This window comes from Psammomys obesus, unplaced genomic scaffold, assembly GCF_907164565.1.
Source record: "Psammomys obesus unplaced genomic scaffold, mPsaObe1.curated_primary_1811, whole genome shotgun sequence".
NCBI classification, from domain to species: Eukaryota; Metazoa; Chordata; class Mammalia; order Rodentia; family Muridae; genus Psammomys; species Psammomys obesus.
In genome coordinates, this window is record NW_026596176.1 from 605,552 (window position 1) to 677,640 (window position 72,089).

A 72,089-nucleotide genomic window follows, 5' to 3' on the forward strand; every position below is an offset into this window, starting at 1 on the left:
CACTACGACACACTGTGACACGCTGCAGCTTTCATGGTGTTTTTATTTTTTATTTTCTTTGGGTGGGGGAGGTTACAGGGCTGGAGGGCAGATACAAAGAGATGGGAGATGAGTGGGCTTAGGGCGCATGATGTGAAACTCACAAAGAATCAATAAAAAGTAAAAAAAAAAAAAAATAAGAGTTTATTTGGGCTTATGATTCCAGAGAGTTAGGAATCCATCATGGGGACATGGCAGGCAAGATGGCAGCTGGGACAGCCGGAGCATCAAGCTGAGAGTTTAAATCTTAAACCATAAGCGTAAGGCAGAGAGAGCTAGGTGGGAAAGGCACAAAGCTTTTAAACTCAAAGCCTAACTCGATAACTCACTTGTTCCTACAAGGCCACATCCCCTGATACATCCCACACAGCACCATCAACTAGGGACCAAAGCATTCAAATGTTCAAGACAATGGGGGACATCTTCTCCCTTAAACCACCACAGGGAGTCATGTATTTTTTGGCTCATCTGTAATCCAGCACTTAGAAGGTGAAGGCAAAGGATCAGAAGTTTTAGGCCAGCCTCTGCTATGCAAATGAGTTTGAGATCACCCTGCACTATAGAAGCAAAAAATGACTCAAAGACAGCTGCAGCATCAAAAGCCCATCCCATCATGAGTGACAGCTCATGAAAGCTGGAACCCTGGAGCACAGGCAACTGGACAGTTTGGAGCCTGTCTGTCTTAGTAAGGATTTCTATTGCTGTGAACAGGCACTACGACCATGCCAGCTATTATAAGGAAAACATTTAACTGAGGTCAGCTTGCAGTTTCAGAGGTTTAGTCCATTATCATCATGGCAGGACATGGTAGTGTGCAGGCAGACATGGTGTTGGAGGAGCCAAGAGTTCTATATTTTGATCCACAGGCAGCAGGAGAGTATGTGCCACACTGGGCATAGCTTGAGCATAGGAGACCTCAAAGCCTGCCCCCACAGTGACAGACTTTCTCCAGCATAGCTACACCTCCTAATTGTGCCATTCCCTAAGGGCCAAACATTCAAACACATGAGCCTATGGGGGCTATTTCTATTTAAACCACCATATTTTCTCTTCTAAGTAGCTCAGCTGGACTGAGCATCAGCTTGTCTGGTATGAGAGGCTCTCTCAGTTCTTACTGCTTATATATGCTTGGGAAGGGAGAGAATCTAGTGAATCTAGTTTGTTTCAGGGACTTCCTGCAGATTTTAAGTTGTTTATTTCCTGAGCTTAATGAGTTTATTTGAAGCATGGAATGTTTTACCTCCTTTTAGAACATCCTATGTCTTAAGAAGCTTCCCTTTAAGATGAAATGTTTTATCCACGAGGAAACTGCCGAACAGCAGGGATGTGGCACTTCCTTGAGATAACATGGAGGTAGTTCATCCTTAGCAAATTGGAACCCAATTAGGTTTGGTTTATACATATCTTCTCTTCTAATGGTACAGTTGGCAGCCTTGCTTATTTACCTATATGTTCACCCTGCATTTGTGTGTGTTTTGAGGTTCGAACCCTAGGCCTGACAACTTGTCTGACAAATGCTTTAACAATTGAGCCATCCTCCCAACCTGGCACCAGCCCACCAATATTCTTCCTGGCTTAGCAGAGTTGATATTTTTTTGTGCTGGAGACTGAACCCTGGGCTTTATGTATGCCAGGCAGGTACTCTACCACTGAGCTATACCCCAAGCCTTTTTCACAGGTTCCTTGTTTTATTCATTGGGAAACGGTCATAGGTACTACAAGCTGTCTTATGAACTCAGTATGTAGCTGAGGATGATCTTGCATTTACAATCATCCCTTCTACCTCCCAAGTGCAGGAGTGTGCCACCACACCCGTTTTTGTGGTGCTGGAGATGGAACCCAGCGCTTTGTGCTGGCTGGCTAGCCAGGCACTCTACCAACCTTGCGGCTTCTCCAGCCTCTTTCATAGGCTTTTACCTGACGTCTGATCAGATTTTCACTTATTTCCCTAATCTTCTCTGACCACAGCCTAGAAGTCATTTACACAGTGCAGAGTACTTAGGGTGGGGGTCGGGCCCCAGGGCTGTTCCCTTTCCATTTTCATTACCAGCGTTAGAGTCTAAAAATCCCAAACAACCCAGACAGGCACAAGAGTCTAGCAAAGCAAGATCTTTATTTCAATTAGGCAGCAAAAACTGACCAGTCAGGAATGACAGTACAGATTTTAGACTGCATCTTCAAACATTCATATTAGTAAGTATTTGAGCAGGTGAAAAAAATTTTATTGTAATCAGGCCACTGCTGGTCAATTAGGGCTGCAGAACAGAATTACGAGCTGAACTGTGACTTGAGCCAGAATGTTTAGAGTTTTTTTTTTTTTTCTTGAGACAGGGTTTCTCTGTGTAGCCTTGGCTGCCCTGGACTTACTCTGTAGACCAGACGGACCTCAAACTCACAAAGATTCGTCTGCCTCTGCCTCCCTGAGTGCTGGGATTACAGGCATGTGCCACTGTACCCGGCATGTTACAGAGTTGTTTTTTGTTTGTTTGTTTTGTTTTTTAGCTCCAAACCCATAAACATCTGTGCCAACTTATCCCACCAATCAAGATTTAGGGATAGGGGACTTCTTTAGGAACATGTCTTTGCGGCACACTCGTTCTGCTCTCACTGGTTGGGTTAACTGAACTGTGGTGGGGTGACTTGCCTAGCATTCATGTCTCAGGTTGCCAACCAAGATGTCAGTTACTCACATGCATGTTTCCTTCTGCCAACCAGCACATCAGCTATCCAGAGAGATCTTGGGGACTTAAATGTTATTTAATCCCTATCCAAAATGGAAATTTTGTTCAAAATGGCTTCAGTTTGGTTCCTTCTTACACCAGGGATCAAATAGAAAGCCTCACAAAGGATAGGCAAATATTTGGCTTCTGTCCCTTGTCCTGAGGTCCTCTTTAGTGGATTCTAGGTATGTGTCCAGCCCTTCACTGGGGCATTCTAGGCAGGTTCTCTGTCACTGAGCCATGCCCCCAGCCTCTTACTGGTGGATTTTAGGTAGGTGCTCTGTCTGCTGTTGAAGCCATAACCCCAGCCACTCACTTTTGGATTTTAGCAGCCACTCCATCACTGAGCTATAACCCCAGCTCTCCTTTTTGCTTTTTGTATTGAAACACTAACCAGTTGAATTGCCCAGGGTGATCTTAACATCCCTGTGTAGCCCAGGAAAGGCCAGAACTTGGAATCCTTCTGCTTAAACCTTTCCAGTATCTAGCATTACAGGCTTGTATCCCACACCCATTTTCTTTTATTTTCTCTCTTTTAATTTTTTTTGTTTATTATAATTTATTCACTTTGTATCCCAGCTGTAGCCCCCTCTCTTCTCCCCTCCCACGCCTTCCCTTCCTCCCTCTTCTCCTCCCATGCCCCTTCCCCAGTCCACTGATAAGGGAGGTCCTCCTCCCCTCCCATCTGATCCTAGTCTATCAGGTCTCATCAGGACTGGCTGCATTGTCTTCTTCTGTGGTCTGGTAAGGCTGACCACACCCGGAGAGGTGGTCAGAGAGCCAGCCACTGAGTTGATGACAGAGACAGCCCCTGTACCCCTTACTTCGGAACCCTCTTGGACACTGAGGTGCCATGGGCTACATCTGTGCAGGGGTTCTAGGTTATCTCCATGCATGGCCCTTGGTTGGAGTATCAGTCTCGGAAAAGACCCCTGGGCCCAGAGTTTTTGGTTCTGTTGCTTTCTGAGCTCCAGTCCCCTCTTTATATTTCCCCATTCTTTCACAAGATTCCCTGCACTCTGCCCAAAGTTTGGCTATGAATCTCAGTATCTGCTTTAATACCCTGTGGGGTGGAGTCTTTCAGAGTCCCTCTGGTATGCTTCTGTCCTGTTCCCTGTTTTCTCCATCCGAGGTCTATCCCGTTTGCCTTTCTGAATGAGGATTGAGCATCTTTTCCAGGGTCCTCCTTCCTGCTTAGCTTCATTAGATACACAGATTTTAGTATGATTATTCTATATTACATGTCTAATATCCACTTATAAATGAGTATATACCATTGTTGGGAGTGGTGCCTCTGGCAGCTGCTTTGATATTTAAATCTCAGCGGAGAGACTGCTTTTACCAGGCCTTTACGTAGGGTAGAATTTGCAAGTCCATCTCCTTCTGTTTGTGACAGCAGGTGGGATAGCTTGTGAGGAGCACACCTCTTCCTCAGGCTCCTCATGGAAATTAACCCATTGTTCTGAGATGTTTCTACTCTGGCTTAAAAACTCTACAATAAAAAGACAGTTACTGCTAGGGGCTGACAGTTGCTGCTAAGTGGCTGCTAGGGTTGCTAGTTTTTGCTGCAGAGGCTAAGGCGGCTTTTTGCTGTGGCTGTCGAGTCCGGACCTTCTTAAAAAAGCATCCTGTGTGTTGTGTGTTATTTTATTAATTTTAATCCTCACTCTGGCTCCAAAGGATCCAAATTCTCTTCTGGCCTCTACAAGCACTACACTCAGATCCACAATCCCACATATCTATATAAATCATAACAAATCTTTAGAAACAAAAGGAAAAATGTTCAGTGATTTTACCCCTTCAGACAGAGACCAGACTCTGGGAGCATCCCCAGATTCTTGTAGGTTGATAGCACCTCTTCAGGAGTGGCTCAGCCTGGCTTGGGGAGAGAAGAATGTCTGTCTAGTCCAAGCTTTTGGAAACTCCAGCCCTTATCTGCACTAATGTATGACTGTGTTGTGACACTATGTTTCTTTCTTTTTCTGCAAGGTGTGTCTACAAGGACAAATCCATCCTCTCTGCCCAGCCAAGAGCTATGGTTCCTCTATGACAGTGGTTCTCAACTTTCCTAATCCTGTGACCTTTTAATACATTTCCTCCTGTTGTGGTGACCCCCAACCATAAAATTATTTTCATTGCTACTTCATAACTGTGATTTTACTACTGTTATGAATCATAATGTAAATACCTGATACATAGGATATTTGATGTGTGACCCCTGAAAAAAGGTCATTTGACCACAAAGGGGTCATAACTCACAGGTTGAGAACCTTAAGGAGGAAATGTGACTTTTTGTTGTCACTTGTCAAACACCTAAGACACATTTCCTTCTAAAGAGGAAAACCTGACCTTATTTCTAAACTTTATCCAAGAAGGCCAGAAAGACCTCAATATATCCTTTTTCTTCCAGGCCCCCGCAGGGACCTACAGATGCTTTGGTTCTCTCACTCACCCCCTCCACAAGGGGTCAGATCCCAGTGCCCTCCTGGAGGTGATTGTGATAGGTGAGGAAGCTTCAGTCCAACCAAATACCTTTCCAAGCAGAGGACTCCGTATGTGTGTGTGAGTGTAGTATTCTGCCGTGGTGAGGCCAAAGGATTGGCACTGATTGACATGGAGGGTCAGTCATTAGGGAGGAGAGCCAGGCCACACCATGCAGAGCCACTTGGGGAAGTTGGGCTGGCTGCAACGCTGCAGGAGAGAAGAGGAAGGAGAAAGGAGAGGGAGGAGAGGAGAAAGAGAGGGGAGAAGGTAGGAGAGAGAGGCAGGGTCAGGATCCTTTGTTGTGGTTTTATGGGAAAGCCATACTTCTTAATAAGCTTGCTTGGCATAAGACATAACTTGTGCAAGACCTGATCCCAAACTCTCTTACCTTTTCTACCTTCTATCCTCTTTTCTTCTGATCTCCTGGCCCTCACTCTCAAGACCCTGTCACTGAAGAATGACCCACTGGCCTGGGTCAATTATGTGTAACAGAGTCCTTACAGATGTTATAACATGACCTAAGAGGAAAAGCATGTGAGTGGTGAACAGGTGTCACAGTGAGGGTTCCTTTGGGCTCCTACACTGTTATGCTCATGGATGCCCATCCCAATAACAAAGATGTGCATAAGGAAAGCTCTTTGTGAGCCAGTCTTTAAAATCCTCTTTGATGTCTATTTAAAAACATCAGACAAGCCCATTATCCTGTGCCTTTTACAATGCTGGCAGTGCCCGGGGACTTCACCCACCATGTGAGTAGTTACACTACGCCCTAGTCATAACCAACCTGTCCCCAGCTATTGCCATAGAGCCCCTGTGTGGAAAATCATGCCCCGCCTATGCTCAACAGGACAAAAGAAACCTAGTTCATTTGACTCACTCTAAGAGGAAGTTCCCAGCGCAGACGTGAAGGTCGGCCCAATGGCAGACACCTGACAGCTTCCTAATGTTGCGCTCCTTCACCCTGTGAGCCTCCCTCCTGTCCGATGGCCAGATAAATTAATGACCAGTAACTTCCTGACCCAGTTAAACTCACTCCACAAAGCCTTTCCACTTCCTGTTTACCCCGTGAGCCCAGCAATGCAGTAGCTCAGCTACTGTTAGTACTGTTCTTAGCCTTCTCTTTGCCTGTTTCTACAGTGTGGATCCTGAAGAATCCCCCGGACACAAATTTAACCCACCTTTCAAAACTTACCCCACCTAGGAAACGAGTTCTGATGGTCCCAGGCTGCATGTTCTGTGAGGGCGTGAGTTCTGTCAGACTCCCGCTCATGCTCCCTGGGAGCCCCTGTGGCCTCAGAATTGACTATTTTCTTGTTTTCTGTGTTCCTGATGGTCTGGAATCTTGGAGCCTAATTGGCCCTCCGGAGAATTCCTGTCCCAGGGCTGAGTCATAAACGAAGCAACCATCGCACTGTTCATACCAAATCCACCAAGCCAGAGCCCACGCTCCACACACCTTCACTCCATTCCAGGTCTCAGTGTTTCTCTTCCCTAATAACCTCAGGTCAGTCCACAGAGAACTAAGGTGCACCCCAGAGATGCTAAAACCACTGGAATAGATCTATTTGAAACCGGTTTGCCCAAGGCCTGAAGTCTCAGTACAGACAGGCTCGTTCAGGCCAGCCTTGTGATGGGCTCTGAGTGGACAGCTGAAGGGACACCCACAGATGCCAGTGTGCTAAGTTCTTTTCCATTTCTATGGTTAGACCCTAGTGAGCCCCTGACATCACCAGAAGAGGGAAGTGAGGAGTGAAGATGCTGGCCTGTGTTCTGCGCAGGATCTTAGGCCCCCACCATCATCTTATTGTTATCTGTCCTTGGTGATGTAAAGGTGACCCAGATTCTCTGAAGACAGAGAAAGAAGTTAAAAAAATGCAGTGTATATCAAAGGATATCAGTCCTTCATGGTGGGAAAAGCTTACTGTGGCTTGTTTGTGAGCCAAAATATAACCTTCAAGCCATGCTACTGTGGCCTATATACCAGCTAGACCTATATTTTAAGAGTTCTACAACTTCTCAAACAAGAATACCAGTTGGGAAATGTATGAGCATATCGAGGATATTTCACATTCAAACCATTCTAACTGTCAACGTGACACAGCTTAGATTTGTCTGAGAAGTGAGTTCTAACTGAAGGAGTGTCCAGATCAGTTTGGCCTGTAGGCATGTCTGTGAGGGATGGTCTTGATTTTTAATTGGTTTGGAAAGATGATTCCCTGGACAGGGTGTCCTGGGATATATAATATCTGAATAAGCATGAGTTCACAAGCCAGCAAGCATCATTCCTAGCTTTCTTTAGTGATGGACTACAATGTGGAAATGTAATCCAACTAAACCCTGTCCTCTCCAACTTCCTTTTGGTTATGGTGTTTGGTCGTTGCAGCAATAGAAACCCTAGCTTCTTTCCAGGAATTCTCACTTAGAGTGAACGTATTTAATGTCATAGAACTGTATCTGCCACCTCACCATAAATTACACAAAAGAAGAAGTGTTGGTATACATCTCATGTGAAGAACACTTGCTGCTCATTCAGAAAATCTGGGTTTGATTTGTACCCACACCAAGGCACTCATAACTGCCTGAGCCCTACCTCCAGGGAACCAGACACCTTCTGGTCTCAGTTCAACATACACAGAAAAATAAAAAGAACACTGAAGATCTCTCTTAGGGAAATTTAAGTATACAATACAGTATTGTCAGCTAAATGGACTTGGCTAGATGGGCACAGGAATGTCCTGCACAGCATCCATGTACTACAGAAGTGCTGGTTCTCTGCACCTTTCCTTGTCCTCTCTTCTCACCCTCCATTTTCTCAGATTTAGTGTCTTCCTGTGCTCTACCTAGAATAACCTAACTGTGTAGTGGATTCCACATTTTCATTCAGTGCTGTCCAGCTGCACCTAAATATAGCACCTCCCATGAGTTTCCTACATCAAAAATGCAGAGGGCAGGGGACAGCTCACAAACCTCACATGTCTGTGGCTAACAGTCAGAAGAGGAAGTGTAAAGAGGAACTTTTAGTCATCCCGAGAAACTTGAGGAGAATTGAGAGGGCAGAGCTGGTTCTTGTGTGAAGAACAGCTCCCTCTTCTTTCTTCTTCATCTTTGCGCCAGGTGTTAGCATTTTGACAGGTGTTCCTGGCTCCAGTCTGCTCTGTCCATGGGTGTCCCTCTGTGCAAATTGTGTTACCAGTTCTCAGTTCTGTGTGTGTGAAGATCTGGCATGAGGAGCTGCTATGGACACCATGGTTACTTGCTGTTTGGACTTCGTAAGTGCTGTAGGGGTCACCATTATTACACAGAAGGGTAGTGACTGTAAACACCCAGATTCATAATCTGGTGGCTACGTAGGCCATTATTCCTGGCACCCATTTTTCTATCTGAATCTAATCTCTCCTTTTTTTTCCCCCCTTTTCTTTTTCTTTTTCTTTTTTTTTTTTCCTGTTCGAGAGAGTTGCCAGTAGAAACTGGTTTATTATAGTTAGAGCAAAGCACCTCAATACAATGAAGGGGTTTGTGGAGAAGTCAAACTTGTTTACTTTGACAACCTGTCTGTGTGATCCTCACATAAACAAAAGGAAGTGGCCTTGGCAAAACATCCTGCCTATCTCTGTCTCCAGGTGAAGGCCAGGGTAAAAACATGTTTTTTACTGAGAGATCTCCACAGGTCTCCCTTTTTTATATTTTTAAAATTGACCATAACTTAAGAGCTATGGAGCAGAAAATTGTGCCTGTCTTTAGTTGTCTCGCTTGAAAGATATCTTCTTTCCATCATTCATGCCCTATCTTAGGTTGAATGTTTTTCAGAGAGATCTTACCCATTTTTGACAACTAACCTCTGCTAGGGTAGACACTGGAGTTTAATCTTATGCAGATCAGCTTTAACATTTATCACTGGTAGGAGACATGCTCCTAATAAAGAGTATTAAGCCAAGTTTTATAATACTCGATAAAAGTGACTTAAAAGATGACTCCTTATCAGAATATCAAGCCTGAGAAACATTTACAGGAACCATAATAAAAGAAGGCTGTCGAACAACCAGAACCTGTTGTCCATTTGAAAGCTTAGAAATACAGTTTGTTAGTTTACACTGATGAACCTAATCTCTTGCCCTGAGCATCAAGGTTGGGATCAGTGTATTAATGACCAATGTTTTTAAAAAGGGATATATATATATATATATATATATATATATATATATATATATATCATCCTGACTGCAATTTCCCCTCCCACTTCTCTTTTCAGGCCCTCCCCCCCCCATTCACGCCTCCTTTGTTTCTCTTCACCAGAAGGCAGGCCTCCCATGGATATCAACCTGCCATGGCATATCAAATTGCAGTGAGACTAGGCATCTCCTCTCCTATTGAGACCAGACTAGGCAGCCCAGTAGGGGAAAATGGTCCCAAAGGCAGGCAACAGAGTCAGAGACATCCCCTGTTTGGAATCTCAATATGAAGACTAAGGCCTAGGTCAGTCTCACACAGGCTCCCTGGTTGGCAGTTCACTCTGTGAGCCCCTATGAGTCCAAGTTAGTTGATTCTGTGGGTTTTCTTGTGGTATCCTCGACTCTTCTGGCTCCTACAGTCCTTCCTTTCCATCTTCCACAGGCTTCCACAAACTCCTCCTAATGTTTGGCTGTGGGTCTCTGCATCTGTTTCCATCAATTGTTGGGTGAAGCATCTCTGATGACAACTGGGCTAGCCACCAGTCTATGAGTACAGCAGAATATTATTAGGAATCGTTTTCTATCCTAGGTCTCTGGGCTATCCAGTTTCTGGGTCCTGGCCCTCTAGACAGGGTCAGGGGTGGACTCCCTCTCATGGCATGGAATGATCAGTGATTTATTTTTATTTTTAAAAAATAATTATTTGTTGTATGTTTATATGCATGAATGCTACAATCAGTGATTTTTAATTCCTGTTATTTTGTTGTTGTTATTGTGAAAGGGTTAGACTAACTTTGTAACCTGTATGTCTTCTAAAGCCTATAGCTTTGAGTTTTAGGTTCAGGTTAAGCTAAAGCCTCTTAGTACCTTTCCAGAGAATGAAGGAATGTGACCCTATCTATGAGGACAGATATAAAAAAAGGCAAGCAAGCAATGACTTTCACTCAGCAAAAAAAGGACCAGACCCTTGTCTTTGAGATAGCATTTCTTAGCAACAAACCCAGACTACTTCTGAGTAGCTTTTGACCTACATCCAAAAGTCTGCACACCTAATCTTCAAGGATGAGCTAACCACCCCCACCTTAAATTGCAGCTGCATCCACACTTGGCAGGACTGGCCAAGCTTGAGCACCTAAGACTCACCAATTATCATACTTTATAGCTTCCTCATCCAATCCTAAATTGCCAAGACTGCAACTTCAAATCTCCCACACTTTTTTTTTTTTTTTTTTTAAACCTAAAGGTCTTTGTCTCCCGGGGCCACTCTTTGCTGACCGGCAGGGGTGACCCCATTGCGCAATGGTTAATAAACCTCTTGCTTTTGCAATGAGTCTTGGTCTGGGGGAGTTTCTGGGAAGGGCGCGATCTTGAACTCCTGAGCTGTGAGACCCCAGGTCTTACAATTGTTGCTGGATGTGTGCAAACATACACACATGAATGTGCGTGTGTGCTTGCGCTTTCCTTATTTTTGTTTTGCTGGTGAAGTATTATTTATCTTCTGTGTTTTCATGGGTGTAGTTAATCTCCTTGATTGGAGTTTTCCTTCTAGCTGTGTTCTGGTGGTGACATATTACCTTGGCTGTTGTTGACTGTGTTCTTATGCTGGTGTCTAGGTGTCTGGGTTGGTAGTGATTAGAGATCTAGATGCCTATTTTTGGGCTTGTCTTTGTTGAATGGGGATTTTGTTTCTTGGTTTCTGTTTCCACTCTGGTGTTCTGGTTGGTTGAACTGTGGTTGAGCTTGGGATCTCCACCCAAGTTGTAAGTTGGACTTCTGGTGGCTGGCATGACCTCTGGTCGAGCAAGGGTCTCCATTGGAGTTGGGAGCTGGGACATAGCAACAAGGAGGCGGGTGTGATTGGGGATTTTGTCAGTGGGAGGGTACTGAGAGTGTAGCAATGGTTCATGGCTGTGTAGCCTCTCCGGAGTTATGGAGGCCAGAGCTGCTTCTGGTGAAGCAGGGTGCCAGAGTTGGGGGCTGGGATGAGGAGGAGAAGGGGATTGTGGAGAGTGTGTGTGTGTGTGTGTGAATGGCACTGAGAGAGTATAGGAGATTAGCGGGAAGGTGGGCTACCTAGAGTTCTCATGGCCGAGGTGGCCTCCTGTTGTACAGGGGCTCAATCATGTTACTTTATTCTTGTGTTTTTAATGTTTCAAGTATAACATGTCTCAAGGAGTTTCTTTTCTGGGCTTGTGTATTTGCTGTTTCATGGGCCTCTTGTATCTGCATGGGCATATATTTCTCTAGAATTGGGAAATTTTCTTTTAGGTTTTATTGAAAATACTTTTGCTATGGTTTTCTGCTATACTCGTAACTCATAGGTTAGGTCTTTTCATGCTGTTCCCAAACTCTCTCATGTATTGTTCATATTTAATTTTTTTTTTTTCTCACTGGACTGGAGAGAGGGTTCAGCAGTTAAGAGTACTGGCTGCTTTTGCAGAGGACTGGGTTTGATTCCCAGCTTCCACATGGTGACTCACAATCATCTGTAAACTCCAGTTCCAGAGGATCTGATACTCTCTTCTGTCTTCTGAACCAGGCGCTCACCTACTGCACATATATGCATGCAGGCAAAACATTCATATACAGACAATAAAATAAATATCTAAAAATTTAAAATGTTATTGATCTGTACTGAGTGATCAAAAGTTTTTATTTTTGTTTTTCAGCATTGGACCCTCTGTTTTTGGCATGAGTTATTCTGTTGCATAGGTTTTCCATTGAGTTTCTTTTCTTTTCTTTCTTAAATTTACTTGTTTGGGTGTTTTGCCTGCATGTATGTTTGTGTATCACTTGCACGCCAACGCCCAGGGAGTCCAGGAGTAGACACTTGATTCCCTGGGGTTATAAACAGTTGTGAGTCACTGTGTGGGTGCTGAGAATTGAAACTGGGTACCCTGGAAAAGCAGCCAATGCTCTTGGCCGTGGAGCTCCAACTCCCCAGCACCTTCACTGAAGTTTTTAACCAGTTCATTTAATTTTTTCCCCAGCATCATTGTAGTTTAGATTTTCTCAAATGTTCAGACTATTTTTATATCTTTGACTGATTTCCTTATTTTATCCAGTTTTTGTCTTTGTCTTCTGTGAGTTGTTTGAGCAGATTTGTGGTCATTCTTTTGAATTCTTTGTCTGAGAGTACTTCTAGGTCATTTTCACTAGGGGTCATTACTGTGGGATTTGCATGTTTTGGAGGTGAAACGTATTTTGATTATTCATTTTTTTTTATAGTTCTTCATTGGGATTTGCACACCTGGAGTTTGTGTTTTGAACTTCTTTCTTCCTTCCTTCCTTCCCTCCCTCCCTTTCCCCTTTTTTTTTCTCTCTTTCATTTTGGTTCAAGTCTTTTTTTTTTTTTTTTTTCAAGTCATCTTTCTTGTTTGAGCAGAGGTGTTTGCATTTTCAGGATGGACACAATTCCTTGCAGGTTTGTGATCTTTGTTTCTTCTGTTTGTCGTGTATTTGAGGACACAGCTTCTATCCAGATCTTCTGCTTCTTTGCTGTTGTCTGGCATCCTCAGTAGTTTGGTCAAGGAGCTTGGAACAAATTTCTGCTGGTTTTATGGTTTTCTCCTGTGTCTCAAGATTAGCCAGAGCAACTAGCGCAGTGGTTCTCAACCTTCCTAAAGCTCCTACTACCCTATAATACAGTTTCTCATGTTTGGTGACCTCCAACCATAAAATTATTTTTTGTTGCTACTTAATAACTGTAATTTTGCTACTGTTATGAATTATAATGTAAATATTTTTGAAACTAGGTTTGCCAAGGGAGTTGTGATCCATAGGTGGAGAACCTGTGAACTAGAGGATCCCAGTCAGGCAGGTGACAGGACTCTTGGTCTCCTGTCAGCTGAATGGCTGCAGGAGGACTCACAGTCTCATCAAATCCTGGAACTGGAGTTATGTTTGCAATAACCATGGGTTTGTGTTGAAAGAGAACTCCTTATCTTCCATCTGACTTATTTTTAAAAGCAGCTTTTCCTTATTACACTGTCACTAGGAAGCTACTCAGATGAAGCAGTATTTGACCACTTCTTTGTGTCACTTATCCTTTTTTCTGCCCTTTTCATATATCCTTTCATTTACTTTGTGGGTTGTCAAAGTCCTTCTTTTTTCTTTTGGAACAGTCCATTTTCCTCTAATTCTGACTATCTTGTTCACTGGCTCACAAGCTGAATCCTCTAAAGTCATATTTTTAAAAATAAAATCCTGCTATATAGTTTAGGATAGCACTGAACTTGCAGTTGTTCTTCTGTCTCAAACATCCAAGTGTTGTGTTTACAGATGTGACCCCCAATGCTCAGCTTTATTTTTTTTAATTCTTTGAAATTTTCATACATGTATACAATATATTTTGGTTCTATCAACCAACCCCTCACTCCATCCCAACTCCTACCAGATTCTTCTACCACACCTTCATCTTCTCTTCTCACAGTTCACTGAGACTAATGAGTCCTGTCTTTGTGTGGGTATGGGACTCTAGTAGAGCATGGGGATCTTAACAGAGGACACTTCCCTGACAAGAATTCTATTCCCCTTTTTTTTCAGCCTTCAACTGTCAGAGTCCTTCACATAAGGGTGGGGCTTAATGATGTTATCTCTAATCTATGCAGAAATGTTGACTGGCTTGGATTTGTATAGGTCTTATTTAGGCAAGCGCAACCACTCTGTCCAGAAGAGAGTGTCTTTTTGTAGCTATTCTCTCCACAACTTCATACCCTTAAGATGCACTCCCTTCAATGTTCCTTGAGGCCTTTGGGGAAGGAGTATATTGGATGTATTTGATGCTGAGAACTCTACAATAACTTATCCTCTACACTCTGATCATCTGTGGATCTGTCTTGATTGTTGCTGACTGAAAAAGCTTAATTCGTTCTTAATGGAGTTTTAGTGGGTTGTGGCTATGAAACCCACATTGTTGTGTGTGCTAGCGTCAGGGTCTTGAATACAGATGAAAAGGAGACAAAGCAAATGTTTGTTAATGAATTAATTAGATATGAGGTTGGTTGGCCTGGAGAAAAAGGGACATTTATGTGATAAGAATGATGACCATGGGATTCATCCCAGGCTATTGAGAAACAAGCAGAGAAACCACTCAGTATGAGAAATTGCATTCTAGTGACATCAGTATTAAGCAGATGCCTCATTCTTAATATGTGGGATGTTAGGAAGTGGTGAGTTCTTAGGCACATAAAGGAGAAAGGGTACAAAGCATGTGTGTTACAAACACAAGTAAAATTGTGATGAATGAGGAGGCTGTCTATGGGGGCGTGGTAGTTAACCCGCACGGTAGCCCTGTGATAAAGCTGACACGGTCTTGACTTTGGCCGTATGTGTACAGTGATGGTGATGGTGAGGATGCAGTATGTGGAGTAACAGTCAAGTCTTACTAAGCCCTGTAGAGCAGGTGCACTGCTCTTATATCATAGCAGTGGGACTAGAGTGACTGGAGGTTATGGGGGCAGTACGGAAGTGATGAATTTATTTTAGGAGGACCTTGGGAGCCATGTGATCTTGGAGGTGGGTGTAGTGGTTGGATTTTATGTGAAAGGGCATAAAGACATTGGCCAATGATTTTTTTAATTTTAATTTTTTATTTTAATTATAGTTTATTCCCTTTGTATTCCCCAGCTGTAGCCCCCTCCCTCATTCCCTCCCAACCCTACTCTTCTTCCCTCTTCTCCTCCCATGCCCCTCTCCAAGTCCACTGGTAGGGAAGGATCTTCTCCCCTTCCATCTGACCCTAGCCTATCAGGTCTCATCAGGACTGGCTGCATTGTCTTCCTCTGTGGCCTGGTAAGGCGGCTTCACCCTCAGGGGGAGGTGATCAAAGAGCCAGCCACTGAGTTCATGTCAGAGACAGTCCCTGTTCCCCTTACTGGGGAACCCACTTGGATACTGAGCTGCCATGGGCTATATCTGTGCAGAGGTTCTAGGTTATTTCCATGCATGGTGCTTGGTTGGAGTATCAGTCTCAGAAAAGACCCCTGGGCCTAGATTTTTTTGGTTCTGTTGTTCTTCTGTGGAGCTTCTGTCCTCTCCATGTCTTTCTATCTCCCCCTTATTTCATAAGATTCCCTGCATTCTGCCCAAAGTTTGGCTATGATTGGCCAATGATTTAATTAGATACAATATTGACTGGCTTAGATAACTGGGGACAGTTTAGATGATAAGAATGGTGACCCACCCAACCCCGCCACACAAACCCTCGACCCACAATTTGTCCTGCCTACAAGATGTGCAGAGGTAAAGTTGGAGCAGAGATTGAGGGAAGGGCTAACCAATGACTAGTTCAACTTGAGAACCATGTCAGGTCTACCCATGACACTATTAATGATATTCTGCTATACTTGCAGACGGGAGCCTAGCATATCTGTCATCAGTAGAGAGGCTTCACCTAGCAACTGATGAAAACATATGTAGAGACCCACAGCCAAACATTAGGTGGATCATGGGGAATCCTGAGGAAGAGGGGAGGAAGGATTGAAGGGAACAGAGAGGCCACAAACATTGAAACAAACAAACAAACAAACAAACAAACAAACAAACAAACTACAGAATCAACTAACCTGGGCCCAAAGGGTCTCATGGAAACTAAACCACTAACCAGGGAGCATGCATGGGACTTACCTAGGCCCTCTGCACATATGTAACAGTTGTGTAGTCTGGTCTTCATGCAGGGCCTCTAGCAGCAGGAGCAGGGACTGCTTTTGAATCCTTTTCCCTTTACTGGGCTACCTTGTTTAGCCTCAGTAGGAGAAGATATGCAGTTCTTTCTGCAACTTTATATGCCAAGCTGGTTGATATCCATGAGATGCCTCCTCTTTTCTGAGGGGAAAGAGAAAAGCAGTTCACCGTGGGGGATGGTGAGGTGGAAGGACTTGGAGGAGAGGAGGGAGGGGAAGCTGCAATCAGGATGTAAAGCAAATTGTAGTAAGAATTTTGGTTTCTTTAAAAACACAGAAATTTAATGTGAATATCTTTCTGTTTTAATCCCAGGTGTGGGATATGGGGTGGCTTCTGATTGTCCATAGTAGCTAACTGTGATTTGTCTTGTGCCCTGGCTGGGTCTTGGTTTTGCTAGCTGCAGATAGTTTACATTTGGAATTCTGGGGACTCTTCAGAGGATATGTAAATAAATGCTAGAGCTCTGATAGAAGTGGCTCGATGGCCAATTGGTGAATGGATGCTTTTGGTTGCAGTTTGTCAAGTGATTGTGTGCAAACAGATGAGAAGAATTAGATATCCCGATGTGAAGATCAAACTCACCCCCCAGGAACTAGATGTCCATAATCAGCAGGAAGCACTCCCTTTCTCCTCTAACCTCCCATACCTAGTGTTGGGGAATTGGAAGGGATAAGGTTGGAGTAGGGTGGAAGGGAGGTAGAGATATAAGAACCCAAAAAGTAGCCAAAAAAGTCTAGCCATAGTAAATGATTAATAAAGCCGAACCTAAACACCAACCAACCAACCAACCAAAGAATGGTGGCCCAGAAGGTTTCCTCCCAGGCTGGTAAGAGACCAAGTGGGAAGCCACTCAGGTGAAGAGTGAGAGTCCGTGCTGCACTCCCACGAAACACAGTGTGGGCCAGGGCATTGGAAATACACTGGAAGTGTGACTCACTCGTGTGTGGACAAACTATTCTGGAATTCAGTTAGGAGTAAATGTGTGTGTGTGTGTGTGTGTGTATGTGTGTGTACATATGTGTGTGTTCACATAGACAAATGAATTATATGTAGATATACACAACTTACTACATAGGTTATAGAGAGCTAGGTAAGTGACAGATAGGTGATAGAGGCATAGAAAGGTGGGTCACAGATTGAGGGTATTGAGGATATTGAGAATGACTCAAGAGTAGATTTTTGTAGAAAAGAGAAATTGATAAAAGGTCTGAGCTCAAACACTCTCCAAACGTAGTGTAGTTTGAAGATGACAGAGAACATCAAGGAAACTAGGAAGCATTTTCAGGGCAGACACTGGAGTGTGGCCTCTGGAAAAATAGAGGTCATTATGGAGCAGGCTGGGTGGTGACACATATTTCTGGTATATTGCGGTGCAATATATGATCTCAACATCTGGGTGAAGGCTAACATCCCTACTCAGAGCCACCAGTCCTGATGAAGCATGTCCGAGATATACTGCTGGAGGTCACAGCTCAGATCCTGGGGTCTAAATCACCATGTGGTCAGCTACTCCACCGCTCCTTAGGAACCAGACTCTCCTGAAATCAGCTAACTCTTGTGCTCTTTTTCTGTGACTCTCCAGGTCCATTGCCCAACCTTCTATCTGGGCAGTTCCAGGAGCTGTGATTTCACAGGCAGTGCTGTGACCGCCTTCTGCAGGACCCCTCCAGGAGTGACCAGAGTGTGTCTAACCCACTATGTATCTTATGGAGAGTGCCACGATTGTATTGCACAGGAAACTCAGGAGGTTTTTGAGTTCAGCCTGCAGAATGCAACACACACCAGTGCAGGCGTTTACTACTGTTTATACAAGGAAAACTGATGGTCACTGGCGCTGGTGGTGAAGGGTAAGCAGCTGTCGCGAAGCACTGTTCCTCAGCCTGAATCTCTGCTGCCTACCTCACTGAACCACATATGCCCCATCATGGGCCCTGCACTCTACAGCCACACCCATATATTAGTCCCTTCTCTCTCCCTTCTTCTCCTCCTCTCCCCTCCCCTTTTGTCCCATTTTGTCCCCTCCCTTCCCCTACTCTTCTCTTTTGTCCCCCCTGTTTTCCTTACCTTCCTTTGCTTTCTCTTCTACATCCCTTCTTCCTTTTCTTTATTTCTTAAAATATTTTTATTCACTTTACAGCCTTGTAGTCTCATCCCTCCTTTCCTCCCAATCCCACCATCCCCTCCTTCTCTTCCTTTTCTTTCTTCTATCTTCTGTCTTATTTTCTCCTCTTCCTTCCTTTATTTACTTTTTTTTTTTGGGGGGGACTGACTTTTATATATCTCAGGGTTGCATTTACCTTGCTCTGTAATGGAGTATAACCTTGAAAGTATGATCCTCCTGCCTCTACCCTCATACTGCTGGCATTATGGACATGGACCACCGTACCACTTATGTTTTGCTGAGACTTAAACCCGGGACTTTATACATACTAAACAAAAACTCTACCTCTAAGCTACATTGCAGAGCTTCTGCGCTAGTTTGTGCTCTTCCCTCTGTGATAACTGCAGTCTCAGCTCCCTTGACAATGGTTGAGTGAAATCCAGAATGGAAATGCAGTTTGTGGGAACTAACAACAGCCTTCTCTAACCACATAGGTCTTGGTTTATAGAAAATGAAGCAAACATATTTTGTGATCTTTAAAGATTAGCAATGGATAAATATATTTTTGTTTTTATTCTTCTCATTGGTCTAGCTGTGAATTGTGGGATTATTTCATTAATGTTTTTTTTTTTACATTTTTTTGAAATGTTTGCTTATTTATTTATTTAAATTTATTCACTTTGTATCCCTGCTGTAGCCCCCTCTCTCCTCTCCTGCTAGTCCCATCCACCCTGCCTCTTCTCCCCCTATGCCCTTTCCCTAGCCTCCTGATAGGGGAGGACCACCACCCCTTCTATCTGACCCTAGCCTATCAGGTCTCATCAGGGCTGGCTGCATCATCTTCCTCTGTGGCCTGGCAAGGCTCCACCCCTCAGGGGAGGTGATCAAAGAGCCAGACTCTCTCCCCTTACTAGGGTACCCACTTGGAAACTGAACATTCAGTGTATGGGCAGGGAGTCTAGATCCTCTTTATGCATGGTCCTTGGTTGGAATATTGGTCTCTGCAGGGGGCCCTGGGCCCAGGTTTTTTGGCTCTGTTAGTCTCCTTGTGGAGTTCCTGTCCCTTCCAGGTCTTTCTATCTCCCTCTTCTTCCAAAAAGTTTCCTGAACTCTGTCCAAAGTTTGGCTATGAGTCTCAGCAGCTGCTTCAATACCCTCATCAGTAAAGTCTTTCAGTGACCTTCTGTGATAGGCTCCTGTCCCATTCCCTGTCTTTTCCTGCTTCTGATGTCTATCCCATTTGTCCTTCTGAATGAGGATTAAGCATCTTCCCTAGAGTCTTCCTTGTTGTTTAGCTTCCTTATGACTATAGATTTTAGTATGTTTATCCTATGTTATATGTCTAATATCCACTTTTTAAATTTTTTTTTATTAATTACATTTTATTCACTTTGTATCCCCCCCCATAAGCCTCTCCCTCCTCTCCTCCCGATCTCTCCCCCTTCTTGACGCATGGTCCTCTTTTCCTTCCTTCTGATCTTGGTCTATCAGATCACATCAGGAGTGGCTGCATTATCATCTTCTGTGGCCTGGTAAGGCTGCTCCCCGCTCAGGGGGAGGTGATCAAAGAGCAGGCCAATCAGATTATGTCAGAGGCAGTCCCTCTTTCCATTACTATGGAACCCATTTGGGCAATGAACTGCCATGTGCTACATCTGTGCAGGGGTTCTAGGTTATCTCCATGAATAGTCCTTGGTTGGAGTATGAGTCTCTGGGAAGTTCCCTGTGTTCAAATTTTCTGATTCTGTTGCTCTCCTTGTGGGGTTCCCGTCCCCACCAGCTCTTACTACTTCCCACTTCTTACATAAGATTCCATGCACTCTGCCCAACCGTTGGCCGTAAGTCTCAGTGTCTGCTTGATAGTCTGCAGGGCAGAGCCTTTCAGAGGCCCTCTGTGGCAGGTTCCTAGGTTGTTTCCTGTTTCTTTCTTCTTCTGATGTCCATCCTCTTTGCCTTTCAGGATGGGGATTGAGCATTTTAGTCAGGGTCCTTTCTCTTGATTAGTTTCTTTAGATGTACAGATTTTAGTAGGTTTATCCTATATAGGTTTATATGTCTATATGAGTGAGTATATACCATGTGTGTCTTTCTGCTTCTTGGACAGCTCACTCAGGATGATCCTTTCCAGGTCCCACCATTTACTTGCAAATTTCATGATTTCCTTATTTTTTATTGCTGGGTAATACTACATTGTGTAGATGTACCACAATTTCTGCATCCATTCTTCAGTTGAGGAGCATCTGGGCTGTTTCCAGCTTCTGGCTATTACAAATAAAGCTGATACAAACATGGTTGAGCAAATGTCCTTATTGTGTACTTGAGCCTCTTGAATATATGCCTAGGAGTAGTATGGCTGGATCTTGAGGAAGCGCTATTCCTAGTTGTCTGAGAAAGCACCAGATTGCTTTCCAGAGTGGTTGTACAAGTTTACATTCCCACCAGCAGTGGAGGAGGGCTCCCCTTTCTCCACAACCTCTCCAGCATGTGTTTTCACTTGAGTTTTTCATCTTGGCCATTCTGATGGGTGTAAGGTGAAATCTTAGGGTCCTTTTGATTTGCATTTCCCTAATGGCTAATGACGATGAGCATTTCTTTAAGTGTTTCTCTGCCATTCAATATTCCTCTACAGAGAGTTCTCTGTTTAGCTCTGTTCCCCATTTTTTAATTGGATTACTTGGTTTGCTGATTTTCAACTTCTTTAGTTCTTTATATATACTGGATATTAGTCCTCTGTCACATAAAGGGTTGGTGGAGATTCTTTCCCAATCTGTAGGCAGTCGTTCTGTTTTGATGACAGTATCCTTTGCTTACAGAAGCTTTTCAGTTTCATGAGGTTCCATTTATTGATTGTTGCTCTTAGAACCTGTGCTGTTGGTGTTCTGTTCAGGAAGTTGTCTCCTGTGCCAATGAGTTCTAGGGTATTCCCCACTTTTTCTTCTAAGCAGTTTAGTGTGTCTGGTTTTATGTTGAGGTCTTTGATTCACTTGGACTTCAGTTTTGTGCAGGGTGATAAGTATGGATCTATTTGCATTTTTCTACATGTAAACATCCAGTTAGACCAACATCATTTGTTGAAGATGCTATCTTTTTTCCATTGTATGTTTTTGGCATCTTTGTCTAAGATCAGGTGTCCATAAGTGTGTGGGTTTATTTCTGGGTCTTCTGTTTGGTTCCATTGATCCACCATTCTGTTTCTATGCCAGTACCATGCAGTTTTTATAACTGTTGCTCTATAGTACAACTTAAGATCAGAGATGGAGATACCTCCAGAAGATCTTTTATTGTAGAGGATTGTTTTAGCAATTCTGGGTTTCTTGTTATTCCATATGAAGTTGAGAATTTTTCTTTCAAGCTCTGTAAAGAATTGTGTTGGTATTTTGATGGGAATTGCATTGAATCTGTAGATTGCTTTTGGTAAGATGGTCATTTTTACTGTTAATCCTGCCAAGCCATGAGCATGGGAGATCTTTCCATCTTCAGATATCTTCTTCTAATTCTTTCTTCAGAGACTTGAAACTTTTTTCATACAAGTCTCTGACTTGCTTGGTTAGGGTTACTCCAAGGTACTTTATGTCCTTTGTGGCTATTGTGAAGGGTGTTGTTTCCCTAATTTCTTTCTCAGCCCTTTTGTCTTTTGCATACAGGAGGGCTACTGATTTTTTTTTTTTGAGTTAATTTTGTATCCAGCCACTTGCGGAAGGGGTTTGTCAGCTGTAGGAGTTCCCTGGTAGAGTTTTTGGGGTCACTCACATATACTATCATATCATCTGCAAATAGTGATAATTTGACTTCTTCCTTTCCAATTTGTATCCCCTTGATCTCCTTCAACTGTCTTATTGCTCTAGCAAGGACTTCCAGAACTATGTTGAAGAGATATGGAGAGAGTGGGCAGCCTTGTCTTGTCCCTGATTTCAGTGGGATTGCTTTAAGTTTCTCTTTGTTCAGTTTGATGTTGGCTATAGGCTTGCTGTATATTGCCTTTACCATGTTTAGATATGTGCCTTGTAATCCAGATCTCTCCAATACTTTAAACATGAATGGATGTTGGATTTTGTCAAATGCTTTTTCAGCATGTAGGGAGATTATCATGTGTTTTTTTTCTTTCAGTTTCTTAATATGGTGGATTACATTGATAGATTTCCGTATATTGAACCACCCCCGCATACCTGGGATGAAGCCTACTTGGTCATCGTGGATGATTTCTTTGATGTGTTCTTGTATTCGGTTTGCAAGTATTTTGCCGAGTATTTTTGCATCAATGTTCAAAAGGGAGATTGGCCTGAAATTCTCTTTCTTTGTTGGGTCTTTGTGAGGTTTAGGTACCAAGGTGACTGTGGCTTCATAGAATGAGTTTGGTAATGTTCCTTCTGTTTCTATTTTGTGGAATAGTTTGAAGAGAATTGGAGTTAGCTCTTTTTTGAAGGTCTGGTAGAATTGTGCACTGAAACCATCTGGTCCTGGGCTTTTGTTTGGATGGGAGACTTTCGATGACCACTTCTATTTCCTTGGGGGATATAGGACTATTTAATTGACTTACCTGGTCCTGATTCTGCTTTGGTAAGTCGAATTGATTAAGAAAATTGTCCATTTCATTTAGATTTTTAAATTTTGTGGCATATAAACTTTTGAAGTAAGTCCTAATGATTGTTTGGATTTCCTCAGTAGTTATGTGTCAGTAGTGTCAGTAGTTATGTCCCCTTTTCACTTCTGATTTTGTTGATTTGGATGGTGTCTCTCTGCCTTTTAGTTAGCTTGGCTAAGGGTTTGTCTATCTTGTTGATTTTCTCGAAGAACCAGTTTTTGGTTTCATTGATTCTTTGAATTGTTTTATTTGTTTCTAATTGATTGACTTCAGCTCTGAGTTTGATTATTTCCAGCCATCTACTCCTTTTTTGGTGTGTCTGCTTCTTCTTTTTCTAGGGTTTTTAAGTGAACTATTAAGTTGCTTGAATGAGCTGTGTTGAATTTCTTCTTGAAGGCACTTAGTGCTATGAACTTTCCTCTTATGTAAGGCACTGCTTAAATTGTTTCTCTCAAGTTTGGGTATGTTGTTTCTTCATTTTCATTGAGTTCTAGGAAGACTTTAATTTCTTTCTTTATTTCTTCCCTAACCCAGCTGTCATTTAGTAGCAAGTAGTTCAGTTTCCATGTGCGTGTAGGCTTTTTGCTATTTCTGTTGTTGTTGAGGTCCAGCTTTAGTCCATGGTGATCAAACAGGATACAAGGGATTATTTCAATCTTCTTATATCTGTTGAGGCTTGCTTTGTGACCAACTATATGGTCTATTTTGGAGAAGGATCCATGAGGTGCTGAGAAGAAGATAAATTCTTTTGTGTTTGGGTGTAAGGTTCTGTAAATTTCTGTTAGGTCCATTTGATTCATGACCTCTGTTAGAGACATTGTTTCTTTATTTAATTTCTGTTTTGTTGACCTGTCCTTTGTTGAGAGTGGGGTGTTGAACTCTCCCACTATTAATGTGTGGGGATCTATGTGTGGTTTAAAGTTTATCAATGTTTCTTTTACAAATGTGGGTGCCCTTGTATTTGGGGCATAGATGTTCAGGTTTGTGATGTCTTCCTGGTGGAATTTTCCCTTGATGAGTATGACGTGTCCTTCCCCATCTCTTTTTATTAATTGTGGTTGAAAGTCTATTTTATCAGATATTAGAACGGCTACTCCTGCTTGTTTCTTGGGTCCATTTGCTTGGAAAGCTGTCTTCCAACCCTTTACCCTCAGGTAATGTCTATCTTTGTGACTTAGGTGTGTTTCTTGTATGCAACAGATTGCTGGGTTTTGTTTGCGCATCCATTCTGTTAGTCTGTGTCTTTTTATTGGAGAGTTGAGTCCTTTGATGTTGAGAGAGATTAATGACCAGTGGCTGTTAGATCCTTTGATTTTGATGTTGGCTGTGGTCATAAGGTTGTGTGCTTGGTTGCTTTTTGTTTTACTTTAGTGAGGTTAATTATTTCCTGTGTTTTCTTGAAAGTAGCTAGTTTTCTTGGGTTGTATTTTCCCTTCTAGTGTCTTCTGTAATGCTGGATTTGTGTGTAGGTATTGTTGAAATTTGTTTTTGTCATTGAATATCTTGTTTTCTCCGTCTATGAGGACTGAGAGTTTTGTTGAGTATAGTAGCCTGGGCTGACATCTGTGTTCTCTTAGGGTCTGCATGATACTTGTTCAGGCTCTTTTGGCTTTCATAGTCTCTGTTGAAAAGTCAGGTGTGATTCTAATGGGTTTGCTATTATATGTTACTTGGCCTTTTTCCTTGCAGCTTTTAGTATTTTTTCTTTGTTCTGTATACTTATTGTTTTGATTATTATGTGGCGGGAGGATTTTCTTTTCTGGTCTAATTTATTGGGTGTGCTGTAGGCTTCTTCTATTCTCATTGGCCTCTGCTTTAAGTTGGGGAAATTTTCTTCAATGATTTTGTTGAAAATATTTTCTGGGCCTAGGAGGAGGGAATCTTCTTTTTCTTCTACTCCTATTATTCTTAGGTTTTGTCTTTTTATGTTGTCTTGAATTTCTTGGATGGTCTGTGTCAGGAATTTTTTGGATTTAACATTTTCTTTGACAGATACATCCAATTTTTTCATTGTATCTTCCACACCTGAGATTCTTTCTTCCATCTCTTATAGTCTGTTGGTTATGCTAACCTCTGTAGTTGTTGTTTTCTTCCCTAAGTTCTTTCTCTACACAATTTCCTCCATTTGTGTTTAATTTTTCCAATTCTATCTTCAGATCTTGAGCCGTTTTTTTATTTCCTTCACCTGTCCAACTGTATTTTCCTGTTTTTCCATCAGTTTGTTCAGCTGTTTGTTTGAACAATCCTCTTTTTCTTTTATTTCATTCAGTGATTTAAGCATTTCCTCTTAAAGCCCACAAACTGTTTGGCTGTAACTTCCTGTATTTCTTTATGGATGGTCATAATCTGTTTGTTTTTATCTTCCTCTATTTCTTTACACATTTCGTGATTATAGATGCTAGGTCCTCTTCTTGCATTTCAATTATGCTGGGGTGTCTAGGGCTTCTTGCCCCTGGAGAACTGGGTTCTGGAGATGCTATATTGCTCTGGCTTTTGTTGGTTGATCTTTTACACTGGCCTCTACCCATTGGGCTATCTTAGGTGTTTGGAGTTGATTTCTGGTGGTTCCTGGAATCCTGGTGGAGAGAATCCCTTTGGCAGGAAGATGGTTTTTCCTGAAGGATGCCTTCTTAGCTTTTTGGGTATAGTCACTGATGTCCGGTGTTTTTCAGGAGTTGCCACAGCTCACCTCAGGCATTGAGACCTGAATCATAACTGTGGTCCTTGTTAGTTGAGAGGGCTCTCCTTTCACCAGGAGAAGTCCTGAAGACAGCTGCCCTGTTTCTTGCTGTGAATTTTGTGAGCTGCTGCTGTAACCTGTGTGTCCCGTGGTTTGGTCAGTTTTGTTAGGGATAACTGGTTGCCCCTTTGAGCAGTATCTGAGGATTGATCTCAGGGATCCCAGGCTTTTGTAGGCCTGAAGTTGGGGCTCTCTGCCCCAGTACAAAAGCTGTAATGTGTGGCAGGTGAGTACTGCTCTCCTGGTAACAGCAGGCTATCTGGTGCACAGCAGGTCCCTGGGTTGAGCTGGTCTGTGGGACCTTTTCTGGGGATATACTGGGTGGTCTAAGTCTGTCCCCTTTGCTTCGTTCCTTGTGAGGATTTCTCCAGACAGTGACTCCAAGTCTTTGGTGTCCTGGGGCGCAGAGTTCTGTCTGTGAGGAATAGTTGGTACAAAGCAGGTCTCTGATTTGGAGGTGTGCACACCAGCCCACTAGTCTGAGGGAGCTGGGTGCCCAACAACTTTCTGTGCTTCCGGCTTGGGCCCAGATCAGTGATGGCGGCTCGTACCGCCTGTCTGAGAGACCTTCCCCAGGCAAAGCCTGGGTGGCCCAAGTCAGCACTGTTTCCTTCCTTCCCTGTGGGGCCCTCTCCGGACAGGGACTCCCAGTTTCTGTTGCACTAGGGCGTGCAGCTCCGTCTGTGCTAGAGAGCTGGGCGTGCAGCCACTCTCTGTGCTGGCGCTGGCGTCTGGAGCCCATCAGTTCAGTGATGGCGGCTCGTACCAGCCGGTCTGCGAGACTTTTTCCTGGTAATAGGTTTAGCTTTTACCTAGTATGAAGTATCTCAGTTTTCATCATGGTGTTTTCAAACACAGTTTATTGATATTTTCCTTAGCCCCATTCATGCTTTTGATCTTCACTAACCTCTTTGCCTTGTTAATGCCACATGCATTTTATTCTTATACCTTTTCTTTAAAATCCATTTTCCCATTCTTGTCTCATTTCTGGTTACACGATGTCATCCCTCACATATAGATATGGATCTAAGTTTATTCTTCTGCAGTGGGATATTCAGTTTTGCCAACACCACTTATTGAATAGGCTGATCCCTGGTTTGTGGCTTATTTTGACACCTTTGTCAAAATTTGGGTGTTCATATCTATGTAGGCTTATGTTTGTATCCTTTGTTATGGTATATGGGTTTGTACGTCTGCTTTTGTGTCAACAGTATCCTATCTTAGTCACTCTTGCTGCAGAGTATAGATTGATGTTAGTTAATGTGTTGTCTCTAGCTGTGTTCCATATGTTTAGAATTACTCAATTTATGCTTATACCCATAGACAAATGCTACTCTCAGCCTTAACCAGAGAAGACTCTCTTTGCAGTGATAGGTAGTTAACGCAGAGACATATTAATACTCAATGTGCTAAGGATAAGTAACCGAAGGGTTAGTACTTAGCCCTAAATAAGGTATTTACACCATTCATATAAGGTTCATGCTGTACTTGGAAAAGTAGTTGGAAAAATGTAAGAGCTGGAAGATGGTAAGAAGAGGTATAGAATGCCATTCTTTGGACTTGAGGTAGCATTGAGTTATGAACTCAATGCAACATTGAGGCTGTATCTTGCCACTGCAGCTTGCCACTGAGGCTGCATCAGACTGAACTGAGCTTGTCAACATCCAACTATGAATGGAAGAAGGCATCAAGAGGTCCTGACATCCTCCTGATGAACTAGTGCCCACTGACTTATTTTGGAAATTGTGGAGTCACTTCCACTGACTTTGCAATCATTTGTGAGTTTCTGTGGAGAGCTGCAAACCCCTGGTCATACAGACAGCCATGGTTAAACACATTGGCTCTCACCCAAAACAAAAACACATGAGTTTATACGAAAAGGGGTTTGTGAAGAGGATGGTACAGGCTGGTAGGAGAGAAGGCAGGATAGGAACCCAGAATTATCAGAATATACTGTCAAAGAACTGAGTACACAGAGACATTTAGTGTTCATGAAACTGACTAGATTGTTGCTATCTATTGTGAAATTGAAGTTAAGAAACATAGCACAAATTCGAACATTCACTTTGGAAATAGTAACTGGGTCTTCAGTAGTTAGTGGTTGGGGTTATGCAACTGATTCTAGTGACTATACTAGAAACAGAAAATCCACAATGATAGTATTCTAGCAGTCTGCACCAATTCCATTCCATATTGTCTGTGATGATTTTGATATGGCTCCAAAGTGCTTTTTTTGTGGTTTGTTCCAAAGAAATGCAATCCTTGCTTGAGTCTAAAAGTGTAGAAGGGGCAGGAGCTGCACTTTGTAATCTATTTGCTCCTAGCTCTCCCACCCAGGAAGCCTCCTCAACTCTCCCTACAGTTCTCTGTGTTTGGCAGAAGTGGTCTTTGCATAACTCATGTAGAGATGTATTCGGTTCTAAGACCAAATTTGTGGTCATTTAAGCAAAACTAGCCCATAATAAATTTGATCTTTATAACTATATCTTTTGACATAAAACTTTAAATAATTTTTTTTTTCACTCCACAGAGTCTTCTACTTCAGATTACAGATTAGAGAACTGACTCTAGCTCAGCCTGGCTATTCCCCTCCTGTTGGGCTTTGGGGTTCTATTTTTTGATGCTTGCAAGATCAGGAGTGGTCTTCATAGGGTCCACAGGAAGCCCTCAGCTGAGAGCCTTTCTGTCTCTTTTTAGACTTTTTCAAGATACTGTGAATAAAGAGTCTAAAAGGAGTTGTGATCTCTCTAATGAGTGTTCAGTGTTTCGAGATGTGGTACAATACCTGTGATGTCTCCGGAATTTCAGAATTCTTTGTGCATTGTTAGCAGAAGAGATCCTGCAAATAGTAGAGCCCCATTTCTCTTTTCTGTGTCCTGTGTGACTCTCTGTGCAGTGCCCATCCCTCATTTATTTCTCTGCATATGATTGTTTTGCTTTTCTTTATTCCCTTCTACCCTGTGGAGAACAGATTTTGGAATGTGAGCTAATGCGCACTGTCAACATGAGCACAGCCATGTCATGGACACCAACACCCTAGACTCATGGGAAAACGCAAGCCTTCCCCTGCCTTTTGTGTAGATGTTGATAGTGAGTGCAGAAAAAACCATCTTCAGCTTCTTCATCCAGGATGACTGCAGCCTCAGTCTGCTCTCCTGCAGAGACCCTCTCTGAGACTAGCTGACTAACCCCTCACTCCTGAAGCATATATAAGTGACTCATTGAGTTCCCAGTTTGCCTGTGTAGATTTGTTAGGGGGTGTCCTGTCCACCTTATCCCAGCTTTGCTGGTTTGCCTGTGTAGATCCCTCAGAGGGTGTCCAGGCCACCCTTCACAGCTTTGCTGGTTTGACTTAAGTCTTTGTTTCTTCATTTCTCTCTGTCCCAGTCAGTTTCTCTCCTTCAGCTTCATGTGCTTCATCTCTACTATACCTCATGCAATCAGTTACCTGCTCTGTCCTGCTTTCTCACTGTTCTCCTCCATCACTCACCTTGTGAGCAACATCTGGCCTCCAGTGGGAGTTTCCTTGTCAAATACAGCCCCTGTCGTCGTCGTCATTGTCGTCGCCGTCTTCTTTTTCTTCTGCTTCTTTTTACATTAATTCATGTTTATTTTCTATTGAGAAAGATTCTTCTCTCATATAATACTGCCCAGCTACAGTTTCCCTTCCCTCTACTCCTCCTGGGTCTCTCTCCTCCCATTTCCCCCAGAACCACTCTCCCTCTGTTTCCTCTTCTGAAAAGAGTTGGGTTGCAGGAGATGACAGCCAGACAGGAGAAACCAAGATACAAAGAGATAATGTGAAACACCTCCTATTGAGGGTGGACAAGGCAACCCAATAGGGTGAAAAGAGTTTAGAGAACAGGCAAAAGAGTTAGAAACAACAACGTGAATAAATTGTAAATAATAATAAAAATAGAGTTAGAGATACACCTGCTGCCACTGTAAGGATTCCCACAAAACCACCAAGTTAACAACCATAACGTATGTGCAGACCCATCCGTGAGGTCCACTCCAGAAGGAGCCCATGTCCTGTACTGCTTGGATTGCCAGAAACTCAAGCGTGGACAGGCCAGATACCTAGGGTAGAAACAAACATGACTTGTCTAAAAACACAGTGAAAAGATTCCTAATAATATTCTGCTATACTCATAGATTGATGCTTCACCAGTCATCATCAGAGAGTGCACATGTCTCTGCAGCAGGGAATAGAATCGTTTAGTTATTTGCCAGGAGCACATGGTAGATCTACTTTCAGTTTTCTGAGTAACTAGTACACTAATTTCCACAGTGGCTGTACCAATTTGTATTCCAGCCAACAGCAGATTGAGTTCTCATTCACCACAAAATACTCAGCTGTGTTTTTTCTCCTTCCTTCCTTCCTTCCTTCCTTCCTTCCTTCCTTCCTTCCTTCCTTCCTTCCTTCCTTCCTTCCTTTTTTCTTTCTCTTAGCTCTTTATTGATTCTTTACGAGTTTCACAACATGTATCCTAATCCTGCTCATCTCAACATCCCTTCTCATCCTCCCTCTGTCCTTGCAACCTCCTCCCCCAAAGAAAATGAAAATTAACAACAAAATAAACAAAAGCAAACATAAAAGAATCTCATCATGGAAGCTGCAGTTGTCAGTGTGTCACACAGTATACCCTTTTGTCCACACCTGTTTACTTGCAAATATTCATTGCAATGAGTCATTGGTGTGGTTTAACGCCTCTGGCTTCTGCTACACTATTGATATGGGACTCTGCCTGGGCCTCCTCTAGAGTACTGTTGTTGCCCTGTGTCATGGAGATCCGTCAGCATTGGTTCTGTAGGATCAGCTCTTTCCAGTGCTCCAGTAGTTCATAGATGAGACTGATGTTGGTGTGGGCCCAATTAAGACTGTGGATCTGGTCCTGGGTGGCAGGTGAGTTTCTCAGCCCACCAGCTCTCCACCACCCACACCACAGAGTGAGCTTTCCAGCACTGCTGTGGCTTTCTAACCCAATAGCTGGCAAAGGGCAGGACCAGCTGTCCTGCTCTCCTGCCTGTAGGGCTGGCTCACCCATGCCATTGCAATCAGGGCCAGCTCTATTGTGCAGCCCAGTTGAGGTGCAGGGCCTACTCTCCTGAGTTCTGCAATCATCAAGGGGTTGGCTAGCTCTCTAGAGTGCTGCGACCTTTGAGAGACGGGGCTAGCTCTTCACAGCCCTTGGACATTAACATGGACCCAGGAGGCATCCCAGAGCAGGGACATTCACATGGTCTTTTGTGATAACATGAGCCATGCTGTTCATGGCCATGAACCTGACATGGCTCTCAGCAACAGCATGGGCTTGAACTGTAACATGGCCTCAGGTGCAGGACAGGCTACCCACATCAGGCTATTCCTCTCCATTGTGATGTGTGAAGTTCTGCCTGTCTTTATAATTCTCAAACCATGCCGTTTGTCTTTCTTTACCATCTCTACACCACATACTTGCACATCATAGTGGCTCCGACTGCAGGCTGCAGTGGGTTGGCCTCTGGGTGCCTTCCACTCACCTGTGCCACAGGCTGTGGCTGCTGACAGGCCTCTGGTTGTCTTCCCCCATGTGTGGTATGGTCCTTCTTTTGGTTTTTTAATCACTCACTCTGGATGGGTAATAAGAAATTTCAGAATAGTTTTAATTTGAATTTCTGTGGTGGACAAGGATTATGAACACTTTGGAAATTCTTCTTAGCCATTTGTTCTGAGAACTCTGTGTTTAGTTCCATAGCCTGCTTTTGAGTTGGGTTATTTATGTTCCTGTTTGTTCCCCTTTGATATTGTCAACCGTAAGGATTTGGCTGTGTAGTCATTTGGTTGGGATGTATTTGCTGAGAGCATGCACATATACAGAAGCATTGGTCTGTTTCTTCCCCAGTTTTCCCCTCCTATATTTCAATTTTTCATATTTCCTGTCTTCCAATATTCCATCCTGAATAGTCTAACTGTTGCATGAGATTCATGGAGTATTTTGGATCCATGTTTTCTAATTTTTGTATACCCACACCCATAATTTCTGTGAGATTTTAAATCCAGAAGAGGAAACACGTAGAGGAACTGTTTGTTGCCTGGCCCAGAGCTGTGATGTAGAAATGAGGAGTCAGAGGCAGATCTTGTGCAAGAGAATATCCTCTTCCTGGATTTTGGGATGACATCACCCTTGACAGGGTTTCTGGGCCCCAGTCTGCTCTCCCCCATGGGTGTGTCCACTATGCAGACTGTGCCCCTAGTTTTCTGTGTGTGTGTGTATGTGGAGGTCTGGTGTGAGGCACTGCCATGGGCCTTGAGGCTGTTCTTTTTGGATTTGGTAAGTGCTACAGGGATCGTTATTCTTAGCCTGAGGGTAGTGACTCCAGACTCTCAGATTTAAAACCTGGGATCTTTTGTTCTTGTTTTTGTTTTCTATTTTGTTCTTTTCTTTTAATTTAATTTTATTTTTAATTACATTTTATTTACTTTGTATCCCCCCTGTAGTTCCTTCCCCCCTCCCCTCCCAATTCCTCCCCCTTCTTCACACATGCCCCTCCCCAAGTCCACTGGTAGGGGAGGGTTTCTTTTTCTTCCTTCTGATCCTAGTCTGTTAGGTCTCATCAGGACTGGCTGCATTGTCTTCCTCTGTGGCCTGGTAAGGTTGCTCCCTGACACGGGGGAGGTGATCAAAGAGCCGGCCAATCAGTTCATGTCAGAAGCAGTCCCTCTTCCCATTACTATGGAAACCACTTGGATACTGAACTGCCACTGGCTATATATGTGCAGGAAAAACCTGGGATCTTGTCACAGAATTTTTCCTCTATGAAGACCTGGAATGGGGACAAAGCGGTCACTCCTGACCTGAGCACGTTCACCTGACCCTGGTCTTTATCTGAGCTCTTGGGGTTGGGATCAGTGTATGACATGACATCTCTTACGAGGTCTTCTTTTTTTTTTTTTTTTTTTTATGTTTCAGTGTGTTTAATAGAGCAGAGGATCTGGGCACACTCTGGTGAGTCTGTTGTCTGCTTTTACCCTGGGAAACTGAATTTGTGTGGGAGTAGCATGGGAGCAGCTTGCCGCATCTTGCTCACATCCTGAGATGGATGTTCACCAGCAGCTACCTGTACACTCCTCATATTTAATCTGTATGTTGCAGCCATCTTTGGAGTGTGGATTCTCCACCTTGGGCTAATAATGTTCACATGATATCTGGCTCAGAAGGATATCAAAAGACATGACACAGAGAAGGGGCATTCACACACACACACACACACATACACACTTCCTGAGAATACAGACATTTAATTTTGTGTGTACTTCCCTGTTTCTCCATCTCTGTTCAGTTGGCCTGTGTCCTTCCGTGGCCTACTCCTGGGAAGACACATCATCCATGGGACAGAACTGAAGCTAATGCTGTCTATTGAGGTGCAGCACAGACAGGATTCCTTTATTTTCAGAGGCTCCTAGATCTTATCTGATATTGGAGGTGTGCAGAGTGGTTGGGTTGACATGGCAGCAAGAGACAAAGTAAGACATAGGTCAGGGATTTAATGGGACACCGTGGTGACTGTCCCAGGGAAGTGGCATGATGTGGTGCTAAGAATGACAATGCTGAAGGTTCGTTCCTGGGCTGGCAGTTGATGAGAGGAGAAGGCATTAGATAGCACTAAAGATGAGAGTTATTCCAACATTGTTTGTGAACCAGAAAGACGATTAATTATGCCACTTGAAATACGTCAGGAATTCTGAAAACTGTGAGTTGAGCCTTCACATCGGAGGTGTCCTGGTTAGTTTTCTTTCAACAGAAAATAAGCTGAAGTCATGTGGGAAGAAGGAATGCCAACAGAGGGATTTTTTTCCACCATATTGGCCTGTGAGCATGCCTGTGTGGCATTTTTCTGGATGAATGATTGATGTGGGAGCCAGTCCATAGCTCTTTGGGAACCAGGCTCTCCTGACATCTGATGGCTAGAGTTCTTTTTCCGTGTCTCTCCAGGTCCATTGCCCCAGTCTTCTATTTGGGCAGTTCCAGGAGCTGTGGTGTCCACAGGCAGTGCTGTGACCATCTTCTGCAGGACCCCTCCAGGAGTGAGCATAGTTTGTCTGGTCCATTCTGATTCTCATAGAGAGTGCCATGATTTTACTATGCAGGGAGCCCAGGAGGTTTTTGAGTTCAGTCTGCAGAATGTGGCTCACGTCGATGCAGGGGATTACTACTGTGACTACTACAAGGAAGACAGATGGTCTGCACTTAGTGAGAAACTGGAGCTGATGGTGACAGGTGAGTAACTGCCAACAACAGTGTTCTTCAGCCTCAGTCACTGTTGCTCCCCTCACATATGTCCCCTCACAGGCCCTGCCCTAATCTGTGCTCCAACACCTTGGTCTCTCCTCTTTCTTTTCCTTTCCTCTATTTTCCTGTCGTTTCTTCTCATATCTTTTCCTGTCATCTCCTTCTTTCTTCTTTCATTTCATCCTTTTCTTTTCCGTTTCCATTTTTCTTTACTTTTTTTTTTTTTTAAAGGCAATATCTCAAATATGTCAGTCTGGCCTTGTACTTCAAGGGTATCCAAAAGTTATCTTGAACTTCTGCTCCTTCTGCTTCTAGGACCAGCCTCGACAATCACAGCATTCATGAGTTGACAGGAACAGAACGCATGGCATTGCTTATTTTTGGCAAGACTATACCAACTAAGTCCCTGACCCTCTGTCAGTTTGTGATCCTCTCTCTCTGCTGACTATGGTCCAGGCTCCCTTAAGAATGGTGACTATAGTCCCTCAGAGATGGAGCTCATTGTTATACCCAGTTCGTGAGCCCCCAAAAGATCTACAGGAATCGACTCCGTTGCAAAACACATGAGGGTCTTTTTATTGTAAATTACAAGCTGTAGCTGGGCCAACACAACCCAACCGCTGAAGCGGTGGGAGCTGAGCGCCCGTGCCCAGGTTAGTTGGGTGATTTATAGATTCTGGTCCCTCCCAGCATACCCAAGGCAGGAGCAGTTCCTGCCTGGCAAGCATCTATTGGTCAAAATGCTACATTTTGAATCGATTGGCTATAGGAAGGTCCCAAGCCATTAATGACCAGGTGTCCCTCCCTATGGGGGGGATGGTCCAGTTTCCTAGCAACCGCATCTCTAGTGGGTGGGGAAAGAATGCAGCGAGGTAGCTCTCCCCTCAGGGCATTACTAACTACTTTACCGCACCTACTCTAGGTTTTAATGATAGCTGCCACTTTGGTCTCTCACTCATGGGGAATGACAACATCCTTCTGTAACTACACAGAGTCTCTCTATGGTCCTGGCTCATAGGAAATAAGAGAAACACATATTGTGATTCCTATAGTTTAGCAATGGATGAATTTCCTTTTGTTTTCACGTTTTTCCTCTCTCTGCACAGACTGTGAATTGCAGGGTTAATTTTAATAATGTTTTAAGTAACAGGATCTTTCTGTGATCTTTTTTGAGAGAGGGTCTCACATGTAACTCTGTCTGGTCTTTGAATTTCTATACAGACCAGGCTGGTTTTAAAGTTGCAGAGGTCTACTTGCCTCTGCTTCCTGAGTTCTAAGATTAAAGGCATGTGCTACCATGGCCAGCTAATAACAGGGTCTTTTCCCTTCCAGGTGTTTACCGTGGAAAGCCATTGCTTACTGTTGATTCAGAACCCCAGGGCCTCTCAGAAAGAAATGTGACTCTCCTCTGTCATCCACCTACTTTCTTTGACACCTTCATCTTCTGCAGAGATGGAAATGCTTCCTTTCCCCAGAACTGCTTACGTCAGGACTCCAACACATTTCCCATCTCTCCTGGGAGCTCAAGGCACAGGAGTACCTATAGATGCTTTGGCTCTTACAGAAACAACCCCAACCTGTGGTCACTGCCTAGTGACCCTCTTGAGCTCTCTTTCTCAGGTAAGCATGTCTGATACTTGTTCATTATCTCTGTGTGTAGACAGATCCCAGAGATGATGCCGTGTGGGATATATCAATTCTACCGTATGTCTGCTGTCTAGTATTTGTTGCACACTGCACTGCTAATCCAACTGGAATTGGTGTATTTGTGCTACGGACTCTGAGCATTGTTTGCTAATGATGTGAAATTAGGGCAGATGCAGCTGTGTTTTTTTGGAGAATACATATTGCCCATCTTGATATGTGGTATTGCACACAGTTGCTAGCTGTGCAACCTACTGCAGCGTGCACGTGCGCGCACACACACACACACACACACACACACACACACACACACAGCCTCCTCCCTAGCTAATACTTATAGAGAAGTTGAAAGGCTCTTTGCTAGTTTCTTCATTCAAGAACTTGAAACATTCAGGACTTGAATCTTTTGCTCACACCTCATTTTGCTCACACAGTGTTGTGTCTGAATAGCCACCATGCTAGTCATGGAGAAAGTATGAAGACATTTGCAGAAGAGAACAAGAGAGATATGTAGTCAGGACCTTGCAGGATTATGCACAAGGGAGCAGATGTGGCCTCTGTGATGTACATGATTCAGTTCTGTATCCTCAGCTCATCTAGTTATTTGGTATGTTTCTGGTTTTCAGTAGAGGTGGTCTTTTCTAGATATGGAGACTAGAGGAACAGAAGTGTTTTCTAAGAGCTGTGCGTAACTGTGGCTCATGAGTTAAGGATAGAAGAGTGACCAGAGGAGGCAGAAAGAAGAAGAAATATCACAAGTAAGAGCATTTCAAAAGATAGAATGAGACTTGTTGGATAAAAAAGGGGTTTGCTGTAGCTGGGGATGGGATAGAGTGAGAAATGGAACATGAAAAACATCAAAATACATCGCATACACCTGTGAAATGTCAAAGCATAGAAGTAGTGGGAAATAAGTGAAAACAAAACAATAGCATGCTTCTTTCAGCCAAGTGCACATCCTTGCTTTCAGTAAGCCAGGCGGCTACTACAGCAACAACAAAACACTGAGTGTGAATGTCGCAGGTAGAGCTAAGAAGAGGAGGTGTGTGATAAGCTTGGGTGTAAGCAATCAACGTATAAGGTCTGGTGGTTGCTCTAGCTAGCTTGTCAACTTGACCTAGCCTAGAATCATCTGAGAGGAAAGCCTTGAGTCTTTGCTCAAGGTTATATATCAGATTGTCCTGTAGGCATGATTGTGGGGCACTCTCTTGATCATTAGCTTATGCAGGAGAGCCGAGACTACTGTCCACAAGCCAATTTTTTTTTGTCAGGTTGCTCTGAGCTGTATACAAAAGTTCTCAAAGGAGAGGTAGAGGAACAATGGTAGTAAAGGAACTTGAGAACAGTCTCCCCAAATTGATGGCTTCTTATTCTCTGAAGATACTGTGATCAGAGAAGTTGGGAAGGCATAGGTGGGTATCTAAAGAAGCCAAAGTGTCAAGAGAGAACCCAGTGCCTCTACAAAATACCCAAGCAGAGTCCACTTAAGGGACTTTCAGCATTAGGCTTCTCTCATCCTAAGTGGATACAGATGTGAGCTTTCTCTAAGGCTTGATCTTCTGACTTTCTCTGTCATTCAGTTTTTTTTTTTTAAACCCATGACCTCATTGTCTCACTCTATCTTTTGAAATGCTCTTACTTGTGATATTTCTTCTTCCTGCCTCTTCAGGTCAACCCTTCTCTCCTTAACTCATGAGCACACAGTTTCCTATAGTCTTGTCTGTCCTGCCTCTGTTTCCTCAATGATGGGATTAAATGTTGTGCACTACTGTGCCTGGCTGTCAGTCAACACTTCGTCTCTGTCATTGAATGAGTTTAGCAATCTCCTATATGACTCCTTTATCTATGTTAGCTCTAGCTAAGCAAGAGTCCATAGTTAGGGAGGCAGCAAACAGTGTTTATAAATGGTTTCAATTTCAGGGTCCTGCTTGAGTTCCTGCCCTGACCTCCTTTAACAACAGAGTGTGACCTAGAAATTCAAGATAAATCAACCTTACTCTCCAAGTTGCTAATGGTCATAATATTTTCTTTCAGCTAAAGAAAGGAAACTACAATAGTGATAAACATTTTTAGACATTTGCTCCAGTGTAACATATTCTGACGGCCGTTAATTTTAGTGCTATATTCAGACACCTCCATAAGCCTGAATTGTGTAGTTAATGGAATATTTGGAATTTATCAGCTCAGACACTTGGTCACATCCAACAGAGATCCCAATTGGCTAATATCAGAGCACCCTCTCTTCCTCGCGTCCTCATTGCGCGAGAGTTCATCTGTACTCGTGCGTGCAGTACTTGTCAATTTTCTCTTGCACTCTTTCTACAAGGTTCTTTACCATATTCCCTTCTTTGTTTCTGGAAAACATCTGTCAGATCACTTCCCTTCTTTTCCCATCATGTCAATATTACCTTTCCCCTAATCTACTGGTCCCTAGCAGTCTCTCTACTTTTTTCTTCCCCCTCACACCCTTTCATCACACAGCAAGTTCAGACAAAACAATTTAAAATCTTTTTTGGACTATAATTACAACACTTCTCCTTTTCTTTTTCTTCCTTTCAAACATTCCCATATACTCTTCTCTGCTTCTTTCAAATTCATGGCCTCTTTTTTTCACTAATTGTTATTGTATGCTTATATACATGCATACATATGTACATACGTACGCCTAAATATAACCTTCTCAGCCTGTATTATGTTACTTGTATGTGTGTATTCAGAGCTGACTGTTTGGCATGGAACAATCATTTGGTGTGTGCTCTTCCCTGGATAGGACCACAGTGTCTTGCTCCCCTCTTTCCTTGGTAGCCTATAGCACTTTGTGTAGTGCATGGAACTTTTTATTAGTGTGTACTTATTGAACAAAGTGATAGGTTCCATTGTGATGTTTTCCTTCAGCATGTCCTGAAATTTGGCTTATATTCAACTCATTGCTCTTTCCTCTTCTTTTCTTCCCACTTTGTCTACTCTCCTTCCTCTTCCCAAATAGTCTCCTTTCAACTTTCATATGTGTAGATGTATATTGGACATAGGAATATGTGTTGTTCATACACATATACATACATACAGATACATCATATTCATACATACAGATACATATATTATACATTACATACATTGCATATAATGTATATAATATTGCATATATTTATACCCAATTTTTTTAGGTTCCTCACCAGTTCTAGTTTATTTCACTTAATGAGATGATAGTTCCATATATTTTTCCTCTTATTTATAGATTTTTTTTGTGGATGAACCTCTGTGCTGTCCAGGTTTATTATTTTAATTAGTTTTTAAATTTATCATGCAAAATGACATCTTTCATCATGGCATTTTTTCATATTTCATCCATTCTCTCCCTGTTGCTTCCTCGCTGCTCTAGACTGTTATTTTATTTTCTCCCAGTAGTTCCCCATTCTACTTCATGTTTATCTATTTAAATTTCTTAGTTTTTAGGGTTGGAAAGATGACCCAGTTGTTAGGGGCACTTTTTCTCTCTCAGAACCTGAGTTTGGTTCTCATCAGTCCCTCAGATGCCTCACGGCTGTATTTAAGGTCTTTGACAGCCTTTTCTAACATCAGTGGGAAAGTGCACTGATTAGGACGTGCCCACATGCACACACACATGCGTGCACATGTTCTCACACATGAACACATAATTAAAAATAATGAAAATAACATTTTTTCATACTTGGATTTTTGAAACAGGGTTTCACTGTGTAACCCTGGGGTGCTGCGACTAATTTTATAGCTCAGACTGGCCTTGAACTCAGAGATCTGCCTGCTCCTCCTCCTGATTGCTGGGATTAAAGATGTGTGCTAACCACTGCCTGGCCAAAGATAAAAATTTAAATGATATTTTTTATTCTTTAACAGATCCGTACATTTACACAACACATATTCATCATATCTATCCATTACTACTTTCTTCTAACTCTCCCTAGTGTCCTTACCCATCACCTCTGCAGGTTTCTTTTTGCTTGTTTATTTTTAATATCTGCCTGAGTCTAATTAGTGCCGTTTATATGCACATTGAATGTGTAGCCATCCACTGGGGCAGTAGCATAAGTTTAATAATTTCTGAGACTGGGATATACCATGTTGTACTGGCTGGCCTTGAACTCACTTGCCTTTGCCTACCAAGTACTGGGATTAAAGCTATGGCCATTAGGCCGGTAATACAAAACTGCACTTTGTAATCTACTTGTCTCTAGCTCCCCCACCCAAGAAGCCTCCTCAACAACCCATACAGTTCTGTGTATTTGGCAGAAGTTGTCTTTCTATAACTCATGTAGAAATAAATGTATTGTGTTCTAAGACCAAATCTGTGGTCATTTAATTACCATTAGGCCCGGTAATAGTGTTAGTATTTAATTTGCATACAGCCTATCAGGTTTCAACATGGCATTTTTAGACACAATTTGTTGAGCTCTTGCCAGCCCCGCTCATGCCTTTCTACCCTCATTAACCACGTTTGCCTTGGACATACTGCTTGTATTCTATTCCTACACCTTATCTTCAAAATCCCCTTTCCCACTCTTGTCTTTTCCTGGTTACATGATGTCATCCCTCACCTATAGATATGGAGCTAAGTTCATTCTTCTGTAGAGAGATATTTAGTTTTGCCATCACTACTTATCGAAGAGTCCTTTTCTCTGCCTATTGGCTGATTTTGACAGCATTGTCAAAAATTAGGTGTTTATAGCTATGTGGGCTATATCCTCTGTACTGTATCTTTGTTTGTATCCTTTGTTACGGTCTATGGGTCTATATGTCTGCTTCTGTGCCAGCAGTATGTCTTAGTTACTCTCGCATCATAGCATAGATTGATGAAAGGCAATGTGCTATCTCTACCTGTGTTCTCTCTTTGAAGCCTCTCTTTGCAGTGATAGGCAGCAAATGCATAGGTATATGTAAGTCAATGTGCTGAGGACGAGTAACTGAAAGTTTTAATAATCAGCCCCAAATAAGACATCGACAGCACTCATAGAAGGTCCATGCTATATGTGGAAGAGTGGATGGAGAAAGGGTGAGAGCTGGAAGGCGATGAAAGGGTATGGAATGCCATTCTTGGGCACTATGTAGGCATCCCAGTTACGAACTCATTGCAACTGCACTTGTCACACAGGCTGCGCCAGGCTGAGCCTGTGAACTGCCAACTATGGTGGGAGAAGAGCTCAAGACTTTCTGACACCCTTATCATGAACTAATGACCTCTGCTAGATTCTGGAAACTGGGGCATCACTGCCATTGGCTGGGTTACCATTTGTGAGTCCAGTAGGCTCCTAAGGCAATTTACATATGCTTGGTCACACAGATCTATCTGGCTAAATGCATTAGCTCTCAAACAAAATCAAACCACGTGACTATAGAAAGGGCCTTGTGGTGATCATGGGGGTAGCTGGAGGCCAGAAGAAGACAGGGGAGGATAGGAGCCTAGAATACATTCTCAAGGAATTGAGTATAGAACGACATCTAGTATTCATCAAACTTACTAGTTTATTGTCTGTAATGTAAATTTGAAGCTGAGAGATATGTTAGCCCAAGTATGAACTTTCACTTTGAAAATTCTAACTGGGTCTAAATAGTTAATGGCTAGGGTGAAAAAACTGATTCTTGTGAATGTTCTAGAATCAGAAAAATCATTTTACAATATTCTAGTAATCAGCATCAATTTTTTAAAATTTTTTAATCATTTATTCACTTTATATCCCAATTGGAGCCCCCTCCTCATTCCCTCCTGGTCTCATCCTCATCCCTCTACTTCCCCCTATTCCCTTCCTCTAGTTCACAGAAAGGGGGAGCCCTCCTCCCTACCAATTTCAATCTATATAGTCTGCAGTGAATTTGGTATGGCTGCAAGATGTTTCTCTTTTTGTTCTTTTTGTTTGAAAAATATAATCCTTGCATGAGTCTGACACTTGTCACACTTGTCTCTAGCTCCCCCACCCAAGAAGCCTCCTCAACAACCCCTACAGTTTTGTGTATTTGGCAGAAGTTGTCTTTCTATAACTCATGTAGAAATAAATGTTTTGTGTTCTAAGACCAAATCTGTGGTCATTTAAGAAACATGAGCTGGCAATAAAGTTATGGTTTGGGGCTGGACGGATAGCTCAGTGATTAAGAGCACTGGCTACTCTTCCAAAGGGCTAGGGTCTAATTCCCAGCACCCATGTGGCAGCTCATCTGTAACTCCAGTTCTAGGTGATCTGACAGATAAAATAAAAGTAAATGAATTATTTGGTGTTGGGGATTTAGCTCAGTGGTAGGTAGATGGCTTGCTTCGCAAGCAAGCACAAGACCCTGGGTTTGGTCCTCAGCTCTGGGAGAAAATAAATAAATAAAAATTTAAAAAGTTATGGTTTTATCACTGTGAAGAGACATTTCTTATGAAGAGTTAATTGGGTCTGGCTTACAATTTTAGAGGTTTAGTTCATATCATCATGGAGGGAAGCATGGCAGCGTGCAAGCAGACATGGTGCTGGAGGAGCTGAGAGTCCTACAGCTTGATCTTCAGGCAGCAGAAGGAGACTGTGTGCCACACTGGGCATAGCCTGAGCATAGAAGACCTCAGAGCCTGCCCCCACAGTGAAACACTTCCTCCAACAAGGCTATGCCTACTCCAGCAAGTCATTCCCCTTCAAAGTGCCACCCCTATTGGTCAAGGTTTTAAACACATGAGTCTATGTGGGGGTTATACCTATTCAGACCATGGCAATATTTGTTGACATAAATCTTTAAATATCATTTTTTTTCTCTACAGAGTCTTCTACATCAGATTACATACTACAGAACTGCCTCCGGCTTAGCCTGGCTATCCTCCTCCTGTTAGTCCTTGGGGCTCTGTTGCTGGATGCTTGTAGAAGCAGGAGAAGTCTCGATGGGGCCCTCAGGGAGCCCTGAGCTGAGAGGCTTGATACACTTTTCCGGATCTTCTCTTAGTTAGAGTTTCTATTGTTCTGTAGGGACACCACAATCATGGCAGCTCTGATAAGGAAAACATTTAATTGGGGCTGGCTTACATTTCCTGAGATTTAGTCCATTATCATTATGGCAGAAATCATGGCAGTATGAAGGCAGACATGGTGCTGGAGAAGGAGCTGAGTGAGAGTTTTTTATCTTGATCCACAGGCAGCAGCAGAAGACTGTGCCACACTGGGCATAGCTTGAGCATAGGAAACCTCAAAGCCCACCCCCACAGTGACACACTTCCTCCAACAAGGCCACACCTGCTCCAACAAGACCACACCTCCTAATAGTTCCATTCCCTATGTACCAAGCATTCAAACACCTGAGTCTACAAGGAGCCATATCTATTCAAACCACCATAGACCTCCAACAGAATGCTGGCAATAAAGAGTCTCAAAGTAGTTGTGATTTCTCTACTGAGTGTCCTTTGTCTGCAGACCTTATGCAATACCATGACGTGACTGGAATTTAAGAATTATTTTTTCCATTATTATTATTATTATTGTTGTTGTTGTTCTTTATAGTGTATTCACTTTGTATTCCAGGTGTAGCCCTTTTCCTTATCTCCTCCCTGTCCCACCCTCCCTGCCTCTTCCTCTCCTATCCCTCTCCCCAAGTCCAGTGATAGGGGAAGTCATTCTTCCTTACTCTCTGACCCTAGCCTAAACTGTTCCCATCAGGACTGCCTGGATCCTCTTCCTCTGTGGGTTGGCTAGGTAGCCTCAGGGAGAAGTGGTCAAGGAGCAGGCAAGCATGTTCATGTCAGAGACTATCTCTTTTCCTCTTACTAGAGAACCCACATGGAGACTGAGCTGTCTATGGGCTACATCTGAGCAGGGGTTCTATGTTCTCTCTAATATGGTCTTTGCTTAATGCATCCTGTACTGCTTGATTTGCCAGAAACTCAAGCGTGGACAGGCCAGATACCTAGGGTAGAAACAAACATGACTTGTCTAAAAACACAGTGAAAGGATTCCTAATAATATTCTGCTATACTCATAGATTGATGCTTCACCAGTCATCATCAGAGAGGTTTTCTCTGGCAGTCAATAGGAGTGGATACAGAGACCCACAGCCAAACATCACACACACACACACACACACACATACACACACACACACACACACACACACACACACACACACACACACACACGTACAGAGTCTAAAGTGGAAATCTCTGTAGGATCTTTTCAGAGATGAGGGAATCTCATGGAAGAGGAGGAAGAAAAACTTCAGGAGTCTTTAGATTTAAGTTTTGATCTGCAAATGTGTTTAATTGAAAAATTCCCCATATTTGTGACATTAGACTTTGTTTTCACTCATCCCTTTCTCCAGTGCCTTTCCTATAGCACTTGGCTCCTTTCTCGAATTTTCTATCTACCCACACAGCCATGTTAAGATATATACTCCATTATCTTGTCTATTTCGTATTCCTGTAAGATCATTGAGAATTACATACAATGAATTTTGATCATATTTAGTTCCTACCAGAGGAACATAATTTCCTGTGAAGGGTAGCTCTAGCTGAGCTCTGTCTGTTTTTCATTTTAACATCACATGTGTTCTGCTCTCCTGCACCCCTTAGAATCTTTCTTCACCCTACCAATGGGCCCGTTCTGCTTTTCTGAAACCTTCAGGTGCTCAGATTAAACACACATTCATGCAGGCATGCTCAAGTACATTCACATGCACACACGTACACACACACATACACACATACACACACACCTAGTGACTCAATTCTGAGAACCACATATGAATGAAAACATGCAACATTTGTCTTTCTGGTCTGGATTACCTCACTCAGGATAGTATTTTCCATCTTCATCTGATACCTGGAAATTGCCATTTTCTGTATAGATAAATAAAGTCCCAGACTTCATAGATGTCTGTCCTAGTCACTACTCCTGTGAAGAGACAATATGACCAAAGCAGCTCCTGTGGAAGAAAACACTTATTGGACACTTGCTTCCAGTCTCAGAGGTTTAGTCCATGGTCATCATGGCAAAAAGCATGGTGGCAAAGAGGCAGAAGCTGGAACAGTAGCTGAGAACTACATCCTAGTCTATAGGCAGAGAAGGAGACTGAGTGTGGCAAGGGCTTTGAATCCTCAAAGCCATCACTCAGTGACACACGTTCTCCAACACTGCCCAGTCCTTTCAAAAAGTGCCATTCTCTGGTAACCAAGCATTCAAATTTATGGGCCTATGGCGGCCACCCTTATTCAAACCACCAGAGTACCACATTTTGATCATCAGCTCAGCAGTTGGATGGACCACTAAGATGCTTCTGTGCCCTACCTATTGTGAATTGAGCAGCTCTGAACATGGAAGAGCATGTGTCTCTGTAGCAGGGAGGAGAATCATTTGGTTATTTGCCAGGAGCAGTATAGTTGGGTCACATGGTAGATCTTTCAGTTTTCTGAGGAAGAACTACCACACTGATTTCCACATTGGCTATACCAATTTGTATTCCCTCCAAGAGCAGATAGAGTTCTCAATCACCCCAAAATACTCAGCCCTGTTTTTCTCCTTCCCTCCTTCCTTCTTTCCTTCCCTCCCTCCCTCCCTCCTTCCCTCCCTCCCTCCTTCCTTCCTTCCTTCCTTCCTTCCTCCCTTCGTTCTTCCCCCATCCCTCCTTTCCTCCCTCCCTCTCTCTTTCTTGTTCTTAGATTTTTATTGATTCTTTATGAGTTTCACAACATGTATCCTAATCCTGCTCATCTCAACATCCCTTCTCATCCTCTCTCTGCCCTTGCAACCTCCTCCTTCAAAGAAAATAAAAAACAACAGCAAAAATCCAAAAGCAAACATAAAAGAATCTCATCATGGAAGCTGCAGTGTGTCAGTGTGTCACACAGTACACCCTTTTGTCCACACCTGTTTACTTGCAAATATTCATTGCAACGAGTCATTGGTGTGGTTTAACGCCTCTGGCTTCTGTTACACTATTGATATGGGACCCTCCCTGGGCCTCCTCTAGAGTACTGTTGTTGCCCTGTGTCATGGAGATCCGGCAGCGTTGGTTCTGTAGGACCAGCTCTTTCCAGTGCTCCAGTAGTTCATAGATCAGGCTGATGTTAGGGTGGACCCAATTAAGACTGTGGATCTGGGCCTGGCTCATGGCCGTGGACCTGACTTGGGTCTCAGCAGCAGCATGGGCTTGAACTGTAACATGGCCTCAGGTGCAGGACAGGCTACCCACATCAGGCTATTCCTCTCCATTGTGATGTGTGAAGTTCTGCCTGTCTTTATAATTCTCAAACCATGCCGTTTGTCTTTCTTTACCATCTCTACACCACATACTTGCACATCATAGTGGCTCCGACTGCAGGCTGCAGTGGGTTGGCCTCTGGGTGCCTTCCACTCACCTGTGCCACAGGCTGTGGCTGCTGACAGGCCTCTGGTTGTCTTCCCCCATGTGTGGTATGGTCCTTCTTTTGGTTTTTTAATCACTCACTCTGGATGGGTAATAAGAAATTTTAAAGTAGTTTTAATTTGAATTTCTGTGGTGGACAAGGATTATGAACACTTTGGAAATGCTTCTTAACCATTTTTTTTCCTTCTGAGAACTCTGTGTTTACTTCCATAGCCTGTTTTTGAGTTGGGTTATTTATGTTCCTGTTTGTTCCCTTTTGGTATTGTCAACTGTAAGGATTTGGCTGTGTAGTCATTTGGTTGGGATGTATTTGCTGAGAGCATGCACATATACAGAAGCATTGGTGTGTTTCTTCCCTGGATCTTCCCTCCTGTGTTTCAAATTGTCGTATTTCATGTCTTATTATATCCCATCCTGAATATTCTTACTGTTGCATGGGATTCATGGAGTATTTGGGATCCATGTTTTCTGCCTCCATTTCAGTTTTCTCTGATACATTGCCTACAAGTCTACAACAGAGGATAGTATACCCACACTCATAATTTCTGTGAGACTTTAAATCCAGAAGAGGATTACTTGGTTTGCTGCTTTTCAGCTTCTTTAGTTCTTTGTATATACTGGATATTAGCCCTCTATCAGATAAAGGGTTGGTGAAGATTCTTTCCCAATCTGTAGGCAGTCGTTTTGTTTTGATGACGGTGTCCTTTGCTTTACAGAAGCTTTTCAATTTCATGAGGTCCCATTTATTGATTGTTGATCTTAGAGCCTGTGCTGTTGGTGTTCTCTTCAGGAAGTTGTCTCCTATACCAATGAGTTCTAGGGTATTCCCCGCTTTTTCTTCTAACCGATTTAATGTTTCTGGTTTTATGTTGAGGTCTTTGATCCATTTGGACTTTAGTTTTGTGCAGGGTGATAAGTATGGATCTATTTTCATTTTTCTACATGCAGACACCCAGCTGGACCAGCACCATTTGTTAAAGATGCTATCTTATTTCCATTGAATGGTTTTGGCATCTTTGTCAAAGATCAGGTGTCCATAAGTGTGTGGGTTTATTTCTGGGTCTTCTGTTTGGTTCCATTTATCCACCATTCTATTTCTATGCCAGTACCATGCAGTTTTTATAACTGTTGCTCTATAGTACAACTTAAGATCAGGGAATCTGAAAAGCAGTAAACCAAGTAATCCAATTAAAAAATGGGGAACGGAGCTAAACAGAGAACTCTCTGTAGAGGAATATTGAATGGCAGAGAAACACTTAAAGAAATGTTCAACGTCATTAGCCATTAGGGAAGTGCAAATCAAAACAACCCTGAGATTTCACCTTACACTCATCAGAATGGCCAAGATTAAAAACTCAAGTGAAAACACATGTTGGAGAAGTTGTGGAGAAAGGGGAACCCTCCTCCACTGCTGGTGGGAATGTGAACTTGTACAACCACTCTGGAAAGCAATCTGGTGCTTTCTCAGACAACTAGGAATAGCGCTTCCTCAAGATCCAGCCATACCACTCCTAGGCATATATCCAAAAGAAGCTCAAGTACACAATAAGGACATTTGCTCAACCATGTTTATATCAGCCTTATTTGTAATAGCCAGAAGCTGGTGAAAGGGTTAGACTAACTTTGTAACCTGTATGTCTTCTAAAGCCTATAGTTTTGAGTTTTAGGTTCAGGTTAAGCTAAAGCCTCTTAGTACCTTTCCAGAGAATGGAAAAATGTGACCCTATCTATGAGGACAGATAGAAAAAAAGGCAAGCAAGCAATGACCTTCACTCAGCAAAAAGAAAAACTCCTGTCTTTGAGATAGCATTTCTTAGCAACAAACCTAGACTTCTTCTGAGTAACTTTTGACCTCCAGCCAAAAGTCTGTAGCCCCTAATCTTCAAGGATGAGCTAACCACCCCCACCTTCAATTGCAGCTGCATCCACATTTGGCAGGACTGGCCAAGCTTGAGCACCTAAGACTAACCAATTATTTTACTTTATAGCTTCCTCATCCAATCCTAAATTGCCAAGACTAATTTCAAATCTCCCGCAATTTTTCTTTCAAAAACCTAAAGGCCTTTGTCTCCTGGTGCCACTCTCTGCTGACCGGCAGGGGTGACCCCATTGCGCAATGGTTAATAAACCTCTTGCTTTTGCAACGAGTCTTGGTCTGGGGGAGTTTCTGGGAAGGGCGCGATCTTGAACTCCTGAGCTGTGAGACCCCAGGTCTTACACTGGAAACAGGCCAGATGCCCCTCAACTGAAGAATGGATGCAGAAATTGTGGTACATCTACACAATGGAGTAATGAAAAATAAGGAATTCATGAAATTTGCAGGTAAATGGTGGGACCTGGAAAGGATCATCCTGAGTGAGCTGTCCAAGAAGCAGAAAGACACACACAGTATATACTCACTCATATAGACATATAACATAGGATAAACATACTAAAATCTGTACATCTAAAGAAACTAATCAAGAGAGAAGACCCTGACTAAAACACTCAATCCCCATCTTTAAAGGTAAAGAGAATGGACATCAGAAGAAGAAGAAAACAGGAAACAACCTAGAAACCTGCCACAGAGGGCCTCTGAAAGGCTCTGCCCTGCAGACTATCAAGCAGACACTGAGACTTACGGCCAATGGTTGGGCAGAGTGCATGAAATCTTATGTAAGAAGTGGGAAATAGTAAGATCTGGAGAGGACGGGAACCCCACAAGGAGAGCAACAGAACCAGAAATTTTGAACACAGGGGTCTTCCCAGAGACTCATACTCCAACCAAGTACCAGGCATGGATATAACCTAGAACCCCTGCACAGATGTACCCCATGGTAGTTTAATGTCCAAGAGGGTTACCAAGTAATGTAACTGCCTCTGACATAATCTGATTGGCCTGCTCTTTGATCACCTCCCCCTAAGGGGGGAGCAGCCTTACCAGGCCACAAAAGATGACAATGCAGCCACTCCTGATGTGATCTGATAAACTAAGATCAGAAGGAAGGAGAGGAGGACTTCCCTTATCAGTGGACTTTGGGAGGGGCATGGGTAAAGAAGGGGGAGGAAAGGGTGGGACCAGAAGGGGAGGAGGGAGGGGTTTATGGGGGGATACAAAGTGAATAAAGTGTAATTTAAAATAAAATAAAATACAATAAAATAAAAAAAAATAAAATAAAAAAGTTCAGAAGAGGAAACACATAGAGGAACTGTTGCCTGGCCCAGAGCTGTGATGTAGAAATAAGGAGTCAGAGGCAGATCTTGTGCAAGAGAATATCCTCTTCCTGGATTTTGAGATGACACCATCCTTGACAGCGTTTCTGGGCCCCAGTCTGCTCTCCCCCATGGGTGTGTCCACTGTGCAGACTCTGCCCCTAGTTTTCTGTGTCTGTGTATGTGGAGATCTGGTGTGAGGCACTGCCATGGGCCTTGAGGCTGTTCTTTTTGGATTTGGTAAGTGCTACAGGGATCGTTATTCTTAGCCTGAGGGTGATGACTTCAGACTCTCGGATTTAAAACCTGGGATCTTGTGACAAAACTTTTCCTCTATGAAGACCTGGAATGGGAACTAAGCGGTCACTCCTGACCAGAGCACGTTCACCTGGCCCTGGTCTTTTTTATCTGAGCTCTAGGGTTGGGATCAGTGTATGACATGACATCTCTCACTAGATCTTCTTCTTTTTTTTTTTTTTTTTTTTTTGTTTCAGTGTGTTTAATAGAGCAGAGGATCTGGGCACACTCTGGTGAGTCTGTTGTCTGCTTTTACCCTGGGAAACTGAATTTGTGTGGGAGTAGCATGGGAGCAGCTTGCCGCATCTTGCTCACATCCTGAGATGGATGTTCATCAGCAGCTACCTGTACATTTTCCTCATATTTAATCTGTATGTTGCAGCCATCTTTGGAGTGTGGATTCTCCACCTTTGTCTAGTAATACTCACATGATATCTGGCTCAGAAGGATATCAAAAGACATGACACAGAGAAGGGGCATTCACACACACACTTCCTGAGGATACAGACATCTCTGTTCACTTGGCCTGTGTCTTCCTGTGTCCTACTTGTGTCCTACTCCTGGACACATCATCCATGGGACAGAACTGAAGCTAATGCTGTCTATTGAGGTGCAGCACAGACAGGATTCCTTTATTTTCAGAGGCTCCTAGATCTTATCTGATATTGGAGGTGTGCAGAGTGGTTGGGTTGACATGGCAGCAAGAGACAAAGTAAGACATAGGTCAGGGATTTAATGGGACACCGTGGTGACTGTCCCAGGGAAGTGGCATGATGTGGTGCTAAGAATGACAATGCTGAAGGTTCGTTCCTGGGCTGGCAGTTGATGAGAGGAGAAGGCATTAGATAGCACTAAAGATGAGAGTTATTCCAACATTGTTTGTGAACCAGAAAGACGATTAATTATGCCACTTGAAATACGTCAGGAATTCTGAAAACTGTGAGTTGAGCCTTCACATCGGAGGTGTCCTGGTTAGTTTTCTTTCAACAGAAAATAAGCTGAAGTCATGTGGGAAGAAGGAATGCCAACAGAGGGATTTTTTTCCACCATATTGGCCTGTGAGCATGCCTGTGTGGCATTTTTCTGGATGAATGATTGATGTGGGAGCCAGTCCATAGCTCTTTGGGAACCAGGCTCTCCTGACATCTGATGGCTAGAGTTCTTTTTCCGTGTCTCTCCAGGTCCATTGCCCCAGTCTTCTATTTGGGCAGTTCCAGGAGCTGTGGTGTCCACAGGCAGTGCTGTGACCATCTTCTGCAGGACCCCTCCAGGAGTGAGCATAGTTTGTCTGGTCCATTCTGATTCTCATAGAGAGTGCCATGATTTTACTATGCAGGGAGCCCAGGAGGTTTTTGAGTTCAGTCTGCAGAATGTGGCTCACGTCGATGCAGGGGATTACTACTGTGACTACTACAAGGAAGACAGATGGTCTGCACTTAGTGAGAAACTGGAGCTGATGGTGACAGGTGAGTAACTGCCAACAACAGTGTTCTTCAGCCTCAGTCACTGTTGCTCCCCTCACATATGTCCCCTCACAGGCCCTGCCCTAATCTGTGCTCCAACACCTTGGTCTCTCCTCTTTCTTTTCCTTTCCTCTATTTTCCTGTCGTTTCTTCTCATATCTTTTCCTGTCATCTCCTTCTTTCTTCTTTCATTTCATCCTTTTCTTTTCCGTTTCCATTTTTCTTTACTTTTTTTTTTTTTTTAAGGCAATATCTCAAATATGTCTGGCCTTGTACTTCAAGGGTATCCAAAAGTTATCTTGAACTTCTGCTCCTTCTGCTTCTAGGACCAGTCTGGACAACCACAGCACTTATGAATTGACAGGAACAGAACCCAGGGCATTGCTTGTGTTAGGCAAGACTATACCAACTAAGTCTCATTTCCTGACCCTCTGTCAGTTTGTGATCCTCTCTCTGTGCTGACTGTGCTCTAGGCTCCCTTAAGAATGGTGACTATGGTCCCTAAGAGATGGAGCTCATGGGGAATGACAACATCCTTCTGTAACTACACAGAATCTCTCTATGGTCCTGGTTCATAGGAAATAAGAGAAACACATATTGTGATTCCTATAGTTTAGCAATGGATGAATTTCCTTTTGTTTTCACGTTTTTCCTCTCTCTGCACAGACTGTGAATTGCAGGGTTAATTTTAATAATGTTTTAAGTAACAGGATCTTTCTGTGATCTTTTTTGAGAGAGGGTCTCACATGTAACTCTGTCTGGTCTTTGAATTTCTATACAGACCAGGCTGGTTTTAAAGTTGCAGAGGTCTACTTGCCTCTGCTTCCTGAGTTCTAGGATTAAAGGCATGTGCTACCATGGCCAGCTAATAACAGGGTCTTTTCCCTTCCAGGTGTTTACCATGAAAAGCCATTGCTTACTGTTGATTCAGAACCCCAGGGCCTCTCAGAAAGAAATGTGACTCTCCTCTGTCATCCACCTACTTTCTTTGACACCTTCATCTTCTGCAGAGATGGAAATGCTTCCTTTCCCCAGAACTGCTTACGTCAGGACTCCAACACATTTCCCATCTCTCCTGGGAGCTCAAGGCACAGGAGTACCTATAGATGCTTTGGCTCTTACAGAAACAACCCCAACCTGTGGTCACTGCCTAGTGACCCTCTTGAGCTCTCTTTCTCAGGTAAGCATGTCTGATACTTGTTCATTATCTCTGTGTGTAGAGAGGCTTCAGGGATGATGCCATGTGGGATACATCAATTTCATCTTATGTCTGCTTTATTGCACACTGCACTGGTATTCTGACTGAAATTTCTTCATTTGCATTAGGGGCTATGAATATTATATGTTACTGATATTATTTTGGGCAGATTCAGTTATGTTGATTTGTGACATAGAAGTCCTTTCCTACTCATAATAAGAACCCTGCTGAATGATTCTGTACTACTTGATTGCTGACTGTTTTCCACCAGAGGTATGTGGGTATGCATGTGTGTGTGTGTGTGTGTGTGTGTGTGTGTGAGAGAGAGAGAGAGAGAGAAGGAAATCACATCACTTGACAATAACTATAGAATGCTGAAAGAGAGTCTGGTAGATTTTTCATTGAACATGAGTTTCTAGAACTCAAAAGATCACACCTTTCCTTTTTTAGGTTATAATATAATTATATCATTTTTCTTTTCCCTCCTTCTAAACTCTCCCTTATTCCCCTCCTTACTCTCTATCAAATTCATGGCTTCCTTTTATATTAATTGTCAAGTGCGCACGTGTGCGTGCGTGCATACACACACACACACACACACACACACACACACACACACACACTATAACCACCTTAATCTGTATAATGTTTTTGTATGTATGTTTTCAGAGCCAACCAGTTGGTATGCTCATCTCTGGGGAAGACTATTTCTGCCATTCTCAGCATCCCAGGTTCCCTGTAGTTATTTGGGCAGGGTTGAGCCCTCATTGGCTTTCTACCATTCACACTGGCATGTCTGTTTTGGTGTTTTTGTTCAGCTCATGTTTAGGCAGTCATGTTGGTGAAACTTTATGGGTGTTGCTTCTGACATTTCAAGGAGATGCAGTTCCACAACAAATTCCCTGTTCCTTTGGCCCTTATAATTTTTCCTCCCCCTCTTTCACAATGTATGTGATTTTTTGGTAGATGAATCCATTGCATCTGAGTTCCATACTCTGCATTTTGATTTGTTGTGTTTGTATTGGTGTATGTAATGGTCTTCATTTGTTAAAGGGAAGTTATTTTTGATGAGGGATGAGGATTCCACTTATCTGTCCCACCACATTTCGTCATCACAGTGCTACCTCTGACCAACCCTCTGTCCGGTGGAAAATGTAGGAAACATTTACAGAAGAGAACCTAGGAGGGTTCCCTTGAATGTCCATATTCATGACACAAAAATAGAAAAGAGACTGGATAAGAATAGAAGACTGGTGGGACTGGGAACAGAGACAAAAGAAAGTAATGGAGGCAAATTCTCAGAAGAGAACATGGCGGTGTCAGCTTTCTTGGTGGAGGGAACTTACTTTTGTATGTCTTAGAACTTTTGGTCTTTTGGGATGTCTTGGGAGTTTAAGAGATGGGACATGTTTCAAGAATGGGGAACAAAGGAGGCAGGGCCATGGAAGTTCAACTTGACAGCTATAGAAAACATCAAAGTGCATGGGTTAAAGATGGAAGATGGTCATGAGGAGGCAGGGGAAGAAATCCCATGTAGAATAAAGAAGAGGATTGAACACTGAGTTTTTATGTGAGCAGGTGGCTTACAGGAGTGTTTGTGGGGTCTGCACATACTGAGACATCTATTTCTGTGCAACATTTTCTGATGGCTTTTAATTTTACTGCTGCAGCCAAGAAATACTCTTTGATCTTCAGGATTATATCTCCAATGGGATATTTGAAATCTGTCTTTTCAAGCATTTAGCACACATCTCAACAGAGCCCCAGACTGGAAAGTATCCACACATCCTCCTCACTTCTGTCCTTGTATTGACAGACAGTCCGTCTGTCTTTCTTGAACCAAAATTCCTCTTTTACTGTCAGTTTTCACATTGTCAAACTATCTTCTGTGTCTGGAATATCTTTTAAATCCTGTTTCTTCTTTGTTGTCATCTCTGTCATGCCATCATCACCTTTAACCCAGCCACTTTATTGTCTTTCTTCTTTCTACCTGATGTCTTATATCCATTTATCCCAGAGGAAGTTCACATTAAATATTTTTTGTAAGTTTCTGTTCATGGCACAAAGTGATAGGTTTCATAATGACATAATGACACTGTCGTTTAAGTATATCCCGTACAATGACAATATTCATCTCCATTCATTTCTTTTGTCTCTGACTCCTGTCAGTCTTCTATTATTATTTAGTATGTTTTCTACTTTTATGTCACGAATATATATATTCTATAGACGTGTACACACACACAGACACACATCTCAAGATTCCACATACATCATTTGAGTCTGGTTTAATTTATTCAACATGAGAACCCCATTTTCATTCATAATTCTGGAAAATTACGTTAGTTCATCTTTATGTCTGAATGAAACCCCACTCTGTATATTCTACTGTTTTAGGTACCTTCTTTATTGCTGCAATGAGACACGTGACCAAAGCAACTTAAGGAAGCCAAAGTTTACTTCATTTCATAGTTTGAGGTATTTGAGGTACCTTTATCATAGTGAGGAAGGCATGGTGGCAGGAACTTGAAGCAGTTGATCATATTGCATTAGCACTCAAGAAGCAAGGAACAGAGAGAGGTGATTGCTTGGGCTCAGTAAACTTTCTCCATTTTTTATACAATGCAAGACTCTAGTCCTGGGAATGGAGCGTCTCTCTTTAGAGTTGGTGCTTCCAGTGCAGTTAATCTGGCCAGTACTATCTGTCATAGGCACGGCTGGGTTACCTCTAGGTTACCACTGAATCTAGGTTACCCCTCACAGACATGCCCAGAAGCTTGCCCCCTTGGTAGATACTCTCTAGTTGCTAATCAATACTACCATCACAAGCACATTTATAAAAGCGTTTTTATATTAGGACACACAAAGTAGTGAATTTTATTCAAGCATCATTGCACATATGCTGTTATACTTTGTTCTCATTGTCCCCCCCCCCCCCATGTCCCTTCTCAGCTGCCACCTGGTTTCCTTCTTCCCCACAGTTAGTCCCTAGTTCTGCTTTTTCTTTCTTTCTAAGTGTGAGTTTGTGTGGCCTGTGAGTGGCGTATCACATGAGGATGTGGGTGATACACACATGTGGAGGCCAGAGCAAGATGTCAGAGATTTTCCTCTACCACTGTCCATCTTAATTCCTTGAGATAGGGTCTATCACTGAACCTGCAGCTCGCTCTTGTGGTTATGCTGGCTGAGCACGGAACTCGTGAGACTCTCGTGTCTGCATTCCGCAATGCGGAGGTTACAAGCATAGACAGCTTATGCCACCTTTTCATGTGGTGCTGGGGCATTAGACTCCGCTCTGCATGCGTACAAAGCAGGTAACCTTACGCACTGAGCCTCTCACCAGTCTTTTGCTTTTTTTCTTTTTAAGCAAATGATTTTGTTTTTCTTCTAGTCAGGTTTCTTCTGTGTAACCATGGCTGTCCTGGAACTTTCTCTGTAGACTAGGTTGGCCTCAAACTCAGAGATCTGCCTGTCTCTGCCTCTCAAGTGCTGGGATTCGAGGTAGGATGCCACCACTGACTGGCTCAATTAACTTTTAAAGTAAAACTTCAGGCCAGGTGTGTGGCACACACACTTCTAATCCCGGCACTCAGTTCTCTGTGAGTTCAAGGCCGTGTGTGTTATACTGCTGCTTGTTTCTCCCCCAGGGAGGTCTCCACTGCTGCTTTCCCATTACATTTTCCTATTATGTGTTCAGTTTCCTCCCTATCCTGAGTTCTCTTTCTCTCATGATCCCCTTGTTAGTTTCAACACACACACACACACACACACACACACACACACACACACACACTTTTAGATAAAAGTGTCATATTTGAGTAAAAACATCTGGTATTATCCCTCTGAGTCTGGCTTACTTGGTGTAATATATGATTTCTGGTTTCTTTTATTTTCTTATTGTCATGATTTCATTTCTCTCCAGCTGCGTAAAGTTTCACCCAGTCTATGTACCATATTGTCTATATCCATTTATCAGTGCATGGACAGCTAAGCTGGCCTGGTCCAATTTCCTGGTGCTGTGCCTCGAGTAGTAGTTAACACAAGTGTGAAAGTCCCTGCTATGTTAGAGTGTGTCCATGTTTTTAAGAGGCTCTGTTCTTCTTGTTAAAAACAAACAAACAAACAAACAAACAAACAACGCTTAGTCATTGAATGCCAATCACCTTTTGTAGGCTGTATTTTCATTTAGACTTGTCTTGGTAGCGTGCTATGTTTTTTAGTTTCTGACTGTTGCATGTCACTTTTGACCTCTGATTTTTATTAGAAACACCTTCCCATCCTGATTGTCCTTTCTGTATGTGTTTCACTCAGGCTTCTGCTCAAGATTAGTGTATGTTCTTTGTAGACTATTTGGGAAGAGTTCTCCCTGAGCCTCGGAGGGCTGGTGTTTTTTTTTTTCCTTTATGGACCATCTCCCCAAATGAATTTTCTTTGGTATTGTATTTAATTTGTCTCATCAGTTGTGTGTGCTGGTGCATTCCTGTGATCCCAGCTTTTGGCATCTGAAAGCAGGATTGTCTCAAGGTTGAAGTCATCCTGGTGAGACCTGGTAAGACGCTGTGTTTAAAAGACTCATCAGAGATACTACCTATATAGTCAATAAGACATTAATTGATTGCTTCAAGTATTTTATTAGGTAGGTTCCCTATAGTCTTTTAAATGCTTAGTTCTGTGTTTGGTATAAGGTAAGTACTCAACAAATGTTTGAATGAATTAGTGAACTAATGTAACAGATGTTTAATAACAGATCAATACTGTTTTCTTGTTCCAGATTCACCAGGTCTTACTGTGGTTTGGGGCTCAGTTGCTGCTGTCTGCTTCCTTCTCTTCCTTATTTTCCTCTTCATCTGTCTCTGCCACCACTGGGCCAAATGCAGTACGTGCCAGGACTGGGGAAGTGGATAATCTGGGATGGGTGTGTGGGGATTGGTGGATTCTATGACTGATATCTGTATCTCTGCAGGGACCACCAATGGCAAGACCAGGAGCCAGGTGAAATATAAGAGGTAGGGAAATTTGGACTCTCCCATGAGAAACAGCTAAGAGTTTTGTCTGAGCACTGGGAATTGAAGCCAGGGCCCCTTCCTGCTGGACAAGCATTCTATTATTGAGCTATCCACACAACTCCTAAAAATCCTATAGTTTCTCAGGCATACTTTAACATTTCCACTTCTTTTCATTCAGCTCCAGCCCAGCCCCGGACATTGAAGAAAACAATAAATGTAAGGTGGAGTGAGTCTCACTGAGGAAAGGGATGCTTGTGGGGCTTAGGAGGCCTTCAGGGAAGAGCAGAAGAGGTGGGAGGGGCCACCTTGCTGTGTGATGTTATTGTCTTTCCTTAGGGTTCTGCTGGTCATCTGCAAAACATAAAATACATTACATGAGGCTCACATGAAACAGACCCATCTTCTCACCTTTTCTTCCAGATGATGACTTGGAGGGCATTCAACCTGAGAATGGCAGCCAGGTGGACACACAGGTGAGCTCTCTTTTCCTCCCTGCTCTCCTTTTCTAGAATCCTGGGTATTATCTTCATAATTTGTGTCTCATGATGGTAGGTGTCTGCAGCAGAAGACTCACAGGAGGTGACTTATGCCCAGCTATGCCGAGAGATCTGCCTAGAGAGGATGGATTCACATACCTCCAGTAGTTTTCAGGACATGTCTACACAGACCTGTGTATATGCTGCCCTCACATTATCCCAAGAGGAGGTTCAGAGCTAGCAGTGAGTTGTGCAGGTGCTTCTTCAGCAGGGGGAGGCTCCAAGAACAACACTCTCATGTTCTTCAACTCAAGCCATTAGCCTGGAATGCCAATGGACTCAAGTGTAGAGATGCTTGTTCACTGTGAAGGGACTCTGGAGCTCATAAACATCTTTCAGGAAACTTCTGATTCCTTGTGATTTGCCCACTCACCTACTCACTAGTGTACGTGTCAGATGTGTGCTTTCCTTGGGTTCATGTTAACTTAGTAAGCCATGGTTTACATCATCTAGTGAAAGAAATGCTGCACAGGCTGGACCCCTGGTGATTAGTGATGCAGAACACATCAACCTTGACTGTCAGGTTGATGGACTTTAGAAGCACCCAGGAGACATATCTCTAGTTATGTCTGTCAGAGCTCCTCCAGAGATGGAAAGACATACTTTGAATATAGGTGATATTATTTCATGGTTCAAGGTCTTAGATTGATTATAAAGGAGAAATTAAGTGTAACATCATTACTCATTGATCTTTCTCTGCTTCCAGACTGTACACACAGAATGATCTGATGTATTGTGCTCCTGCCACTACTTATAGAGGCATTTCATCTACTGTATTCTCACTTCCATGATAGACTTCAAACTACGTCAAAACAAATCCTTGTTACTCTCAATTGTCAATGTGGTGATGAGAGACCAAAGGTTTAAAAATTAGATTTTTGGGGTATTAGTTTAAAGTTTAAGTCATAACTCTGAACAAAGGCCAGCCAGGTATAGACATGTCCAGCCACCTTACGGACCTAGCTTTACTGCATTCTTTTCCTGCCCACTAGAGATACAGTTGTTAGGAAACTGGCCCAGATGGCCAGACCAGAACCGCTTATGGTCTTGGTGCCTAAAGTAAAAGTCAATTTCCCTTACCCAATCATGTAACACCAAGGCATGTAACTCTCTGTTTGCGTTTTTTTTTTTCCTTTAAAAACCTTGTTCCCCTAGACCACAGAGCCACATTCCTTTCCTGCTTCTGCAGGAAGTTTTTGCAACCCGTGGCTTGAGCATTTATACAATAAACCCTCATGTATTTGCAGTGGAGTTGATTCCTGGTGGTTTTTGGGGGTCTAAAGAACTGGGTGTAACAGTGAGAAATAGTCTCCTAGGAGACTACAGTTGGAGGTACCTGCTGGTTGAGGTTGCAGTTCTTGCCTGGTCCAGATAGCCATTGTGAGACAGTACTCCTTCCCCTTAGTGGGGTCCCCTGCTCTTTGCCTGACTTCATCTGGAGAGTGTCTTTAGACACAGATACTTCTAACCACATTTGATATATGGCCTCTGACACACCTTCTTGCTAGTTCTCCATTCCCTGCACATATATGTTAATTACATACAGTGTTTTCATTTATATGATAGGAGCATGCTGTATAATGCAAATCAAGCATCCTTGAAGTGCCTAGTTGCAACCAATTATGTACACCTATTCTTGGAGCCCCCACCCCACAAGAGGTATATAGCCTTTGTTCTCTGGAATTAAAGTTGAATTAGCCATCAGCTGTTCCCTGGGTGTGTGATCCCTGTACTTGGTGCTTGGTGCTCAGTGGCCATCCTAGGCATACTTCTTGTCTTGTATGCCTCCTGACTTCCTGGGATGCTGGGAGACAGCACTCAGGTGAGAGTGTTCTGCCCAGTTCGCGAACCCCAAAAGACCAGGAATAAATAGACTCTGCTGTAAATACATGAGGTTCTTTTTATTATAAATCATTACAAGCTGCAGCTTCCCCCCCCACCCCCACCACCGAAGCGGTGAGAGCCGAGAGCCTCATGCTCAGATTAGTTGAGTGATTTAAAGATTATGGTCCCTCCCAGCAGAGGCAGAGGCAATTCCTGCCTGGCAAGCATCTATTGGTTGAAACACTCCATTTTGAATTGATTGGCTATAGGAAGGTCCCCAAACCATTAATGATCTGGTGTCCCTCCCTAGGGGATGGGCCAGTTTCCTAGCAACTGTATCTCTAGTGGGTGGGGAAAGAATGCAGTAAGGCGGGTTCTTCCCCTCAGGGCATTACTGGAACTCTCCACCCACCTAGTTCAGACCTTAAATATTATTAATAGCTGCTGATTTTTAATCTTTTGGTCTCTCAAGAGGAGAACCAACAACTGCCTTCTGCATATGCTTGTGAGGAACTGTTTTGATTAGGTTAATTGAGGTGGGAAGACCTGCTTACTATATTCCCTGAGCTAAGAGATTCTGGACTATGTTGAGCACAAGGTTTCATCACTTTCTTCTTTTTGGTTGTAGGTACAATATGTTAGCTACCTCAGGTTACTGCTGCCATGACTTCATCACCATGATGGGCTGTAACTTTTGACTCTCCCTTAAGTTGCTTTCTTTGTCAAGGTGTTTTATCACAAAAACAGAAAAAGTAGCTAAGACACCTTCTCTTCTCAACTTGGTTTTATCACAGTCACCAGAAAAATAACTAACACAGAATGTGGAAAGGTAGTCACTCTCTAGAGCTTTTTAAATGAAAAAAGTTTAAATGGTTTCCGGGTGGGTAAAAACACTCAGATCTGCTTAACGAGACATACAGGTACCAGGGAGAAGTCAAAAATAAAGAAAATTCTTGCTACAACTTGGTGAATAATACTGAAACAAACATGGGAGTGCAAGAATCTTTATGAGGTGGTGATGTTATTTCATTTGTGCATATACGCAGAAGAAGAGATTACGGTAACACAATAAACAGGTCTTTTCAAATTTATTTAATAACCATACTATTTTCCATCAAGGCGGTACCAGTCTATGTTTCCTCCAGCAGTGTACAAGGGTTCCCTATTCTCCACACTCTTTACAACCCTTTGTCACCTCTTCCCTTTGGTGATGGACATCCTAGCATGTGTGAGGTGATGTCTTACAGTGGCTTTGATTGGCACTTACAGTATGGTTAGTGATTCCGAATACTTTTCTGTATACTTACTGGGAATTTTATATCTTCTTGAAGACAAATAAAATCCAGGACTTTGTCCATTTTATTTTTTATTAGTATTTTTTAGTTAGCATATAAAACAATGTGCTTCATTATGACATTTTCACATATGTATATCATTGTACTTTGTTCATATTCCCATTACCCTCTTATGTTTTCACCTCCTACAACTGGTCGGCTCTCTCACTGACAGTAACTGATGGAGGGCACTACTTACAGGTACCTTGTATAGAATAAGGAGGAGATTTTAACTAGTCTTGGTGGGAGGTATCTGTAAGGAAAAACTCTCAAGTTGTAGTCATCATGGAAAAGGAAGATGTGGTTCCTAGTTTTTGCCCATGCTGGTCAAAAATTTTTAAACATTCTTGCTTGGACCAGAAGAAGGATTTGCCATCCCTCTGAGCCTTACCGCAGGAAGGTTTTGACATTTTCATGGATCTGGAGCATTGAGGTCCTTGACAGGGCTGTTTCCATGTCAACAATACACATGCAATCAGGACTTTATCTGTTTCTCATAGGTATAATCATATTTCATCATATTCATGTATGACATTCTTTTTTAAATTTAATTTTATTTGTTTATTTACTTTACACTCCAAACTACCCCTCCCTCTCCTCCTCCCCCTTCCCCTCTCCTTTTTCCCCCAGAGAAGTTGAGTCCCCCCCTCCCCCCCGTATCAAACCTCCTCAGAAAGTCAAGATACATCAGGACTGAGCATATCCTGCCAGGCAAGGCAGCCCTGCCAGGGGGAACTGGTCCAACTCACCAGGCAACCTACATGAAGACCAAACCATCCATCAGCCACATATGTGGAAGGGGCCAGATCATGCATGCTCCTTAGTTGATGTCTCAGTTTCTGTAAGCCCCCATGGGACTGGGTTACTTATCTTTGTTGGCTAAATGGGGTTCCTGTTCCCTTCAGGTCCTTCCATCTTTACCCCAACACTTCCACAGGACCCCTGGAGCTCTGCCCTATGCTTGGCTGCAAGTCCCAGCATCTGTCTCTATCCACTGCTGGGTGGAGCCTCTCAGAAGACAGTCAAGTTAGGTTCCTGTCTGTAAACATAGCAGAGCATCATTAATAGTGTCAGGAGGTGGCTCTCTACCATGGGGTGGGTCTCAGGTTGGGCCAGTTGTTGGTTGGACATTCCCTCAATCTCTGTTCCCTCTTTATCCCTGCACTTCCTGTAGGCAGGGTAATTTTTGGATCGCCGGTTTTGTTGGTGGTTGTTGTCCACCTCCCTCCACTAGTCCTGCCTGGCTAGGAGGTAGTCACTTCAGTCTCCATGTCCTCCCAGTTAAGAGTCCTAGTTAGAGTCACACTCATATCCTCCCAGGAGCCTACTCTATTGCAGTCCTCTAGCTTGTTAAAGAGATGCCCCCCTCAGTTTCCCTTCTTGTTCAAAGCCCTCTCATCTCCCAACCCCATTCTTCCCACATCTGATCCCCACCCCTCTTTCCCTCCCAATTCCAACTCCTGCCCAGTTCCCTTTCTTCATCCACTTCTGCTTTCTATTCTGTTTTCCCTATTGAGTGACATTCTGGAGCCCTCTTCTGGGCCCTCCTTGTTGCTTAGCTTCTTTGGGTCTGTGGCTTGTAGTATGGTTACCCTGTACTCTATGGCTAATATCCACTTATAAGTGAGTACATACCACTTTCTGGGTCTGGGTTACCTCACTCAGGATGATCTTTTCTAGTTCCATCCATTTGCCTGCAAATTCTTGAATAAAAATGGGGACAGGGACTGTCCTGACATGAACTGGTTGGCCTGCTCTTTGATCACCTCTCCCCAAGGGAGCAGCAGCCTTACCAGGCCACAGAAGAGAATGCAGTCACTCCTGATGAGACCTGATAGACTAAGATCAGAGGGAAGGGGAGGAGGACCTCCCTTTTCAGTGGACTGGGAGAGGGACATGGGTGGGGAAGAGGGAGAGTGGGATTGGGAGGGGAGGAGGGAGGGAGGTACAGGGGGGATACAAAGTGAATAAACTGTAATTAATAATAAAATAAAATAAAAAATTGTAACAAGAATGTTTTCATTAAGTGTTGACAAAAGGAAGTAGGAAGCAGGCACAGTGATGAAATGCCTCTAAGGGGATGCCATTTTGTCCTGATTCTATTTTGTGTCTGCCTAGACACTCCTCAGCTGTCCACTCCCCATGTGCCACATAGCCACATCTACCTTGGCAGTGCTTTTGGAACTGTTCATGAGTCTGACCATGGTCCAGATGCATTAACTAGAATAACTGATGTTTGTGCACAATAAAACAGAAAACTAAAAAAACTAAAAGGAAGTGTGAATCAGAAACAGTTGTTGTGTGGTATCTTGAAAACACTGCAAAGCTTTGCAAAAGCATAGGTGTTGCTCAGAATCCCCTCAAACACTTATTGTGATTTTTTTTTTTTTTTTTTTTTTTTGGTCTTAAAAATGCAGTACTGCTGAGCTTTGACACCAAGAAACTCTGACAGATGAACCCAGATCTTGGTTGGTGACTAACAAAAGGACTCATGTACTCTTAATTGTCTTAAATAGTGTGGTTGCCAAGAACTCTGTTAATTATTTTAGTGACTCACATCTGCAGTCTCAGCTGAAACTTGAGGTAGGAGGATTGCCTCTAGATCAAGGTCAGGCTGTGCAACTCAGTAAGGTCAGTATGGGCTAGAGTATGATCTGGTCTGGTCAGATGGCTCCCTGGATATGGCTGCTTGCTGTTAAGCCTGAAGAACTGAGTTCAATCCCTGGCATCTAAATGTCAGAAGAAGAGAACTGACTCATAAGTAAGAGCTTGTCTCTAAAAATAAAAGGAAAGCTGATAGGGAAAAGTGGTGGGGGAACTTGGGGAGAAGTTGTAAGCTAGGGAATAGGAGGTGGATTTGGTCTAATCACATTATATGTATGTATTATTAATAAGTAAAATATTTAAAATGTTACTAAAGAAGGAAAAGGAAGCTGAGAAGAAAGTTGGATGCAGGGACAGTGAAATGCTGTGAGGTAGTTTTGGGTGGTAGCAGAACTGGAAAGAGCCGAGAATGTGGAATGGATGTGAACTGGGGAAGGTGGTGAAACAGTGCGGCCACTTCTGGGAAGGGAGAGGTGGCTGGCACTTGGAGACATAGCTCACACTCTGCTCTGCATCTGCTAGCCTCAAAAAGCATCCGTGCATCTTGTAAATGGTTTTTCAAGTCAGAAGGACAGTTTACAAGAGAAAAGCGCAAACTCACGTGACCATATTAGGGTAATTCTCAGCACTATTGGTAACTGGAGAAGTAAAAATTGCACAGTTGAGTGCAGACGCACATACCTCTAGTATCAGCACTTGAGAGGTGGAGAGGAGAATCAGGAGTTTAAGGTCACTCTACATAACATGGTTTAGGTCAGCCTGTGACGCCTGAGACCTTGTCTCAAAACAGCAGCAGGAACAGCAGCAGCAGCAGCAAAAATGTAAAGTTTCAGCAGCAATGTGACTGAACTTATTTCATACCAACTAGGTGAGGGTGCATGGTGCCTTCACATTTGTATGTTGAAATTTTAACCTCTGGTGGCTTAGAATGTGACCTTATTTAGAAATAGGAGTGTTGAAGGTGTAACTAATGTAGTTAAAATGAAGTGATACTGGAGTTACAGTGGCTGCCTAATCTTATATGACTGGTGACCTTATGAGAAGTTTGGACACAGAGCACACATACAGCAAACACAGAAAACACATATAACATTTAACAGAACACATACACCACATAGAACACACACAGCGTGCACACACCATATATAGAACACACACACTATACACACCAAGTACACACATGAGAGAGAAAGAGAAGTGGAATGGTTCGTGTGCTATGAAAAGAGGTGGAACTGGAGCTGTGAGGACGGTAAGGAACAGCCTGAAGTGAGTAGCCTCATTGCTATCTGAGGTCATGTTGAACTCCTGGCCCATGCTACTACTGAGGGCTATATTCATGTCTGAGGATTGATCAGATCTGGCCCCACCCCTTACCTGGGCAGCTTGGGAGAGTCGGTCCTGCTCCTGACTTGCTGCAGTACACCAGAGAGAGATGGCAGCTGGCCTGGTGGCAGGTGAGCCAGCTCTGACAGTGTGGCATGAGAGAGCTGTCCCTGCCCCTTGCCAGCTGTGTGAATGGCCTGGCTTCTAAAGAGATATCGCCCTTCTCGCCCCTACCCTCCGGCGACAGGTGGGAGAGCTGGCCCCACAGACTGCTAGCCATTTGAGGGCATGGGCATGAGAGATGTCCCTGCCTCTTGCTGCCTGTGGCAGGCAGGAAAGCTGGCAGCACCCCTTTCCAGATCCAGCATGGGAAAGCTGGACCCACCCTTTGCCAGCACTTGGGAGAGTGGCTCCCACACCCTTCCTGGGCAGCACTGTGGAGCTGGTCCTGGTGCCAGGGTTTTGGGTGAGCTGACCACGAGGGTTTAAGCTTGGCTAAGCCAGTCCCACCCCTTCCCCTGATGCTACAGAAAAGAAAGCTAGTCTTGCTTCTTGTCTGGGCAAGGTTGGAGAGCTAGTTCTGGTGGTGTGGGTTCAGGAGAGCTGGTGGGCAGACCAACTCAGCTACCACCCAGGCCCAGACCCAGGACTTTGAGTTTGCCCACCCCAACATCTACCCCATCTATGAACTGCTGGAATGTGTGAAGAGACCAGTCCTGCAGAACCAAAGCTACAGGATCTCTACAACACAAAGCAACAACATATATATCCCAGAGGGGTCCCAGAGAGGATCTAGTTTTGAAATGTGACAGAAACCAGAGGCCTTGAACTAGATTCATTGCAATGGACATTTGCAAGTAAAGCTGTCTGGACAAAAAAAAGTATACTGTGTGATACACTGAAGCTTCCATGATGATTTTTTTTTTTGTTCTGTTTTATTTTCTTTAGGAGGGAGGTTTCAAGGGCAGAGGGTAGATATTGAGGGACAGTGGATGAGTGGAGTTAGGATGCATGATGTGAAATTCACAAAAAACAATAAGAAGTTAAAAAAATATAAATACATTTGATAATAGCCAGGGCGATATGTGACCACAAAAGCCCAGGTATTCTACTATAATAAGCCCTGGATAGTCTGATATAGCTGAAACACAAGAAAAAGACCTTAAAACCAACTTTACAAAGATGACAAAGGCCCTTAAAGAGTAAATGAATGAATCCTTTAAAGAATTTGAGAAAAAGATAAGAAATTGGAGGAAATGAGAAAAGTCTTTTAAAAAAGCCAAGAAAGCTAATTAAAAAAAAAAAAAAACCACAACAGTTAAAGGAAACAAATAAAATTGTTCAAGACTTGAAAATAGAAGTAGAAGCAATAAGGAAAATACAAACTGAGGGAATTCTGGAAATGGAAAAATCTAGGTAAGCAAACTACAGAGGCATACTTTACCAATAGAATATAAGAGAGGGAAGAGAGAATCTCAGGTGTTGAAGATAAAATAGAAGGAATAGAAAATGGTTAAAGAAAATGTTAAATCCAAAAAAAAAAAATTCCTAATACAAAATATTCATGAAATCTGGGACACTACGAAAAGACTAAAACTAAGAATAAAAGCAAGAGCAGGAGAATATTCCCAGATCAAAGGGCCAGAAAAATATTTTTAACAAAACCATAGAAGAAAAATTTCTTAACCTAAAGAAGGAGACACCTATAAGCATACAAGAAGCTTACAGAACACCACATAGGTTGAACCAAAAAAGAAAATCCTCCCATTAATATTAATTAAAACACTCAATGTACAGAACAAAGGAAGAATATTAACTGCTGCAAGGCAAACAGACTAAGAAACAGATAAGGTAGACCTATTAGAATAACACCTGACTTCTCAATGGAGATTCTAAAAGCTAGAAGGGACTTGATACATGTTCTGCAGACTCTTAAGAGACCACAGATACCAACCCAGACTATTATACTCAGTGAAACTTTCAATCACCATAGATGGAGAAAACAGTATATTCCATGTTAAAGTCAAATTTAAACAATATCTATTTACAAATCCAGCCCTACAGAAGATACTAGAAAGAAACTTCAGCTTAAGGAAGTTAACTATACCTAATAAAACACAGGAAGTAATCTCACATCAGCAAAACTAAAAGAAAGGAACACACACAGTGTCTCTTACACTATCACCACCACCACCATTACAACCACTATCATTACCAGCACCACCATCAAATTAACAAGAATTAACAATTATTGGTCATTGATATCTCTCAATATCAATGGACAAATTACCCCCCCCCCCAAAAAAAAGACAGATTAACAGAATGGATATGAAAATAGCATCCATCTTTTTGCTGTATACAAGCAATGCTCTCAACATTAAAGAAAGACTTTGCCAGGCCACAGAGGAAGAGGATCCAGGCATTCCTGATGAGACTTGACAAGCTATGGACAGATGGGGGAAGAGAGAGAGAAAGAGAGAGTGGGACTAGGAAAAGTTGAAGGAGGGGGCTACAATCGGGATATACAATGAATAAACTGTAAAAAAAAATAAAAAGGAAAAACATTAAAGAAAGACATTACCTCAGAGTAAAGGGTTTGAAAAAAGATTTTCCAAGCAAATGGACCCAAGAAGCTAATGGAGCTATTCTAATATCTAACAAAGTAGACTTCTAATCAAAATTAATCTAAAGAGGTAGGAAAGGACACTTTAACACTCAGCAAAGGGAAAATTCACTACGATGACATTTCAATTCTTAACATTTATGCCCCAAGTGCAAGGGCACCCACATTTGTAAGAGAAACATTAAATCACATATCAAACTGTATACATTAATAATGGGAGACTTCAATATCTCATGCTCACCAATGGACAGGTCATCCAGACAGAAACTGAACAGAGAAATAATGGAGGTAAGTGATGTTATAAACCAAATGGAACATTTCACTCAAATAAAAGAATATACTTTTTTTCTCAAAACCTCATGGAATTTTCTTCAAAATCAAGTACATACTCAGTCACAAAAACAAGTCTAAACAGATAAAAGAAAATTTAAATACCCCCTGTATCCTATCAGACCACCACAAATTAAAGTGGAAGTTTTACAATAATAGAAAGCCAACAAACTCTTGGAAGCTGGACTACACTCTACTGAATGAAAACTGCATCAAGACAGAAATAAAGAAAGACATTAAAGATGTTCTAGAATTCAATGAAAATGAATGCCAAATATGCCTAAACTCATGGGACACAATGAAAGTGATACTAAGAGGAAATTTTATAGCACTAAGTGCCTTCATAAAGGAATTGGACAGAACTCATACTAGCAACTTAACAGCATTTCTAAAAACTTTGGAACAACAACAAAGTAAGCACACCTAAGTGGAGTAGACATCAGGAAATAAACTGAAGGCTGAAACTGATAAAATAGAAACAAAGAGAGCAATTCAAAGAATCAGTGAAACAGTTGGTTCTTAGAGAAAATCAACAAAATAGACAAAATATTATCCAAACTGACTAAAAGATGGAGAGAGAATATCCAAATTAAAAAAAATCAGAAATGAAAATGTAAACATAACCACAGATACAGAGGAACTCCAGAGAATTATTAGGTCATACTTTAAAAACTTGTATGGCACAAAAATAGAAAATTTAAAAGAAATGAATAATTTTTTAAATAAATATCACTTACCAAAGTTAAATCAAAATCACATAAACAACTAAAATAGACCTATAATCCCTAATAAGTAGAAGCAGTCATTAAGTTCCCATCAACAACAACAACAACAGGGACAGACAGTTTTGCAGCAGAACACTCCCAGACTTTCATAGAAAAGTTAATGCCAATACTCCTCAAATTATTCTACAAAATAAAGGGAAAAAGGGGGGAACAGGATAGAAGGGTGGAACCTAGAGGAGAGAAGGGAGGGGACTTGTTTGGGATATAAAGTGAAGAAATAAAAATAATTTTTTAAAAAGCATCTTCTACAAATAGTGCTTGTCTCTCTGGATGTCTGCATATAGAAGAATGCAAATAGATCCATATCTATCACCCTGCACAAAACCCAAGTCTAGGTAGATCAAATACCTCAACATCAAAACAGGTACTGAACCTGATAAAAGAGAAATTAGGGAATAACGTTGAAATCATTGATACATGAGAAAACTTCCTGAATAGAACACCAATAGCACAGGCACTAAGATCAACAATTAATAAGTGGGACTTCACGAAACTATAAAGCTTCTGTAAAGAAAATATGGTAGCTTACAAAATGAGAAGATTTTTACTAACTCTACATCTGATAAAGTGCTAATATCCAAAATATATAAAGAATTCAAGAAACTGTTCTGCCCAGTTCACAAACCCCAAAAGACCAGGAATAAACAGACTCCGCTGTAAATACATGAGGTTCTTTTTATTGTAAATTACAAGCTGCAGCTTGGGCCCACACCCCCCACCGCTGAAGTGGTGGGAGCAGAGAGCGCTGTGCCCAGGTTAGTTGGGTGATTTAAAGATTCTGGTCCATCCCAGCATGCCCAAGGCAGGGGCAATTCCTGCCTGGCAAGCATCTATTGGTCAAAATGCTACATTTTGAATTGATTGGCTATAGGAAGATTCCCAGACCATTAATGATCTGGTGTCACTCCCTAGGGGGATGGGCCAGTTTCCTAGCAACTGTGTCTCTAGTGGGTGGGGAAAGAATGCAGTAAGGTGGTCCTTCCCCTCAGGGCATTACTGTACTTCTCCACCCACCTAGGTCAGACCTTAAATAATAGCTGCTAGTTTTTAATCTTTTGATCTCTCAAAACCAGAAATATATAAAAAAAATCAACAAACAATATAAAATAGTACAATGAAAAAAATGGAGTATAAATCTAAACAGAGAATTCTCACAAAAGAAATCTGTTATGGCTGAGAATCACCTAAATAAATGTTCAACATTGTTAGCCAGCAGGGATATGCACATCAAAAGTAAGTTGAGATTCTACCCTCCAGCTTTCAGAAAGGCTAAGATAAAAAACAAAAGTGACAAGTCATGCTGGCAATGATGTGGAGCAAGGGGAACACTCTTCCATTGCTGGTGGGAGAACAAACTTGCACAGCCACTATGGAGATCAAATTGCAGTTCCTCTGAAAATTTGGAATAGTTCTTTCTCAACACCCAGCTATTCCACAAAGACAATTGCTCAACTATGTTCATAATGGCTGTATTCATAATTTCAGAAACTGGAAACAGCCTAGATATCCCTTATCTGAAGAAAGGATAAAGAAAATGTGGTATAATTATACAATGGAGAGTTACTTGTCATGAAATTTGCAGCCAAATGGATGGACCTAGAAAAAAAGTCACCTCTGTGAGTCAACCCAGACCCAGAAAACCAAACATGATATATACTTACTTATAAGTGGATATTAGCTGTTAAATAAAGGATAATTATGCTATAATCTACAGACCCTAAGAGGCTAAGAAGCAAAGAGGGCTTTGGGAGGGAGGGGCATATGGATCTCCCTGGGAAGGGGAAATAGAACTGATTTTGTGGGTGTTCTGGTGATAGTTGGGGATGGGAAGAGGAAGGATTATGCTGGGGATGCAAGGACAGAGGAGACAAGACTGGAATAGGTAGGTGTTTGGGGGTCTATGTGGAAATCTAGTGCAGTAGAAACTTCCCAGAACCTATGAGGGTGACCCTGGTGAGGACTCCTAGCAATGGAGGATGTGGAGACTGAACTGTCCATTTTCGGTAAGCAGGTAAGTCTTCCAGTGGTAGGTCTGGGATTCCAATCCAGCCACAACACTTTTGACCCACCCCTATCTTGCCAGCAAGATGTGCAGGGTCAATTGTGGGTCAGAGCCCGGGGGAGTGGTCAACCAATGACTGGTCTAACTTGAGGTCCATGCTGGGAGATACTGTCTAGGTGGCCAGCAACTAGAAGCTGAATGGATCAGAGACCTAGGGTAGAAACAAACATGCTCTTGTGCCTAGATCTTAAGGTCCCCAAAGACCACTAGAAGCTGGACAACATATGCAAAAGCAAAGAGCTTTATTTGGGATTAAGCTCAGTCTCTCCATCGTCACCAATGCAGTGGATCAGAGAAGAGAGCTCTCAGCAGCTACATGGCAGGGTTTTTATTTGGGGCTTGAGCAAGAACCTGGAATTCCCAGCTTAGCAGTTACATGATTGGATGATATTCAGCAAGGGCAAGCTTGTTACAAAGTGATTGGCTAACTAACATAACTAACATTGAGAGAGCTATCTGTAGAACTCAGGAATGTTAGGTCGGTAGGCTGCCCAGGACAGATGCCCAACCCTGAGATAAGATACCTTCCCATTCTGTGGATACCCCCAGGCTAGTCCTTGGGTAGGGAATTTTATGGTTTTCTTATTCCTGGAATTGGTGTTATGGCCTAGTTCCTGTGGCTGATGACTTTTTCGGGGAAGGAGTCAGGCCTGGTCCTTTCAATGCCTGGCAAAAACAAACAAATAAACAAGTCAGGGAAATGATTCCTAAAGATATTCTGCTGTACTCTTAGATTGGTGCCTAGCCCTATTGTCATCAGAGAGGCTTCCTCTGGCAGCTGATGGGAGCAGTTTAGAAAACCACAGCCAATCATTAGTCAGAGCTCAGGGAACCTCTTGGGTGAGGAGGAGGGAGGGAGGGATTGTAGAATCCAGAACACCAGGAGAATGTGGGCCAAAGTTCATGAACCCCAAAAGACCAGGAATAAATAGAATCCGCTATAAATACATGAGGTTTTTAAATTGTATGCACATTTGAACATGGGACGCAAACCTCCTGTGGAAACAGGAGAAGAATGCGGCCCCGAGGTCTAGGGGTACAGAGTTTTTAAAGGGAAAAATCGAAAGCAGGGACTTACATGCTTTGGCATTACATGATTGGGTAAGGGAAATTGACTTTTGAAATGATTGGTCCACTTTAAGCGTCAAGACTACAAACAGTTCTGGCCTGGTCATATGAGCCAGTTTCCTAGCAACTGTATTATTAGTGGGCGGGGAAAGAATGCAGTAAGGCTAGTTCTTTCGCTCAGGGCATTACTGGATATGTCTCCACCTTTAAAACAATACCCACTGATTTTTAAGTCTTTGGTCTCTTAAGTATCAGCTAAATAGGGCTCACAGGGGCTCACAGAGACTGAAGCAAAAATTGAGGAGCCTTCATGGGTTTCCATGGCAAGTGCCTTTACCGTCTGAGCTAGGTCATGGATTTACACTAGATCCATTGTATGCATGCTTCGGTTGTTTAGCTTGGATTTTTTGTGGGACTCCTAATAGTGGGACTGGGGGTGTCTCTGACTCTTTTGCCTACTCTTGGGACCATTTTCCTACTTCTGTGTTGCCTTGTTCAACATTGATATGAGAGTTTGTGTCTATTTCTATTGTATCTTTTTATGCCATGTTTGGTCGATATTACTCTTTTCTGAAGGGAAACAGTGGCAGTGGATCTGGGAGAGGGAACTGGGAGGGTTGGAGGGAGGGCAGGCTGTGGTTGGAATGAATTTTATGAAAGA

The 72,089-nt window shown here is 42.7% G+C and overlaps 2 protein-coding genes across 2 annotated transcripts in view; both read left to right on the forward strand.

Annotated features, from left to right (window-relative positions):
- Window positions 1-31,802: 31,802 nt before the first annotated feature.
- LOC129667896 (leukocyte immunoglobulin-like receptor subfamily A member 6) lies at window positions 31,803-58,753 on the forward strand. The gene is made up of 12 exons (XM_055595619.1): window positions 31,803-31,833; window positions 32,473-32,508; window positions 33,496-33,780; window positions 35,125-35,412; window positions 42,197-42,292; window positions 50,454-50,738; window positions 51,628-51,915; window positions 56,705-56,809; window positions 56,897-56,939; window positions 57,118-57,155; window positions 57,360-57,412; window positions 57,492-58,753. The coding sequence occupies exons 1-12, from the start codon at window positions 31,803-31,805 to the stop codon at window positions 57,654-57,656; spliced, it is 1,713 nt and encodes a 570-aa protein (XP_055451594.1). The 3' UTR covers window positions 57,657-58,753.
- An 11,514-nt stretch (window positions 58,754-70,267) lies between these two features.
- Window positions 70,268-72,089, forward strand: part of LOC129667897 (leukocyte immunoglobulin-like receptor subfamily B member 3) — a 294,716-nt gene continuing 292,894 nt past the window's right edge. Inside the window, exon 1 of the mRNA XM_055595620.1 lies at window positions 70,268-70,301. Coding sequence (XP_055451595.1) covers window positions 70,268-70,301 — 34 coding nt within the window. The remainder of the gene's footprint in view (window positions 70,302-72,089) is intronic.

Coding starts and splice junctions, on each gene's coding strand:
- LOC129667896 (XM_055595619.1), top strand. CDS start 31,803: ATGGGCCTTGAGGCTGTTCTTTTTGGATTTG. Junction 31,834..32,472: donor GGCTGTTCTTTTTGGATTTG/GTAAGTGCTACA, acceptor TTTATGTTTCAG/TGTGTTTAATAGAGCAGAGG. Junction 56,940..57,117: donor AGCCAGGTGAAATATAAGAG/GTAGGGAAATTT, acceptor CTTTTCATTCAG/CTCCAGCCCAGCCCCGGACA.